Below are 72,089 nucleotides of genomic sequence, written 5' to 3' on the forward strand. Positions count from 1 at the left end.
AGTGAAGATGAGTTAGAAACTTCAATTGTTGATGTTGAAGAATCAGTTCTAATAACTACAAGTTCAAAGCCATCTACATCAAGAAATTAAAGAATTCCTCTTTGGCAGCATATTTCTGGAGATGGTACAGCTAGACCTATGGTTAGGACAAATAGATTCTTCTGGGGTAGTAAAACGTCCTGTTGACTATTTTAGACATTTTTTCTCAAAGGATATCGTCACTCATATTGTCGACCAATCTAATTTTTATGCAATCCAGAAAAATCCCAATAACCCTCTTGCACTTAGTAGCCAGGAACTTGAGCAATTTTGGGATACACTGCTTGATTTGATAGACTCACTGATTGCACTGTACATAATTCATATCAGATTGAAAAAATATTATCACAATTTTAAAAAATTGTAGATGTGACTGTTGTGAACTCTTGGCTACTTTATCGTAGAGACTGTGAGAGTCTTCAGTTACCACCCCCCCAAAAAAAATCGAGTCAGCAAGAGTTCAAAATGAGCATCACCAAAGCTCTTCTTCTCGAAGGAAATAGTAATGGACCAACAAAAAGAGGCAGACCTAACCAAATGCAAAACAACAAATGCTGGAGAGAGTGAGGAGAGAGCAAAACTGTCATAAACTGTTGGTGCGTCTGTATATATGTACCACTCCTGTCAAAAGGGATATGGTGCTATCTCAACAGGGACTCGAAATTCCGTACAACCAAGCAGTACATCGGCTGGGGTTATACCCTAAATAAGTAAGAAACGTAACACAAGCAGATGTGTGCACTCCTGTGTTCGCCACACTATTGTTCAAAATAGCAGGAAGTTGGAAACACCCGAAAGGCCAATCAGAAGAACGGATTTTTTAAAAAAAGGAACATGCACACGAGGTAATATATTCATTACTAATAAAAGCAAGGATGAAACTCTCTCTCTCTTGCTCTCTGATGATCAGATCAGCATGTGGCTGCTAGTTCTTGCCTCAACTCAAGAGCTACACTATCTGTGGGACTGCCAATGGGTGGATCATGTTCCTAAATCGTGAGGTTCTTTTGAGACCTGCTTCATCACACTGCTAGTGTATGCATTGCTTGAGCCTGGGACTGTTGGACCTTGTTGTCTTGCTGAATGTTGGTGACCCACCCTGCTGTTTGCTGTTTGTGGCTGGACCGCCTGCATTGCCCTAAGGAAGACTCAGCTGTCTGTTTGTTTGACCTCGGACCCAGTGGCCCTCGTGAGTTGACAGACTTCCAGTGTATTAGCTGTTCCACAGAAGTGAGCTGAACTGAGCCCTCTGTACTGCTATGTGGGACAATTAGATGTTACATTCTTTGTGCTCTATCTATCTATCAAATCATAAGTGTCTTGGTTTTGTTTCTCTAGAGAACCCTGTCTAACACAGAGTTTCAAGTGACTGAATGGAGTGCTGAAGAACATCTGGGATTTAGAAACCAAGAGAGCATATGCAGACTGGAAATTCTGTATGTCTGATGGTGGCCAGTAGGCTTAATGTATGAAATCTATTTATTTATTCCATCATATTCTGGCTTTTGTTGTGTACCATCAATATCTTGGGAACTACTCAAGGAATGAAGGATGCCGCAGACAATCGGCCAAGTCCTCAGATATCTTAAAAAACAATATCTATATCTATATATCATGAAAATACACACAGAAAAACTAAACTATATATACATTGGCAATGGTGACATACTTCATATTGTGCCAACATTCTCCCCATCTTTGTCCATATTGGCTTTGCCAACTTTAGTAGCTTCATCCCTCCACTCTTTAAGTCTTTGTGTTTGGGACTCACTGGTGACCATTAATTTCACAGAGATAGGTCTTAAAAAGAGTGCAATGCGCAAGGCAAACATTAAAAGAGGTGAATTGTTTACAGATGACTTTGTGGAATATTTTCAGTTCACGACTTAAAGGGTGTTGCCAGGCAGTAGCTTTAGGGGCTTCTTCGGTATCAAGGTATCTAGACAGTCTGGTTTTCAGTAAGAATTTGAAGTGCTATTTTACAATTTTCCTCCTTTTGACCAAGATCCAACTCCCAAGTCTACTTCTTTTGACTTCCTGAGAAAAGGCCTGCAGTTCTTTTTCTTGGTTGTTCCAGAGGAATAGAAACCAACTGTCAAATTATGAGTGGCTGCTTGCAAACTTTCTAAAAGAGTTTTTTAATTATGAATAAAGTGTAATGTTTACATGTGAGCAAAACCAAGCAACAATATACAGCAACAACAAAACAAAACAAGAAATAAAAGCTTGTAGTTAGTTCAAGGACCATTTGTAGGCCTTTAGGAGTGTTTTCCAGTCCATTCTGTTGGGGCACCACGCCCTGGCCCCAAAGTCCACCTTCAGCATTCCTTGGGGACCTTGCCATTCCATTCCCTTGCTGTTCTGTTGCACCCCCTTAGTGTTTTGCCTCAGTGTGGCCAGATCAGATTGGGTGCAATTCCCACACTGTGTCTCCGGTATGTTTGATTTCTTGATCGCTGTTTCCATGAGCATTGATTGTGGAGCCAAGCAAAATAAAATTCTTGACAATTTTAATCTTTTCACCATTTATCATAATATTGTCTATTGGGCCAGAAGAAGGGACAGACTGTCCACTTCTGAGGGACCAGTCACTGTTCGAATAGCAGCAAAACATTGTCAGATAGATAGTGTGCCAAACAGTTCTTCAGGTTGGGAGACACTCAAATACGACTGTGGACGAGTTGCCTCTTCAAAGCAGAGTCAACCACAATGACGTTGGTGGAATAAAGCTTTGGGGCTTTAATTTGCTGATGGGACATGATAAGAAGAAACAGGTTCAAATGTCTATTAACAATTGGCACGTGGAATGCACAAGTATTAATCTAAGAAATCTAGCAATTGTAAAAAATGAAAATGTAATGCATAAGATCAGTATCCTAGACATTAGTGAGTTGAAATCGCCTGGTACTGGCTATTTTGATTCGGACAATCATAGGGTTTACTTTGCTGGGAATGACACATCCTACTCCCCGGGGGCTTCTTGACCTGCGGTTTAACCGACATTGCGAAGGCAGCAAGTTACACAACTTTCAGTTATAGATTACTCGCGTTGTACCGGCTGTCGCAGAGGCTCGCGCCCAAGAGCGGCTCGCTCGGCCGCGGCGAATTGTGGGGCAGATAGTCCAGGCCAGTGCGAAGCTGCTGAGCTCAGAAGCTAGAGAACTACACTTCCCAGCAAGCCCCGCGCAGCCGCGGGCGCGGGCTATGTGCGTCAGCGACTCAACTTCCGGGCGAGCTGTGGGCGGGGCCGCAGCGGAGTCTTGAGTGCGGCGGCAGGATGCAGCGCCCCGGACCCTTCAGCACCCTCTACGGGCGGGTTCTGGCCCCGCTCCCCGGGCGGGCCGGAGGCGCGGCCTCCGGTGGAGGCGGCAACAGTTGGGCGTCTCTGGGCTCCCACGTGCAGCCGCCCCGGCGCTCCCAGTCTGAGTCCGGTGGAGGCACCGACGGCGCCAGCACCCGTAGCAGGAGTGTGACCCCCGTCTTCCCGGTCTTCGCCACGATGTCCAAGGCTGAGGAGGCCAAGAGACTCGCGGGCCGCGCGGCCGTGGAAAACCACGTGAAGGTGAGCAGCTCGGGGCGTGGAGCGCCTGCCGTGGCGTGATGGGCTCCAGTGGGTCGTCGGGGCGCCGTCGGGGCGCGCCTACTGTTTGGCAGGCTCGGGAGCCGTCAGGCCTTTTAGCTGTGCAGTGGTGGAGGGCTTGCTCCGCCGAAGTGGAGTTTCTCGGTGCGTCGGTCGTCGCAGCGTCTGGTGGTTTGTGATATTTGGGGTGGGGTCAGAAGAGGGTTGCCGCGTGATGCCTTGTCGGTAAATGGAAAATGGTCGAGTTTTGGAGTTGCCAAGAGATCAGGTCGGTCTGCTTTTTCACTACCCTGGGACGCCGGCAGTGACGCGAGCTCGTTTGCAAAATTCTTTTGAAATTTCGCTCCGTGGAGATTATTCGGGTGCTTTGCGCCCGCCCGAGTTTCCGCGGGAAAGATAAAAATGGGTGGGCCCTTTGGGCGTGGAGCGTGCTGTTGTTACTTGGTGAGGCTGTGACCAGTGGTTTATTAAGCCGTGGGTGTGGTGCCATCACACCCACCCAAACCAGCTGCCGTGAAGTGGGTTCCTGTTCAAGATGATCCTACAAAACAGGAGAATTGCCCTGTGGGCTTTCCAAGGATGTAACGCTTCACAGAAGCCTAATGGCACATTTCCCTCGGTGACTGGTTTGCTTGAACCTCTGCCCATTTAATTAGCAGCAGAGCACTTGTAACCCAGGGTGGATTTACTGTCATTAATCAAAGTTAATTATCTTAATTATTGCACCTCGACAGAGGCCAAATGGAGTATCTCAGCCCGTCCCGTAGTGGAGTTTCTTTGGCTTCACTGGTTTTCTGTCTTCCTTTTGTACTTCCTTGAAAGTTGTATCAGATTCCTTTTCACCTCTGTTCATAGTTCTTTACGTTTGTTAATGATTTACTCTAGAGTCATTTTATGTGATAGTGAACGTTGTGATTAGATGCTTGGGGCTGGTGTGATAACCTTAGTGTCATCTGTTGATTGGATGGCCCAGAATCCAAACTGGCCATCCAAACGGAAGCTATCCATCCTTCTTCAGTCCTTCTCAAAAGAGCCCTAGGAGTGCTTATGTTTGGGTTTCTAATCTCAAGGTCAGTTGTTCTAAACCACCAGCCTGAGGGTGAACCGTTGAAGCTTTCCACTCCTGTCTTATGAATTGGGATTGCCTAGATGGCAGTGAGTTTCAGTTTTGAGTGCTTCTCACCTCTTCTTGCCGCCCATTTCTGGGATCGTGTGATTCAGAGCTAGCTAGTGATTTGATCCTCTGGCTGGGGTCAGCAAACTATGGCTCTGTTAGTACATGAGGCTTTGAAGTAAAATTACAAATGAAAATAAAACTCCCATAGCGTCATTTAAAAAACTTTAAAGGATATTATAATGGTGATTTTATTTATTTGTAAAAGTATATTTATGACTTTTGAGTAATTTTTACATAGTGTGGGACAGGATTGGTTCTTCCATCTCCGCTTGACATCCCTGCCCTGTGAGAACCCCCAAACTGAGAAGCCCCACTGCCATCAGGTTGATTCCATCGCATAGTGATTCTTTAGATAGGGCAAACTTTTGAGACAGAAGAGTCACTCTTGTCCCTCACAACAATACAAAAATTATTCAAGAGCCACAAATATATTTATACAAGCAAATGAAATTACCGTTATCTTTATTCAGAGCCACATGTATGGACCCAAAGCAACCTGTGACTCGAGCACCACGGGCTGCCGGCCCCAGCTATGGAAGGTTTCCAAGACCTTCAGTCTCTACCGGCGCAGCCTGCTTCATTTTCCTGATGTGTCCTGCACACAGCCTTACCGTGTGTCCTCCAGGGCTTCTCCCACAGCCCTGCCAGGGTTCCGAGGGAACTAAACCCAAACCAGACTCGCTGCCACCAGGTGAATTCTGACGCACAGCCACCCTGGAGGACCAAATAGAACTGCCTCTGGGGTTCTTGAGACGGGAACTACGCTGCAGTGGAGAGCCTCATCCTTCTCCGTGGGCACGAACACAGACATAAGTAGTGTACGATTGTGCACTGTTTGGGCCTCAGTGCTGCTGCTGTGAAGTGGATAACGTGAACATGTAGTCGGATACGTGAGATCTGTAGGAGTAGAAACGCATCCCCTCTAAAGGTGTTGTGTAATCTTTCTTTACATTGCTGTTTGGGGTCGTATGCAGATCTTTGTCTTGTAGCTGTGTATTGTGTTCAACCCAAAGCTGCACATCCTTGCCTCAGCCTCCAAACCAGTGGTTCCCAACCTTCCTAATGCCGCCACCCTTTCATACAGGTCGTCATGTGGTGGTGACCTCCCAACCAGAAAATTATTTTCATTGCTACTTCATCACTGTAATTTTACTACTGCTATGAATCGGGCGACCCCTGTGAAAGAGTTGTTCCACCAAAAGGGATCGTGACCCCCAGTTGAGAACCTGGTTACACTGGGAAGATCTGTAGTAGCCTTTTGGGGGCCCCTCACTTCACCACAGCAGTACCCACTTTCCTTGGCAGACTTTCCCTGAGTTGTCAGTGCTGCTTGGCTTTTGTATATTCTGCTCTTTAATGTTAATTTATTAATTTTGCTAATTTGTCAGGTATTTATTGGCTGTCCAACAATGCGGGAGGACCAGAAATGTGGCTTTCAAAGGGAGAGGTCCTGTGTAATTTGCAGCGAGGATAGCTAATTCAAGTCCACATGTTTATTGGGCAGTCATGTACCTAATGGTTGAAGCCTAACTGCTCCCTCCAGGGGTTATCCTTGGCACCTTAAGATCATGTTTTTTTAATGGTACTTGTGTTTTGAAGTTGTTTAATCACAGTCTAAGATTTATTGAGGTCGGTTATGCTGATTACATCTCTGGAATGTTTTCAGAACCGCCCCTTCTCTTCCTCTAGCTGTTATGGATGGAATCATGTCCTGACCCCCACTTCTCCCAAATACAACAACACAGCAACTCTGACTCAGTGGCATCGAGTTGATTCTGATTCATTGTGACGGTATAGAACAGGATAAGACTGCCCTTTGGATTCCCAAGACTAGTTCGTTATGGGAGTAGAAAGCCTCACCTGCCCCGGAGGAGCACTGTAGGAGTGTCTAGTGCTTTCCTACTGTTGACATTCTCGATGCCCTTGTGCCGGACTACCAACCTGTGTACCTTGGGGTGTGGTCATCCAGACTGGAAACAGGACCTTCTTTGAGATGTTAATAACCTCAGCAGGGTTTTAAATCCCATGACTTTTGAGATGTAAAAAGAGTAGTTTAGACATAGAGACAAATAAGAACAATGGAAAAGTAAATGTCTTGTAGGGCTCACCAAGAAACTTCAGAGATTCTGGGACTGGAGAAGCTGAGACAACTATGTTCTCCCAGAGTTCACACGGAGAGCGTTCTTCTCCAAGGTCTGGTGCCTGACTTCATACATCCATTCTTCTGAACTTTGAGAAAATAAATTACTTTATTACAGACACCACTTGTATTTCTTACAGCAGCACCAACCAACTGTCCATTGACCAAAGAATTACAGCCGTCCTTATCTTGTCCCCTCTGCTGACTTTCTGAGTGATGCCCTCCCAAGTGGAGTGTTATCTTCTAAAGCTGGGGCTCTGTCATCGGGGCCCTCGGACAAGACACTCTGGTGCGTGTCCTTGTACCACACACGGTCTTCCTCCCTTCCATGCCTCGTCCAGCACTGGGATAGCTGACCGGCAGATATTGTCTTTGTTAATGTCCATTCTTGTCTTCTGTCTCTGTTAGGACGGAATGTGGCCATCAGGGCTTGGTTCACAGGCCATCTCCTTTTGTGTTAGTTTCCTCATAGCCTCTGAAGAGAAGGAGGATGTAGCTTCCCAAAGTTCATGCACAAATTCCATTATCTTTACATTTCATTCTTCCAGGAATTAGTTGAAGCCCTTTTCCTTCCTCTTAAAACTTAGTCTTTTGTGCTTGTCTTTCCTAGCCCTCTAATGCAGGGGTGTCAAACTGGTGGCCCTCGGGGTAATTTTTTGTGGCCCACGATGCTCTGAAATAAGAAAATAGGAAAAATTGTTATGAAGAAAATAGCGCTTAGCCTAAGCCTAATAAGCTTTTCTTCATAACAGTTTTTTCTATTTTCTTTTCAGAGCATCGCGGGCCACAAAAAATTACCTTGGGTCCGCGTGCAGCCCGAGGGTGGCCAGTTGGACACCGCTGCTCTAATGGGTGATCTCTCGGAGGCCAGAAGATGGGTAACTACCCTGTCTTCATTGGATATTGGCTGTAGTTGGCTTGCTTTATAAATGCTGTGGAATAGTCTTAGGGCGTGGAGGTCATGGCGTAATTGGTGGCCTTTGGCTTAGAATTTCTAGGGTGCAGGATTTTTTGTCCCCTAGCCCATTGGTGTGAAATGTGTGACCGCTTCCACGTTTGGGTGGATGGGCATATGGACGGTTCTCTGCTAAATCTTCTGTGTAGCCAACCAGGACTCAAATCTGCCGGTATAGCTTGCCAGGATGGCTCACCATTGAGGGTCAGGCTTTCCTGATGGTCTATGGCCTCACCCTTTTCCCCTTGTTAAAGGAACTTTGTGACGCTTGCCCCTTAGCAGGGTAGAGACCAAGTGGCTGATAGGCAGAGGACCAGAGAGAGTCTGCCTGCAGGTAGAGCTGAGAAGACATGCTGTATCCCTCACACTTCTGATTCTAATTGCAATCTGCTACCTCTCCTAGTCGTCCCCATACTCTTGCCTATTGTCTGCGAGTTAATAATGTACAGGCATTGCAACAGATTACTGACCCAGCAGAGAAGTAGAGTGCTGTGTGTGGGATAGTCGGTGTAAGATTAGGGTAAAGAAAGTAGCGTGGTGGAGGCAGGTTTGACCTGCCCCATAAGAATTGTCTAGGACTGGCTGGTGCTGCTGCTGATTCTCCTTCTCTTGTGAAACCCAGAGGGTCAGACATGGCCTCTGTCATATTCATAATGACTCATTGGGGACTGGACATGGAATTGAGGCCCATGGCAGTTGAGTTGCTGTGTAGCTGCTGGAGCTCCCAGCTTCAGGGCAGGTGTGAAGGTCAGGTTATAGATTCTTTTCTCTCATCCAAGTACTAAGCAGGCCCCCAACCCTGCTCAGCTTCCCATATCAGATGAGATCGGGTGCGTTTAGGGTAGTATGCCTGTAGACTGTAAGTTTGGATATTTTCTGTTACTTAAAGATTTTTACGTATTCAGAAAGTCAACAATTTTGAATGTTTTTTTTTTCATGATTTATTTTTTTAACAATTTATTGGGGCTCATACAATTCTTATCACAGTTCATACATATACATACATCAATTGTATAATGCACATCTGTACAGTCTTTGCCCTAATCATTTTTTTCTCCTCTTTTAATTTTGAATGTTTTGTGTTAAGGTTTGTTACACTTTGGGCTGTGAACTGCAAGGTCATCAATTCTAAACCACCAGCTGCCGTTTAAGAGAAAGACGGGGCTTTCTATTCCTATAAAGAGTTACAGTCTGAGAAACCCACAGGGGCAGTTCCACCCTGTCCTAATGGTGGTAATGAGTTGTAGTTGACTCAGTGGCAGTGAGTATGGTTATTTTGGCTTCTCGGTAGATTGGAACACTTGTCTTTGGGATTTGCCTAGCAGCTAAATAAATAGCTTTCCTGAGGCCTTCATCATAGCTGGGATCCTGATCCCGCCCAAGCTCTGCTGCTTCCTGACCATAAGTTAATACTCTCACCTTCTCTTGTGTCTGTGGTTTAACTGACTTTAGCCTAGGCCGTCCCTTGTTGCTGATGTGCCTGTCTCTCCCAGCTTTCAGCAGACAGCAGGATTGACAGCAGGGTTGGTATTGTGACACTCTTTGTATTCTTTATTCTGCTGCTCCCCCTCTATTGCAGGTCCTTCCTGTTGCGGCTGAAGGGTCATGTCCGAATGAAGCCTGTGGAAAGGTCCTGGAGCCATAAACTCCAGCTTAATGCTATTCCTAGAACCTTTCTGATTCCTGCCAGGAATTGACCAAGAATATTTTCGCCTTTGTCTTTACGCATGTTTGTGAGGTGTGCACTGTGCGTGGCTAAGCCAGTCGTGTCGTGTGCATATGTAGGGAGGAAGTGGTGGTGTAACAGTGCCGGGGTGAAGGGAGCAGGGCTCTGTTGATAAGGGCCCACTGGGCATTTGGATAAGGAATGACTCTGAGGTTCAGCAGTGTTTCGTTTCTGCAAAGTGAGTCACCGGCATGGTGAATTGCTGTTCAGAGAATAATTTTATCACTCCAGGAAATGAGCTAAAGAGGGAGTAATTAATATGGTTTGCTTTTCTCCTTGGCAGGATAACCAAGTGCTGGGAATTGGAAGTGGCTCTACAATTGTCCACGCTGTGCAGCGAATAGGTATGTTCTGGTGTGTCTGTTGGCCACTTTGTGTGGGCTGATGGGGGGCTGGGAGGTACAAGAGGAGGAGGAACTGGGGCATAGAGTTGGCATCTACCCCTCGTGGCTCCAGTCGCCCAGGGCTAGGAGAGGGGCTGCCTACTGCCATGAGGTGTGTTAGTGTCTTTGTTCTTCTCTGCTGAGAGGGACTCATGGGCCTCTTCAGTCTACCTTCGGGGATTCCCATGGTTTTGTGGACTCAGCTCAGCCGAGGGGAGGAACTGCTAGAGGTGAGATCTCAGCAGAATTCGAATCATCTTGGGGTCATGCTAAAGTGACCTGGTGGTGTAGTAGTGGGTTCTGAGTTGGGCTGCTAGCGTCACAGTTAGCACCAGCTGATCTGTAGGAAAGAGACGAGGCTTGCTACTTCCATCACAAGGCGGTTCCACCATGTCTTACTTAAGTTGGTGACTCCAGTGTTCCCCCCCTCACCCCCCAGTTGGTGGTGTATTCATGTTCTGTTTGAGCTGAGACCTCCTGCCAGACCCTTTGAAGCCTGTGGGTTTCTCAGGCAATCCTAGGCAAACAGGCTTAGGTCAGAGTGGGTATTTGCCCTGTCAGTGACCCTTGGGTAGAGGTCAGGCTCCTATGTAATTGGTGGCTGGTTCTGGCAGGTGCTAGCTTAGTGCTTAGGAAAGGCTTAGGAAGTACCACCCTTGTGGCTGCTCAACAGGTTTGACTGCCCAGCTCTTGTTTGTAAGCGGAAAGCCTCGGCTCCCCTGAACGCTGATCTCACTTTTTAGATGCCAAAGGGCAGGGCCTGGGAGGCAAAGTCCAGGAAGACCTTGTTCTTAAGGAGGTGTTGCAATGACAGCATGACAAGGCGTTTTTACCCCTTAAGATATTTTAATGAATCAAGCTTCATGAGAAGGTCAAATAAATGAATGGATGAATGGGTCCTCTTCTAAACACTTTCCGTGGCACACAAATGATTACTTAGTTATTTTGTTAAACGCAGAAGCTAAGTTCTAGTTATTCCCTAGAAAAGGCACTAGAAGGTAGTAGTTGTTAAGGTAGTGGAACTGGGCAGCTTGGGCTCATATGCAAGCTCTGTGGTTCAGCACCTGCATAACCAACAGGTAATTCACTTCCATGGGCCTCTCAGTTCCCTCATCTGTTAAGTGGGGAGAACAGTCATAAATCACTTTTGGAGTGTTAGGAGTAACAGTTCTGATGTACCAAGTTCCTAGCCAGATGCCCATAAAAGCAAGCACTTGGCTTTTCCTGTGATGTGCAGGAAGTGTGGGCACCAGCCTTTTCTCCAGATGAGGGATAGAGAATGAAAGTCGGCGGCAGTGGAAGATAAATTTTCTTCTTTTTAAAAATCATTTTATTAGGGGCTCTTACCATTCTTATCACAATCCATACATCTATCCATTGTGTCAAGCACATTTGTACATATGTTGCTACCATCCTTTTCAAGATATTTTCTTTCTACTTGAGCCCTTAATATCAGCTCATTTCCTCCCCTCCCTCCTTCATGAACCCTTGATCATTTATAAATTATTACTTTTTTCATGCCTTACACTGACCGCTGTTCTCCCATCACCCACTTTTTGTAGTCTCCTCCCCCCGCCCCCCCTGGAGAGGAGGGTATATGTAGATCATTATGATTGGTGCTCCCTTTCTTGCCCCACCTTCCTCTTACCCTCCTGGTATCGCTACCCTCAGTATTGGTCCTGAGGGGTTTGGAAGAAGCACACCAGCCTGTGGTCATGGAGTGTCGTTGGGATCAGGCATCAAAGACCCAGAACAAAAAAATCATATCAATGTGAGAGAGGGGATGTGCGAGTGGAGACCCAAAGCCCATCTGTAGATAGTGGGACATCCCCTTACAGAAGGGTCACAAGGAAGAGGACCCAGTCAGGGTGCAGTGTAGCACCAATGAAACATACAACTTTCCTTTAGTTCGTCAATGCTTCAGCCCCCCACTATCATGACCGCAGTTTTACCTAACAAATCCGGCTAGACCACAGTATGTACACTGGTACGGGAATCCAGGATAAATAAATTTTATTAACTACTGGATTTGAACAAGCCTTAATTGTGATCAGAAAAATCAAGGGAGGAGATGTACGTGAACTACTGAATGCAAACTGATGATCTGTTTTATAAATTTTCACCTAATTAACAGTAACAAGTTTTTTAAGAAAGAAAGTTAGGAGATGAAAAACAAAAAAACAACCCACCAACTCGGCTTTTGTTTCCACAGCGGAGAGAGTGAAAGAAGAGAATCTGAACCTGGTTTGCATCCCCACTTCCTTCCAGGTAAGCCCTGCTGTGCCCTGCCCCTTGTGGCAGTCTGAGGGTGTGGGTGTACTTTGGGTTGCATACCTTCCTGGTTCTAGGTGAAAGAGCCTGGAGTAGGAGAGAACCTTAGAGTGTTGCTGCTTGGATGTCTGGTTTTAGATTCCTTGACTTCTTCACCCAGTGGGATTTACGGTAAGACCGTGGGCCATGCTGCAGTTACCACATGATTTCTACCTTCAAAGCATGTTTTCCCCATTGAACCAACCAAACTCACTGCCATTGAGTCAATTCTGTCTTATGGCGATCCTATAGGACAGGGTAGAACTAACCCTGTGGGTGTCCGAGACAATGACTCTAGAGGAGCAGTCAACCTCATCTTTCTCCCACAGAGCAACTGGGGGTTTTGAACTGCTGATCTTCAGGTTATCAGATTATTAGAGATGAGACAGTGGAGGCAGAAAGGAATGATATGGTCTGTCAGGAATGTATGCAGAGTAGTTTGATTCCCTGTCTGATATTCTTTCATCGTAGAGGCTGGAGAGAGAGAGTGGTGGAGCCAGTTAAATGTAGGGAAAGTTGAGGCAGGAGTCAAACTCAAGCGAACTCACTGCCATTCCGACTCAGTGACCCTGTAGGATAGAGTCAAACTGTCCCCGTGGGCTTCTTTGGGAATAGAATGGAATAGAGTGACTGGCCCAGGTGTAACTACTGTGCCATCAGGGCTCTGAGCAGGCTTTGGGAGGTGGCAAAGGCAGAGAGAGCCTCCCCCCCCCCTGTCCTGAGCCAGGCCCCTGATTGTGGGAGTGGTTTGTCTAAAGCCTTTCATTGGCGTCCTCAGGGTGGCGCCAGGAACTGAGCAGGTTGGACTTGCAGATGGTTGATCCTCTTGGGACTTTGTGGACTTAGTTTTGGAAATCAGGCCAGGCCTTAAGAAACCCTGCCCTTGCTGGAGGCCTGAGCAGCAGGGGACAGGGGTGGGGGTGGGGGTAGGCAGCCAACTCTGGTGAAGAGAGCAGGGTGGCATGGAGCCCCAGTGTTGCTTCTAAACCAGGCTGTGGCCCAGCCTCAGACGAGGGTTTCTAGGGGCAGGGACTCCAGGGAAACAGGATAGGGAGTGAGCAGTGCCTGCTGACAGAGCCTCTTTGATGTGAAGTCTCTTGGGGACCTTGAGAGTGAGGTAGGTCAGCAACCAAGGGGCTGGAATCCATACTGTGGTTCCTGCTGTGAAGAGACATGAGGGACAGAGTGGCTTGTGGTGGGGTCTCTTGGTCTTTTGGATAGCTAAACACACAAAAATCCACTGCTCATCAAGTCAATTTTGACCCATAGTGACGCTGTGGGACAGGGTAGACCTGCCTCTCTGGGTTTCAGAGGTTGTGCCTCTTTAGGGGGATAGAGAGTTGCATTTCAGGAAGCAGCTGGTGGCTTCAAACTGCTGATTGTGCAGTTAGCCCAGTGCTGTACCCACTCTGCCATCTGCGCTCCTTACTGGAGAGTGTACTGCCCAGTTTTTCCCAGTGAGTGCTCCATCTAGTTATTTCTTAATAAAATTCTTATGTTGGATTTTAGTTTGAATCAGTGTTACATAAGGAATCCGGCATTCAGATCTTTTTTTTTTTTTTTTCACAAGAGAAAAGCTTGTAGTTAGTTCAGGGATCGTTTGCTGGCCCTTAGGAGCGTTTTCCAGTCCAGTCTGTTGGGGCACCACGCCCTGGCCCCAAAGTCCACTTTCAGCATTCCCTGGGGACCTTGCCACTCCATTCCCTTGCTGCTCCGCTGCACTCCCCCAGTGATTTGCCTCGGTGTGGTGGGATCAGGTCAGGTGCAATTCCCACACTGTGTCTCCGGTGCTGTCCCCTGTTCTTTTTTTCTTTTTAAGCAATTTTCTTGGGACAGAATCCAAATGTCATACAACTTCAGTCATATCAAGAAGTGGAGCACAATCATTACTGCAATCAATTGTAGAACATTTCTTCTTTTTTCCTGTATTTTTCATTAGCTCCCCATTTCCTCTTAACCTCCCCTGCCATCCCCCAAGGAACCATTACTCCAGCTACTGCCTCCAGAGTCACCCATCCTGGATTTCATAGACTGCCAAACATAGACAAACGCAAAACTAAGAGTCAAAAAACTAACAATAACAAAATAAAACGGGAAAATCCACTGGGAAAGAAAATAGAAAATATTGAAAACTACAACAACTTTAAAGTGTGTCAAAAGGGAGACCAAATGATAAGGAATTACATTTTAACCTAGTTATAGCTTTCATAATCCACACTTAAATTTTAAGTATTCCGCCCCTACCAGTTATTGCTCGTAAGAGGAACATACCGATACCTTTAGTTCATTGGCTGTTTCTTCCAGTAGCTCAAGACCAGCTAAAACAAGCGGCTTGCTTTTTCAGCTTTCGCTGCTCCTTCTAGCCCCGCCTTCTGGGAGACTGGACGGTGACCTCCTGGCTCTCACAGGACAGGCACCCTGTGCCCCTGGGCTAGATTTGTAGCTAGATTTGGGTTGGGCCATTTCTCAGAGTTTTATAGAATTGGGATGTCAGACCAGCCACCCTTCTTTACCTGCCCATTATTTTGTTCTTCCCAGAAGTTAGCTGCTGTCTGTGTTTTCAAAGGCTTGGCTGTCTTTTCTTCCTCATTCAGCATCTCCCCCCCTCCCCCCTTTTCCTCAGTTGGGGAAGGGAAGCTCCAACCTCCCAGACACAGACAGTGGTCCTCTGTCCCATCACGAAGCCTCAGAAGTCCTCCCTGCAGCCCTGAGATTGGCTGCTGCTGCCCTCAACTGTAAATTGCGTGTGCGCATGAGAGAGATTTCATCCTCACTTTCAGATTTCCTGTTTCTCTACCTCCCTGACTCTGTTTTGTTTCCTTGTGGTTTTGGTGAATGGCAGCTTCTTGGTTGCTTCTGCGAGTGTGGGGGAGGCAAATTTGTTAACCCTTTCAATGGCTTAAGATACCTTCCTCCTCCCCTCTCGTAGTCATGTGTTCTACCCCGTAGAGAATTTCATGTTAAGTCATTTGTTGGGAAATTTGAAGCCTAACTTCTGTTTTTTGTTTTGAGAAGTTTGGTACCATGGTGACACATAATCCTTTGTCTAAAAACTATTTATACAAATTATCTTTGATGCCTTATACCCTTAGAGTGTCTTTTCTTTGTCTCCCAATGTTCTGGCGTTTCACCGTGGTGCATCTTGGCGTGAGTGTGTTCTCATTCATTCATCGTGCTTGGCACTGCGGTCATGCTTCATTCTGCTCCTCCCTGCTCATCAGATGCGGGGATTAAAAATCCATGGTTGTTTTCCCAGGGCTTTCTCCTGGGTGCGTGTAGCCTAGCCTCCCGTGTCCTTTTCTCCGGCTCGAGGTACAGGATAAAATTTAGCCCTGTCCTCTTCTAGCCCTCTGTTGACCCCCCCGACCCCCATTTATGTTTAATTTCTAAGAACTCTTTTTTTGTTCTTCAAAGTTTTTTAAAATATAAAATCTTATTTTTATTTTATGAGTTCAAGTTTTACATTGTTTCTTTATCTCTTTGAGAATATTGAGTCTTTTTAAAAAAGCCTTCTGTACAGCCTGTTTTCTCAAAGTTGCTTTGTATGATTGAAGTAGAATTTATATAAAGTCAAAATCTACCTTTTTAAGGTGGAGTGAGTTTTGATAGGCATATGTGGTCACGTGACAGCCAGCACAGTTAAAGCACAGGTGAGGGCTTGGTCGCTTCTCATTGGTGCTTTTCCGATTCTGGCACGCCTTAGCTGTGTGTTTGTTGTGATGAATGACATGCTAAGGAGCTAATCGGAAGCTAGCCCTCAGGAAAGGGGTTTCTGCTAAGTCATTACCTTCAGGAAATCCTGGTGTACACTCAGTTTGTCATCTTTCTTCTGCCCAGTCAGACTTCCCAGCGATGACAGCCGGGCTTTATTTTGGGAGAAGTGTACCTGACTGTCCCTGTCCTGAGAGCCAAGTGGGTGAGAGGGCTAGGAGGTGTGTCAGCATTCTGGATGTAAGTCTGCATTTAGGGCTTCTCTTTTTTCAGGGGCAGTGTCTGTCGTGGAGGGAAAAGTGTCCACAGCAGTTGGAGCAGTGTCTGTCGTGGAGGGAAAAGTTGTCCACAGCAGCTTCACATTGGGCTTGCTTTCCCAGGGAGTCATGGAGTGAGAGCAGGCAGAGGCTTGAAACCACTGGAGTTTTGCCTCCCGCACCACACCTGTCCCTGGAGGGGACGCGTGGAGAGACGCTGCAGACTCACGCGGAGGCCATCCTGACCAGCCAGCCCAGACAACTTCCCAGTCAGTCCACAGAATTGTGCGACATCATAAATATTTGCTGTTTGAAGCCACTGAGTTTGGGGGTAGATGTTATATAAGCAAAGTCACTGAGTACCTCTGTCCTCACTGCTATGCCTCGAAACCCAGCCCAGAGACTTGTTTTGCCTTCTTGAGGACAGGGAGGGACATGGAACAGTTTCCTTAGTTGTGTTCCATCCAACCCAAGCCCCTGTCTGAACCACTGCCCTGTGGTTAGCAGTGCAGTGCTTACCTGGCCATGCTGCAGGGCTCGTTAGCCTTTTGACCAGCCTTCCCCCTGGTATTCTTCACGTTGTCACACCTGCTTCCAGGAGCTCTTGGTGCTGCCATTGTCTGAATCTCGGGGTGGAGGTGTGGGTGGTCTGTAGCTTTAACACGGGTGCTTCTGTGCGCTCTCCAGTACTGTCAGGCTCCGTCTCAGTTCTGCCGTTCACCGGTCCCCGAGTGTGCCTCAGTGTCCAGCCTTTAAAAGTTGGTTGCTGTTTTCTCTTCTCAGTTCTCAACAATTTGTGCCTTAAAAAAAAGAACGAAAAGATTTGTAAGAAAGACTTTTAAAAAAGTTTTAAGCAGCTTTCAGGAAGAGCTGAGCTAAATATCCGGTGTTCAAATTGCTGCCTTCCACTTGAAGTTCCATCCAGTGTTGTAAGGATAGCATGCCCTAACCCACCTGTCTCATCACGGAGAGCGAGAGCAGATGATGAGCTGCAGGAGCTACTCCGAGTCCACAGGTGGTGCCAAATTCACCTGTTCAGTTACCCTGTTGCTTTTTAATGCCCCCCCCCCAAACTTCTGTTAGGTTTAGTTAGACACAGGCTTCCCTGAAATGATTGAAAGGAAATAAAAATCTCTTTATTTTAATAAAATACTTTTACTTTTGTGGCTGTTGAGAATAATACACAGCTGAACACACACCAGTGGTCCTCCATTTAAAATAAGCCTGTAGGGATTTTGGGTGTGGGCGTGTAGATTGTCCCTTTAGAGTTAGAGGCTTTTGGAGGAGGAAATTGGGGTGGGGGGTTGGAAGCACACACCGAAGTTCGAAAACCAGATCTGATCTAAACCAGAAACTATTGTTCACTCTGGCTTTCCGTCCACTTCATTCAGTTGGTACAAAGGAAGGTATGAAGTGCTCTCGTGTTTTTTAAGGAGATTTATGCCACTGTCATTGATCATAGGGCCGAGGGCTTTCCATGAGGGGCCCCTGCTTCCTGGCTTACCACCAGTACAGGCTATAATCCGTTTTCCTGTCACCTGCACCTAGAGGAGCCGTGACAGGAAGAGGCAGGGATGCTCTTAACCCCACGCCCTCTGGGCCCTGTGCTGGAGCGCTCGGGAGTCTGGTGCCCAGCAGATGCTGATCACAGGTGCACTGCAGGCTGTGGGACTGCTGACTGAGCCACTGATGGGCCCCAGGGCAGGCCTATTGTAAGCCACTTGTGATTAAGGACCCTTTTCTGGGCCCCAAGGAGGAAGTGGAGACTTCTCTGGCCGGCCACCTGTCCCTAGGGAGCATCTGGAGGCAGGTACTGGGACCATGGCTAGGAAGTGGATGCAGTAATTGTATGGTGTGACTTCTGTCCCCACTGCTCATCCTAGTGTTCCCAATCAATTATACCAAGTTAAAATAAACACCAAGTAATGGCTCTTTTGAGAGCTGGGCAAGAGGCATGAAGGTGGCCACATTGAGATTTTCCTGGAATACGGCAGCAAGATCTTGGCCTAGGACCATCTCCTGTCAGCATATAAACTGTCCAAGGTCTAGGCCTGTGGATGAGCCACCCCTGCACGCCCCTCACTTCCTAGCATAGAGTTCTGACTCGCCAGGTGGTGCCGAGCAAAGAAGCAGAGGTGAGGAGAAGGGAGAGCTGAGAACTATGTATGGGAACAGCATATAGTGATCGACCTCCGTGGCGGGGTATATGTGTGTAAAAAGGACACACATGCAACATATACCCCAACTCCGCGGTTTGAGGGATAGAACTGCCCTGTAGGCTTTCCAGAGCTGTAAATTTTTATCCAAGCCAACCACCATGTCTTTCTCCCATGGAGAGGCTGGTGCATTTGAACCACTGACCTTTCCATTGTCAGCTAAGCACTTACTGTCGTTGCCACCAGGGTGCCTCTAATAGTATAGACGAATCATTTCTGCAGTTGTGATCCAGTGAAGCTGGTTACATTCTTCAGGGTGTGTAGCTCTTCACGCCACCCTTTTCCAGATGATCACACCGCCCAGTGGGACCTTGGGGTCCTCATGCAGGCCCATCATCACAGATCGACAGATGCGGAGGAGTGATGGAGATGTAGACCCCTGGATAGGGAGTACGATTCTGGCCTTTTTTGTTATGTGTTTCCTGTTGGGGGATATGGGAGGACCAGGGCTTGTAGAAGTGGTTTTTGCAAACTTCTACTAACCTGCCGGTTGGCAAGTCAAGCTCTCTCAGTGTATCGTGGAAGAAAGGCCTGGCAGTCAAGAAAACCCGGTGGAACAGTTCTACCCTGCAGCAGGGAGGGCTGCCAGCTCCGTGGAGTGGGCATTGACTCCGTGAGAACAGATTTGAGTTTTTGGAATGCACAGGGTTTTAGGAGAATGGAGTGTGTTCTCTTTCACTTCGATCATTGTGTAAATAGAAATACTATCCTGAAACAGTAATGCCATCAAGCGCCACACGCAGTATCTAATTTTTAAGAACACCTACTGCATGACACACCTGTTGTTCTTAAGTGCTATTGAGTCGGTGCTGGCTCCCAGTGACCCTCCTGTACAACAGAATGAAAAACTGGTCCTGTGCCATCCTCACAATTGTTCTTATGTTTGAGCCCCTGGTTGCAGCCACTGTGTCAGAGAACAAATGATCTCAATTCAGCAGCTTAAAAAGAGCAACATTCTCACAGTTCCCATTTCTTAGCGTCAGGAACACCAGACCTCGTACTTTGACTTGGGAGCCTTTTTTCCAGTTACGGCTCTTGCTCACGCCCCTGTGCTGTGCTGGTCATTACTACTTCCCCTCTTCGTCAGGTTAATTTTGAGGAATGTCTGTAAAGTACATTGTGCTAATTGTTTCTCGCACTCCCTGCTGTTGAGTTGATGCCGGTTCATAGGGTGGTTCTGAGACTAACTCTTTACGGGAGTAGAAAGCCCTGTCTTCTCTCGAGCCGCTGGTTGGGGTTGAATTGCTGACCTTGAGGATCACAGCCAAACTCAAGCACTGTGCCACCATCCTAAATCTCTCCCAGTCAGTGCTCTCCTTGGCCTGAACCTTCATATGGTTTTTGTTCAGTTTCATCATGTTTTTTGGTGAGAGGACTTGCTTCCATTCTGGAGGTCCCACCTCCATGTTCTTTTATTTTTAAAATATAGATTTTATGTTTATTTTTAATTCTGTCATTACTATTTAAATCATTTTATTGGGGGCTCTTAGAGCTCTTATAACAAACAGTTCATACATCCATTGTGTCAGGCACATTTGTACATATGTTGCCATCATCATTTTCAAAACATTCTCTACTTGAGCCCTTGGTATCAGTTTCTCCTTTTTCCCCCATTTGTGTGTACTTTTGTCACAAAGTTGAATCGGTAGCCCGTCCTGAAAGTCACTCCATAGCCATCTATCGAGGGCTTTCTTAGTGTGTTTTCTTTTTGTTGGAGATTTAAAAAATCTTTGCTCATCTTTTGTGGATTCTTAAATTTTTAAAGTCGGCGTATTACTCAGGTAAGAAATAACCACCGAGCCCGGGCTTTGATGAAGTAGCAGTTCTCTGTGCAGGAGCCCGCGGCCTGGGCTTGAGTTGCCACTGTGTGCTTTTGCTGTCCTTCAGTCCCCGGGGGATTGACTGCATTCATGGGGTTGGAGTGGCTCCTCAGGGTGGGCCAGGCTTGGAGGGAGTCAGCTCAGAGCTGGAACCCTGTACTCAGAGCAAAGATAATGGGTGCCTTTGTGTCTCCTGCAGGCCCGTCAACTCATCTTGCAGTATGGCTTAACCCTTAGTGACCTGGACCGACACCCCGAGGTAAGAGATAGAATCAGGCTGTTTGGCCTTTGTGGCTCTGTCTCTCGCTTTTTTTCCTTTTTAATAGTTTTATTGGCATATAATTCACATAGCAAACAATTCAGTAGTTTTGTTTCTTTTGATGTTAAGAATTGCCTCAGCAAAACACATTAATTCAGCAGTGTTTACACAGACAATTTAGTGACATTGATTACATTTTTCCCTCCAGTTTCAAACTACTTTATTTACAGAGGTTGGTCATTTTACTCACATTTTTGCTTTCTTTTTTTATCCATTAGGCATTCTAGGAACTTTTCTAGTTCCTTAAGATCCAGTACTGAACAAAGCTACGCAAATTCCTGTCTTTAAGGAGTATAGGTCTCATATCACCTTTATTAGAGTTTCCAAATAAGTCAGCATTCATGTTGAGCCATTAGGATTACATGTTTTGAGTCGAACACATCCTTCTCCCCTTCCTATCCCAAGTTGTTCTCTCTCAACGTAAACTCACTGCCCCCTAAGGTTCCTTCCTAATTTTTTGTTGCTGCTGGCCATTTAATCCCATATACATAGTTGATAAGGCAGACCTTTTTTTTGCTAGTTAAGCTAAACTTGCTTATTTTGAGATAGCTTGAGGGATGTTTTTGGTTTAAGTTTTAAAGATTTAGGGCAGTCATTTCAGGGGTTCATTTACCCTTTGTGATTGCGGGAAGTCAGAAGTCAGTGAGAAGTTGTGGTTTTGTTTTGCTGTTTCCTCCTCTTGTTCAGGATTTTGATGTGGACTGTGATCAGAATGTCCGTAATGGGACCTGGGCACCTCTAGTTCTTCTGGCCTCATGGCAAAGAAGGTAGTTATTTACGGAGACAGCACACATTCCACATCCTCCGATTCCTAAGTTGCCTTCCCGGATTTCTCCAGATGAGTAGAGACCAAGTAATTCCTTGACCGGCTGCATGTAAACTTTGAAGACGAAAACCCTACGAGGCAGGACAGAAACGCTCAACACATTATTAATGGGATGTCCCACGAAATCATGGCCGTAAACCTCTAAGCTTTGGAACCAAATTCTATGAAGTGTTTGGTTGTACATAAGTAGTCTTTTCTCTTTTTATATTTTGGTTTTGTTATATTTCCACGCAGCTTTTTACAGGTGCACACAGTGTTGCAATTATAATAATCAGCTGGGCACCCCACCCTTAATTGGATAGAAATTTTCCATCATTGTTAATCTCCTTCCACCTCTGTTAAACACTAAAAAACTGAATTGATATGATTGCCTTTTCTAGTCTTTTTACTTAAGGGAAGCCGTTCCATATGAGAGAGCTTCAAAAAGTTCATGGAAAGATGGAATTAATAGATAACTGGCATTTCCCCCCAAACGTTGGGAACTTTCTACATTTATCCTTTTGCGATTGGCTCAACATCTAATGTCTTCGAGCTCCACCTAACTGCAGCCTGTCTTAAGACTTGCTTTCTCCCGCTGGCTGCGCAGGCTCCTTTTTTGATGGCTATCATTTGTGCACGCACTCAGGATGTCTGCTGGGTCTGGGAAGGGTCAGTCAGTCACACTAACTTTCCTCGGAGGCCCTGAGGACTGAGGCGCGCTGAGGTCACAACTGGGGAGGTAGCTTTCAGTACATTCTCTGACGCTGGAATGAAGGGAACTGGACCAGCCCAAGGTTGGCCCATGGAGCTTGCCAATCAATGGATATCAGAAATTAACATTCAAGGCATGTAGGGGTGTTTGAAAGTTAAAATGAAGTTTTGCGGTAAAGACTGGCTGCCTCCTGAAACTTGGTAGATGATAAACCTGCACCTCTAGCCGTACACAGCAACTTCTGAGTAACTGCAACTTGGTGGAGTTTGTGCCGAGGTTTTTAAAAACGATTTTTATAAACCCTACTTACTGTTCCTGCATGGCCTACCCATGCAGAGGACCATGAGAGAAGAGAAATATGTAACCTCCCTGATGGAAAGATAAGTGATGGAGGACACCTTTGGGCTGATGGTGGATCTTCCCGGCAGATGGTGGGCAAGTCCAGACTGCCTGTCCGAGAGGGGCTGTCTCAGACCATTTTCAATACGCGATCACAAAGTGTATGCCGGCACTTTTTGGTTGTAGAGATTCTCTGTCTTCCTTCCGTCATCTTAGGATGCACCCATGTTTTACATTGGGTGCTTTGCATTGTTTTAATACTTTGCCCATGGATTCTTTGAGAAAACGCAAGCCTGGAAATTTTCTTCAGGTCTTTTAGCTGAAAGTACACGCTTCCTTTATGGTTTTCAAAGTTCAGGTCATTGCACATTTCATTATGGTACGTTATCCTCCTGAGCTGCCCTTTGAGGTTTTCTGTGAAGCTCTTGTCATCATTCTTTCCTGTGGGCTCTATTTAGCTGCTGTGCCATAAAGAGCACGTTGCCGAGCCTTCTCGTCTGTGATCTTTTCTTTCTTTCCTGTCTTTTTAATGGCCTTTTGCTTTCTTCGTATATAATGTTCTTGATGCGATTCCACAGTCTGTCTGGTCTTCTCTCATTAGTGTTCAATGAGTCAAATCCGTCGTCAAGATATTCTTGAAATTGAGGTGGAGTACACTCAAGGTCATGTTTTGACTCTTGTGAACCTGTTTTAATTACCCAGAAGCAGTTGATAGTCAGGTCTAGTGGGGCCTGGCCTTGTATTGGCCGCTCTCATAGGGCTTCTCCATCGATCAGTGTGGCACCATTCCTGTCGAATTGATCATTCCCGGGGTCGTGAACCATTTGACTGTCTGATCCAGAATGGTCACTACTAGTCTGTTTCAGCTCTTGAATACCTAGGATGGGAAGCACGGTCAGCAGTTTGAAACTACCAGCCTCTCCAGACGAGGGAATGAGGCTTTCTACTGCTGTAGAGGGTACCAGTCTTGCAAGCCCCTAGGGGCATTTGCGTTCTGTCCTCAAGGATCACTGTGAACTGGAATTGACTGTTTGAATGTCTGGGATAGCAATCATTGTGCGTTGATTGCATTTCATTTTTGACGACTTCTCATTTTCTTATATTTGTACTTCATACATCGCAAGTTCCAAGTGTTAGTAGACGTTTGCAGCTGTTTGTTCTCCTTTTGTGTTGGGCTCCATCGGCAAAGAAGGTCTCGAGAGCTGTCCTCCATCCGCATCCTGATAGTCATATGATGAGTGCCACCGTACCTGACAATGTTCTCTTGCTGTTCAGAGGTTTTAGGTGGCTAATTTCTCAGAAGTGGACAGCTTGGTCCTTCTTGGTGGTCTGTCCTTAGTCTAAAACCTGTGTTCCGCCCATGCCTGGTGCTTTCAGTGAGGCTCTCGGTACCATCTCTTCTTGAACACATGCTACCTCCTGAGAAATAAGCACCTCGACTCCGTGTGTCCCTTCCAGGTCCTTTTTTTGCTTCCTGCGTCATTCAGTTGCCCACAGGATTCCTCAGTATTGCAACTCAGTCCTTCCAAGTTTTTCTTTAATTCTTTTATCTTAAGAATTGCTGAGGCTGTTCTTTCCTGTGGGTAGTCTAACTTTAGAAGTCTTTGCTCGTTTTCATGGACTACTCTGAACTTTCTGTTTAGCTATTTTATATGATCGTGTCTACCATTGACTTTAGCTACTCTACAGTTAGGAGCTGGTTTCAGAGTGTTTCCTGCCACCCATTCTGATCTTTTCCTTCGTTGCAGCCTTTTTTGTGCCCTTTTTGTGTTCCTCCTGTACGATGCCCTTGTCTTCCCATAGCCCGTCTGGTGTTCAGCGCGTCAGACGGTTCTGAGGATGCTGTAGGGGCGATGTACATTGACTCCATCTGCGCAGAAGATGGTCTGTCTCCCCTGCATTCAGCCCTTGGTTTATTCAGACTGATGATACTCAGCTTCTCCGCCCTCTTTCTACAGCTGTAGTTGATTTCATTCTGAATATCCCACTCGGTGAGATCCACATGTATAGTAACTGTTTATGCTGTTGAAAGGGTATTTGTAAGGAATAAGTCATTGGTCTTGCGTTCTCGCATATGATCTCCAACTTAATTTCTATCACCGAGGCCATAGTTTCCAACTATCGATCCTCCTTGTTTCCAACATTTCAATTCCAATTAATGGTAATTTTCAGTGTACCTTGATTACATGTTTGAACAATTTCACATTGCAGATGCTAAAAAAATAGTTTCTTTTTCTTTGACAGTAATAGTTGGACTGCAAATTTAAATACTACTCATATTAACTGTTCTTCCTTGTAGGTATATGGATCTTATTTTATCACTGACAATATTTTAATTCAGGATAGAACCTGAATTGTTGTTCTTGACTGTGAATGTGAGCCTGTTCATCTTCAGTGTGTCGTGCTCAGCATAATAGGCTGTGCACTTGTCGGGTGCATATTCCAGCTTGTCTACAGCCAACAGTGTAGTGTTGTGGGAAAAGTGGGTTCCCAGACCATGCACTTGTTTCCTTTTGTCCCTAGAGGATTTGCCCAACTTCTCGGGGCCTTGTTTGCTGATTAGTAACTTGGGGATGACCATACCTCCTACTGTCTGATACTATTCTTAAGACTCTAATGAGTCATCACATACTGAACCTCAGCACAGAGTCTTCCCTGAAGAGGCTTTCAGTGATGTTTCTGTTTCCTTCCCTACAACACAGATCGACCTCGCCATCGATGGTGCCGATGAAGTAGATTCTGAACTCAACCTCATCAAGGGTGGCGGGTGAGTGTCATGGGGCCTTTGTTGCATGATCCTTCCTAGCAAAGCAAGTGGCACACAGAACCGTCAGATGCTGTGATGATGTATGTGAGCTTGTCTCCTGCTGGGACACTGTGAGCATTTGGCGATTAGAAGCCTGGACCTCTTCATGGGTTCCCTGTGTTATCTCTGCAGTCTTCTCTTTACTCACATGCAGTCAAGGGACCTGCTCGGTGTGTCAGACCCCTGTGTGTCAGACTCTTCAGGGCAGAATTGGTGCCTCTGCTGGTTTCACTGTGCCATGAAGCTCAGAAAGGCACCCCTCCTTTAAAGGGGAGTAATAGCCCCATGTAATCAAAGTCAGAGAAGCAGGCCAGGCGCCCCACAGGAAGAGGGGGAGGCAGTAAGTTGCCACCCATGTGCTGGGAAGCCACTGTTCTGCTCCAGACTGTACAGACCAACACAACCCTGTGGGCAGCTGTGTGTGTCCAAGGTTTTGTACCTGTATATAGAGAGGGATGCATGTACTTATCCACATGGAAAACAGTAATTCAGTGCTGCATTGCGGGGGTACTTCGAGGTGAGAAGAGTGAGGTTTTTGATGTGCCTCATTCATCTTGATTGCGGTTGCTAAATAACTTAGCCAGTAAGCAGCAGAGTTGGGCCTGGACCCAGATTTCTTGATTCAGGGTCCTGCATGCTCCACTTTGTCCCCTTGACTGTGAGGTAGCTGGCACTGCCATGTATTCAGAGCTTTTTCTGACTTCCCAGGTGACAGATCCTTCCACTCAGGCCCGCTGCACCTGGCATGTGTCTCCTTGTACGTAGGCCTGCATGGGTGGGGTCATGGTCTGACCTGACTTGGACCTATTGGCCAGGCTTTAGATCTCCCAGGTGTAGGCCAGCCTTTCTATGATCTCTTGACTGGAAACAGCATAATGAGCCTATGAATACCCTTTTAAAAATAAAAAGTTCGGCTTCTCTCCAAGTAACAGAAGGGAACTGATTTGAGTCCCTTTTGTCTGACTGTAGTTCCCACATGCGAGCTTTTTCTTACTTGTGTGTTCATTTTCTTCTCTCTGTCCTCAGAGGCTGCCTGACTCAGGAGAAGATTGTAGCGGGCTATGCCAGCCACTTCATTGTGATCGCTGATTTCAGGTAAGGGGACCGGTATTCTGAACTCCCCGGAGGAGGTGGCCTGGGTTCCAGTCTTCACTCCAGTTCACAGAGGAGGGGGAAGTAAGCGAGTGGAGGGGGCTTCCTGACGTTGGGAGATGGCGAAGACTGCTGGCTAGGGTGTAGGGCAGAGTCTGGGAGGACTCATATTCGGCTTTCCTCTGGGCTCTTGCCTCTATTGCATTTGGGAAGTAGCTGTTGCCCTGGTAACAAGCTGTCTTCGTGTGCCACTTGTCGGGTCGTCTTAGGTCAGGGTCTGCACACAGGCTTGTGTGGTGAGCATTGTTCGACCTCGTGTCTGATGGATGACACTTGTGCTGAGCATGTTAATATCTATATTTGGGGTTTTTGAAACATGACAGCTGCAGAGTAGGCAGAGTGATATACTAGATACCTGTGGTAGGGTGGTGGTTATGTGTTAGCTGATAATCACCAGGTCAGCAGTGTGAAGCCACCAGCCACTCTGTGGGAGAAGGGGAAGGCGGTCTAGTCCTGCAGAGACCCACAGTCTCGGGAACCCACAGGGGCCGTTCTTACCCCGTCTTTTAGGGTCGCTATGAGTTGGGTTCCTTTCAGTGGCCCAGAGTTTGGTGGTACAGTAAGCCCGCCATGTCACGTGTGCACATTTTTGCCATATTTAGTTCGTGTTTCTTTTTTAAGTAGTAATCAGCAGCGTCGGTTGGACGTTTGTCTCAGATCACTTCCTGTCCCACTGTGCCATTAAACCTGTTCTTGAACTTGATGCCAATCTGTCACATGTAGTGCATTTATTTTCACTGTGGGCTTTAAATTTTTTTTATTTTATTTTTCAGGAAGAATTCACAGAACCTTGGGGATCAGTGGCATAAGGGGATCCCAATCGAGGTCATCCCAATGGCCTATGTCCCTGTGAGCCGCGCCGTGACCCGGAAGTTTGGAGGTGTGGCTGAGCTACGAATGGCTGTTAACAAGGCAGTAAGTGGCCAGGGAGGTTTCTGGGGCCGTGCTGTTAAGAGCGCTGACTTTAGTTTCAGTATTCCCATTCTTGTAGGTAATATACTTAATACACGGCAGATTCCCAGCACGAGTCAGGGAAACCGTCTTTCTCTGGCCCTTAGACTGTAAGGTGACCAGATTTTAACATTGGTAAAGCAGGACACCATTGATAAAACTCATAACCTGGCGAAATAGCCACATGGCAGCCGAAAACCATACACCCTAGCTTGTCGTGCATTCTTTACAAAACTCGGAACTTTTAAAAAATGCCGCGGGAGGCGGGAAAAATTGTTAAAAATCTGGTCACTGTGCCTTAGACTCAGCAGTTCCTCAGGGTGAGCTCACCTTAAATGTCAGTTCTCCAGGCTTTGGAGTTCCAGGACTTCTTTTATTTTATTCTCCGCCCCCCCCCCCCAGTGGTTTATTTTTTCCCCCCCAGTGGTTTTATTGAGATATAACTCACACATTATATGCTTCCATATTTCAGTCGTGTTTGACAGGAGTTGTATGTACACGATCAGAATGAATTCTAGTGCACCACCTCCCTATTCATTGTTTGCTCCTCAGCTCCCCCATTCCTGATAAGCCGTCACATCAATTATTGTCTCTCCACATCTGCCCCTTTGTGCTTCATAAATTGGGAAACATAGCAGAACAACAAAAACAAAGCAAAAAAGGAGAGCAAAATCAGTGTGCACATGTGGAAATAAATCAATAAGCCAGAGAGAAAACCACTGTTGAGAAACAGGAACTATTTAGGGCTAGAACAAATGCGGAGTGGTCAAGGGAGAGATCCAAGGGCCAGTATCCTATTATTACAGAGAGCCATCCACCACAGTCAAGTGTATAGCAGTCTGGCTGATGGCAGGACATGCGCGAACCTCGGTTCTGTTTGGAGGGGACTGCAGGGACATCCTCCACGTAGCTACTGTGTGGATGGATGTGGGCTCCTGCTCTCTTCCATAGCCTTCTGTAAGTTGAGTGTCCACAGTGAAAGCTCTGATACCTTTCCCTTCTTCATATTTGGGTTTTGTTTTTTGTCATATTTGAATTTGAATCTGGTGTGCTTCTTCCATGTGGGCTTAGTTGGTACCTCACTTGGATGAATACACAGGCCTTTAGGACCCCAGGCTTTATTTGTTTTGAAAGCCGGGCACCATCTTCACCACATTTTGAAGTTACACCCTTGTCTTTAGTGATTTCTTCATGAGGGCAGGTCTTGAGCAGGGCCATGTCACAACCACTAAATATTCTTGGATGTTCTAGAATTCAGTGGCCGCCCAGAACCATTCCCTTGAGAACTACTTTGAGATTCCATGTTGGGTACCACTGGGCCAATGTTGACCCGTAGCAACTTCAGAGCTGAAGATTGTGGAGCCCTTACTGAGCACTTAGAAGCACGCACACCCGCAGTTTCATTTAACCCTAGTGGCCACTTTGTATCTTAGGAGGTGTCATTTCCCCTTCTTTGACTTGAGGAAACTGAGGCTCATAGTTCGAAGCCCCTCTGAGATCTACACCTATGCTGCCACAAGACCCAAATCCTGATTTTTCCAACTCCGAAGCTCCTGACTCATTGCACTCCTTGTAGAAAAGAGCACGAGTCTGCAGAGTAGTGACTGCAGCCAGGCTGATCAGGACACTGGTCTTCTGTTGTCACCTCGTCTTTCCTGTCCCCTCTGCCCCCGCTGTGATTTCATCCCCAGTGAATATGGGAAATACGTTCTAGGGTCCCGTGGTGACGGATAATGGCAACTTTATCCTGGACTGGAAGTTTGAGCAGGTGCACCAGTGGCATGACGTGAACACCGCCATCAAGATGATCCCAGGTATGTGGGTGGAGTGTGCTGGGCAGAGACACCCATGCCCCTTTCTTCAAACAGCCCCTGCTTCCGGTCATTAAAGGCACATTGGCACGTTGGTTAGGAAGAGGAAGAAGACAGCCCCATTGCCATCACATCGCTTCCGAGTGATAGCTATCTGATAATCCTGTACAGGGTCTCTGAAACTGTCCGTCTTGTAGGGACCCGGTTTCTATTCGGGAGCTACTGTAGGTTTGAACTGCCAGCCTTGCAGTCAGCCTAATGTACAGCGCCGCCAGTGTTAGCACCACCTCTATACCATGTTTGTGATTTCTAACCTAGTGATGCTTGGCTTTGCCCTTGACCTTTGAATGTCCTTCTCAACTACCTGCTTTGATGGCTGCGCCTTTCACAGCCATTTTCATTGGGGCTTGGGAGCTGATGCATAGTAAGGGAGCTTCCTTTGGAATAAGCTTGCCATCTTGTGGGGGCAAGCCTTGCATAAGGACACCTGATTCACCCACAGGCACTGGACACAGCATGGCTAAGATGCTGTGGCTCCCATTGCAGGGGACTCTGATCTGCAGAACGCGGCTTCTGTTTTCAAGGAAGTGAAGTGAATCTAGGCAAAGCAGAGCGAGGCTGTGCAGAGGCCATGCCTGCAAATTGGACACCGAAAGCAAACCCATTGCTGTTGAATCACTTCAACTTAGTGACCGTAATGGGCGTTCCGAGCTTGTCAACCTCTGTGGGAGCAAATAGCCCCATCTTACGTTAGAGAGAATGTGGTAAATTCTGCATGGCAGCACCAGTACAAAGGCTAGTTTCTCGGGGTATTCACATAGGAGCTGTGGCCTATCACTTGTCCCGTAACCTGGGCATGGTGTCCAGCGCTCCACGTCTCCCTGGAGTCTGCTTTTGCAGCAGCTCGAGAGCGAGAGGGGCTGAGCCATTTGAGAGGGATCACCACAGAGGGAGCCCTCGATTCTCTGCTTCTACACCCAGGTTTAGGATTTTTGAATTTTATTGTGAATTAGGTGAAGGTTCACAGAGAGGAAACTCTTGGTTTTGAATTCTGCGAGTGCCATGCTGACGAGGGTAGTGTGACTTGGATGTTGGGAGCATGGAGACTTTCTGGTGCATCCTGCGGGACAAGACTTGGGAGCGGGATAAGAATGGCTCAGAGATGGATTCAGAGGAGGTGCTGAGAGCTGTGTGAGGGCACTGAGAGGTCAGGCTACACACCTGTCGGCTCCCAAGCTCTGGAGAATGAATGTTCCATGGGATGACGCCTTCTGAGGTGGAATTGACTCGGGAGGCAGACATGGTTTCTTGAATGAAGAAATCTTTAGGTATAAAGGACACTGTCTCCACTCGTGACCAAATATACCAGCGTCTAGGCTATGCTTGCTGGTTGGGAATGGAGTTTGTGTGAAGAAAGAGCTCATCCTTCCAACCCTACACTTTTTTGCTCTTTTATGATCTACATACAGATGGATTCTTTTTACCAGCTGTATTGAGTCAAAAAGGTGAACTCAGTTATCCTTCTCTTGGTTATTATTTATCTTTTTACTGGAAGAACTAAAGATCTAAGAAAGCAGAAGGGACAGAAGTTTCAGAAGTCCCTGTTGGTTCAGGTGGAGAATGTGCTGCCCCAATGAAAGGCTCTGGCTGCTCACCCCAGGGCCTGCAGCTTGAGCCCACCAGCCACTCCCTGGGAGAAGAGTGAAGATCTTTTGCTCCTGTAAAGGTCTACAGCCTTGAAAACTCACCAGGGCAGTTCTTCTACCCACCTCACGAAGTAGCTCTGAGTCGGAAATCAACTAGGTGGAAGTCAGAGAATGTTACATAGCTAGAAAAGACCCAGCAATGTCTCTGTAAATGGGTTTCTGGTAGTGCCCACTAGGTGGTGCTGTTCTTCCATTATAGACGTGTCTTGCTTGGCTTACAGTACTACTAAGACTTTGAGAATCTTGCGTGTGGAGATTTTGCCTTTACTTCACTCTCCACAGAAGGACCTACATTTTAGAGAAGTTTCAGAGTTTTATTAGGGATTTAAGGAAAATGGTAAGAGAAAGGCTTGCTATTAAAATACAACCCAGAGTTGGACCAACCAAGGTCAAGGGAGGAGATGTAGGATGACTATTCCGTCTGTGCAACTTGGACTTGTGTCTTCGGTGCCATTGGAGTTGATCATATGCTGCTCTTGTAATGATTGGATGTTGGCCAATAATTCAGGATACAGTGACTATTCCTTCCATCTGCTTTTGAGACTTTCTGCAGTCAGTCTTTTGCCCATAGAATTCTTCAATATCACAACTCAATGCTTGCATTTTTTCGTTAGTTCTTTCAGCTTGAGAAGTATTCTGAGCATGCTTTTCCTTTTAGATCTTCCAAACAGGTCTTTGCATATTTTATAACAGTACTTTGTTTTCTTGAACTGCCTTTTAAGTTTTTCTGCCCTTTCTTCCATTTCTACATTCAAGAGTGTCAGAGTCTAGTCTGACATCCACTTTGATCTTTTCTTTCCTGTCTTTAATAGTCTCTTGCTTTCTTTATTCATGTTCTTCATGTCTTCCCACAGATATATTTCATTACACGCATTTTGGTGGCTTTGTAGTGGTGTCTTATTTTAATTTGCGTTCCCTACAGATGAGTGAATTCGAGCACTGTTTAAATGTTTATTGGCTCTTTCATTGCATGACCTCTTATAAATTACTTGTCTAAGTCTCTTGGGCTTTTCTATTGTGCTGTGGACATGATGTGCTTGTGCACTTCAGTGTGAGTCCCAGCCATCCTGGCTTCATCCTGAAGCAGCCCGTTGAGCCACTGCACACAGTCAGTGTGGAGGGCATCTCGGAGGAGGCGGCTCTTCATCTCATAGCTGAAGGACGGACACGAGTAAGGCATTTGAATTGCTTGAACGTGACTCTCAGCTGTTCTTTGATTTTTTCTTTTAAAATCATTTTATTATGGGGGCACTTACAAATTTTATAACAATCTATCACGCAATTCTATTAAACACACTTGTACATATGTTGCCATCAACATTTACAATACATTTTCTTTCTACTTGAACCCTTAGTATCAGCTCTTTTTTCCCCCTCTCTGCTCCCCTCGCAAATCTGGATCAATTATATATTATTATTATTTCATGTCTTATACTGTCCATTGTTTCCCTTCACCCACACTTCTGTTATTTGTCCCCCTTAGGGGTGCGGGAGGCTTTGTATCCAACCTTGTGATGGGTTCCTCCTTTATCCCCCATCCCCCCACCTTCATGATAATGGCTACTCCCACTACTGTTCCTGAGGGGTTTATCTGTTCTGAATTCCATGTGCCCGGAGCTCTTATCTGTACCAACGTGTGTACTCTGGCCTAGCAGATTTGTAAGGTAGAACTGGGTCATAGCAGTGGTGGGGAGGAAGCATTCAGGAACTAGAGGAATGTTGTGTGTTTAGTCAGTGCTGTACTGCACCCTGGTTGAATCATCCCTTCCTTTTAACCATTTTGTGGGGGGATTTCCAATTGTCTACAGATGGGCTTTGGGTCTCCACTCCAAACCCCCTCTTTCTCATCAATTCTTTGGTTGCTTTTATCTGGTGTCCAACATTCACATGCACATGAGCATTGATTGTGTATCCAACAAGCAAGATGTAATCTTAGACCATTTCAGTCCAGTTGTGAGATATCTGGAGCCCTGGCTGTGTGTTAGGCTGCAGTCCACTCCTTGGGAGGAAAACAGTTATAATCTCGGAAATCCAGGGCAGCTCTACCCTGTCCTATAGGGTTACTGTGGGTTGGAATTGACTTGATGGCAGTGGGTCGGTTTTTGTTTTTACTCCACGCTGAGGGCTAAAATCTTTGGTCTTCATCAGCAAGTGCTTCAAGGTTGTATCATTGGCATGTCACCAGTTGTTAAAGATCCTTCCTCCAGTCCTGAAGTGTCACTCCTCTTCATAAAATCCAGCTTCTCTGATCAATTCTTCAGCATACAAATCGAATAAATACGGTGAGAGGATGCAACCTGACTGCACACTTTCCCTGTTCTTAGGCCATGCAGTATTTAAACCATGCAAGACGTAGAGAAGCAAGCCTCTTCAGTGCCTGCGGGAGAGGAGGCCTTTAGATTTTTGATTGTCCAGTTTTGCATGTAGTAGTTACTTCTTTTAACCCTGTGGTCCTTGACTCTCTTCTTGCCTTGGGGAGCTGAAACTTAATGCTTCTTTCTGTCTGTCCTGCAGGTGTGGTGGACACGGGCCTGTTCATCAACATGGCTGAGAGAGTCTACTTCGGGATGCAGGATGGCTCAGTGAGCATGAGGGAGAAGCATGTTTGCTGACCCAGCGGGAGCGGCCTGTGTTCAACTTGGGTCCCCATCCCACAGTGTCACTGGAACTGCCTGTCCAGGAGCCTTTGCCTTAATGTATCCATGCCCGGTGGCCAGCTGGTGGCTGTGGGGCTAAGGCCTACACCCAGTCTTCTGAAGTATTGTTATTAATGTCTTTTAAAATAGAGAAATATGAACATATATTTTTGCTACTAAAAAGCACTCATTTTTTAAAAAATAAAGCACTTGATTTCATATTTTGTATGAAACATGTACCAAAATATGGAGCAAGGGGCTGGTGAGGGCTGGGGGAGGCTGTTCTATCTTTAAAACCTTTAACTTGAGCCTGCTGCTGGCTAAGCTTCAGAATTGGGTTTGCTGAGAAAAATAAAAACGATTCTTTACGCTGGTAAAATAAGAAAGACCAACAATCAACAGCAACTTCCTGCTGCCTTACTGGACACTTTGTGGCGTTTGTGTACTTGTGTTTAGTTTCTGTCCTGATGACGTCCAGTGCTCGGTTCCATCGAAGATCTAGTTTACAAAGGTCCGCCAGAGTGTGGTGTCAACTTTTAGGCGAAAGCGTGGTTGGACTTCTGCTAAAGTCGGGCACGGGGTTCATTCAGTTATCTGGGTTCAGTGCCAATACTGCCAAAGCACCTCTTGGAAATGTGAAGGACTGTTTTTTTTTTTTAATGATTTTCTTCATGTTATGTTTTTTCTGTTCTTTATTGTTATTTGCATGGTTTGGTGTCAGGTGTTATCACCTCTTTGTATTGTTTGGAGGATGAAATAAAACAGTTTGATGATTTTGACTCTGTCCATGTTTTAAAATTAATTGTAGTTTTGCAGTAAACTGAGAATCAGTTTTGCTCACCCAGCATGTGAAAGACCTTTTATCAGAAATTTCACTGCCATTGGGTAGGTGCCAACTCAGGCCAGCGAATGCCAACTCATACCCTACTGGCCAGAGTAGAACTGCCCCCGTGGGCTTGGAGACTGTAGCAGAAACGGGCACCATTTCCCCGTGGAGAAGCAGGCGCCACAGGTTTCCAGGTTTGTGTTACCACCCCCTTTTCAGGGGAAACAACAAAATGTAATGCCCCTTGAGCAGTTAAAGAACATTTGTACTGGAGCCCATAATCCAGGGAAACTGCATTTGCAGCATCTCTGATTCATGCCAACACCCACCAGGGGCTGGTATTGTCCACTTGGGGAAACACTGCTCCAAGCCTGTGTCGCGCTATTGATTTGGTAATGGAGGATCAATCACTCAGTCTCTCTCTCTCTCTTTCTCCCCCCCCCCCCCCCCTCTCACTCATTCACTGCCATGGAGTCGATGCCAACACAGCAACCGTAGAGGCCAGGGTAGAACGGCTCTGTCTTTCAGACCATTGAAAGGAACAGGAAACGCTGTGTTTCTCGTTTTTCCCATGGTGTTGCTGGTAGTTTCAAACTGCCGACCTTGCAGATCACAGCCTGACTTGTAACCACTGGGGCTCCTGGTGATGGGTATAGGTGAGCAAAGGTCACACATGCCTAAGCTGTACATTAGCCCAACTGCCAACTGTTAAGCAGCCCGCTGGATAACCTGAATTTCCCTTCTACAGCTTTACACAACTTGCCTAATCAGCGGTATTGTGCCTAGAAAACCGCTTCATAAGGAGTGGGCAGGTAGTGGTCAGCTAAAGTCAGGACTTGAAGGCTGCACCCTATCATCAAAGGTGTTTGTAAGTGCCTCCATATCTTATTGAGTAAGGTAACTATACATTACTTAAATGTTTATTTATCACTGCTTTCCCTGTTTTCAAGGTTTTAGCTACAAAATTTGCTGACTTCTAAATTCCTGCTAAGTCACATTGCAGAATAAAAATTTAAGACAGCATTAAAGAGTTACCTTGCACAACATGGACAAAATATTAACTAACAAAACTTGGTGGAAGCTAATACCAAGGGCTTAAGCAGAAAAAATGTTTTGAGAATGAGGATGGCAAAAAATGTACAAATGTGCTTGACACAGTGTATGGACATGGATTTTAATAAAGAGTTGTATGAGCCCCCCATAAAATGATTTAAAACAACAAACTTGGGGGATTGATACTAAATGTGCTTCAAGGCCCTTGTACACTCGAGCATGTGTGTATGTGGGTGTGTGAGAGACGAATTGGGTGAATTAGCATATATATCAGCTTTCCATTTAAACGTTTCACACCCATTTTGTTTGATGTCTTTAAATGCAGTCTCCATAATATGACACTACTCATCCTGGTGCTCCCTGTTTCCATTCCTCCTCCCTCGCCAGCCCTTCTGAACTTTGTCCCTGGTTCAATGCTGCCCTTTGTTTTTAAGATCATTTTATATTTGCACTCACTATTAAACCTTAAGCCCTGCATTCCTTAGATCAGGCATCTATATAAGCAGATAGGATGGTATACAGGAATCTTAACAGAGAAGGGTCAGTTCCGTAGGCAAAGCTCAAATGACATGTGAGGTGCCATTGAATTTTCCCCCGAACCATAGCTATCCGCTACAACAAAAACAACACTGCCCAGCCCTGTGCCATCCTCACAGTTGTTCGTGTGACCATTGTTGCAGCTTGTGTCAGTTCATCACATTGAGTGCCTTCCTATTTTTGACCTTCCTCTAGAAAACCAAAAAGGAACGACACACTCAGCATATCTAAACAGAACTCAAAAAAGTCAACCCTTATGTTGCAATTTGGAAAGCTTCTATAGGCAAAATATTGAACGTTGCAGGAAGCATCAAAATAGATGGAAAGAACACAGTCACTGTGCCAGAAAGAACTAGTCAGCATCCCGCCATTTCAGGGCAGCATATGAGGAAGAACCAATGGTGCTGAAGGAAAAAGTTCAAATAGCACTGAAAACATCAGCCCAAAGTAAGGCTCCAGGGATTCAATATCAATAGAAATGTTTCAAGCATGGTAAGCACTCACTCGTCTGTGCCAGGAAATTTGGAAGACAGCTAGTTGGCCAGTGGACTGGAAGAGATCTGTGTCTGTACTCATTCCGAAGAAAGGTGACCAAACAAAATGCTCCAATTATAGAATAATATCTGATAGCACACGCAAGAAAAATTTTGCTAAAAATCATCTGTCACTGGGTTGTAGCGGTACATTGACAGGAAGCAGTCAGAGTTTCAGGCTGGATTCAGGAGAGACATGAAGCAAAGGATATTATTGCTGATGTCAGATGGCTCTTACCTGAAAGCAGAGAATACTGGGAAAATGTTTACTTGTGTTTTATTGACTAAGGCATCTGTGTAGATCATAACAAATTTAGGAAAATCTTGAGAAGAATTGAAGTTCCCGAATATTTCATTGTGCTCGTATGGAACTTGTACACGGATCAAGGAGGCAGTTGTGGGAAGACAACTAGGGAAGACTGGATGGTTTAAAACTAGAAAAGGTGTGTCAGGGTTGTATCCTCTCACCATACTCAATCTGTATGCTGAGCAAATCATCCAAGACGCTGGATTATATGAAGAAGAATGTGACATCAGGATTAGAGGAAGGCTTATTAACCTGAGAGATGCAGATGATACAGCTTTGCTTGCTGAACGTGAGAAGGGCTTGAAGCACTTGCTGATGAAGATCAACGATTGCAGCCTTCAGTGTGAATCACAACTCAATGTGAAGACGATCAAAATCCTCACAATTGGAGCAATAGGTGACAACATGATAAATGAGAAAAGATTGATGGATTTTGTCCTGCTTGGATCCACATCAATACTCATGGAAGTCGTAGTCAAAGGTTAGGAGGAGAAGGCTTCAAGATGGCACATACGAAAGCTCAGGTGCGTCTGGTGTATGGAAAGTAAAGTGGAAGTGTTCTGGTGAGTGGAAAAAAATCCCCATGAGGGGTCCTCCCTCTCCGGGAGGTAGCCCTGCTCCACATCTGCTTTGTAACAAGCCCCAGAAAGCTGGGTCCATATATCATAGATTGCCCACCAGATGTGCAACCTCTGCGACTTGGTCATAACCAGCCAGTGCCCCTACCCCCTGGCCTGGTTGCCACTATTCTGTAGAGCTCCCCAAGGGCGGACCTGACCATCACACAGCAACTGTCTACTCGTGGCTCCTACCTGGAGGAGCTGCACCTGTCTCCCATGGTTCCCTTCCCTTCACGAGGCTAGGCAGTGATTCCACCTGCAAGTGCTGGTCCCTCCTGGCAGCCACCCAGGGCCCTAGGGCCTAACTTACAGGAAGTTTGATTGCCTGCAGCTGGGGTACCCAGCACCAGTGCCTGGGCCGCCTCCACCCACCGCAAGTCGAGTCTGCCATGTCAACAGGGCACAGCACCCGCCACTTCCAAGGTGCCCCAGCTCATTGCAGCCCTGGCTTCTCCCTGTCTACACAGAGTGGCACCCTCAATTCCTGCCCACCATTTCCCCGGCACTGTGTCTTCTGGCAGCTTCCACATCTCCCAGTCCAGCCTACCTTGGCCTGAGCACTGGGAGTTGGGGTCTCAACCGGGGCCTTGCAGGCCTCCTGCACACCACCTTTCCCAGAGCCACTGGGAATTATGGACTGGGTCCTTGCAGGCCCACCTGGCAAGTGCTCAGTTCCTGGGGCCATGCTTGGGTCTATCCCAGCTTGGGGATCATTGCTGCCCTGTCCCCTTCCATTCCATGCAGCGAATGGAACAGTGGAAAGTGCATCCCTGGTCCAGAATGCATCCTTCCCCCAAATCTAGCCTAGCTCCAGAACCCAGGGGACCAGCGACCTGGTTCTTGGAGCTCCCAGCTCATGCTGGTCACATTACTTTATACCCCAACTGGGCCACCACTTGCCCATTGGCCCCCTACAGACCTATCACTGTACCAGAAGTTATCCACCAGTCAAACTGAGTTCCCCACAGCTGTCCTCACCAGTGCTCTGCTCACAACCTCTCATCGCTGTTGACCACTGAGTCGCTGTGGCACCTGCCTACACAGCAATCTGACCCACCTCCATAGTAGGTCACAGCCAGCCCTTGAAAACAATGTTGCCAGTCACGCAGAGAGAACGCAGGGCCTCTTGGTCTCCCAGAAATATGATGCCCAGCTATCAAAATCATCACGTAAACAACAGCATATCGCATCACTCCCGACAAGAAAACAAGAAATACAAACCACAACAGCAGAGCTAACAATATTCATAGAAGAAGCTGATGTGGATCTGCCACAAAAAGAAATTTTAGAAGACTGCTTGGAGTAATACAGGAGATGAGGGAAGCTACACAGACTAAGGATGCAATGTTAGAGGAGATGAAGTCCACAACAGAGAGGATGAAGGCCATGCGTTAAAGGAAAATACAGGAACAAACAGATGAAGTAGCAGATACTGCACACAAGATCATGGATCTCACAGACTAGAGGAGGCTGAGAACTGTATTAGTGATCTTGAAGACAATCAGGCAGACCTCAGCAAACAAGAAAGACAAACAAGATAATAAAAGATGCTGAAGAAAACCTGAGATGAATGCCAGATGCTATTAAGAGGAACACCATACGAATTATTGGCCTACTGGTAATAAGACACAGTGAAGAAGTTGACACCTAAACTAGCAAGGGAATTTCTCGAAGAAAACTTCCCCTCCCCAATGAATGAAAGTCAACCACTCATACAGGAAGCAGAGAGGACGCTGATTAGACTAAACCCCAGGAAGAACTCGCCAGGGCAAGAGAATATCCTAAGAGCAGCAAAAGAAAGGAAGACAGTCACATACAATGGCTCTCAGGTAAGAATATGCTCAGACTTATCAACAGAAACCATGAAGAGGAGGAGAGAGTGGAGTAACATCTTCCAAAACGGAAAGAAAAAAATGCCTCCCATAGAATCCTTTACCCTGCCAAATTATCTATTAAGATAGAAGGAGAGATAAGGGTCTTCCAGGACAAGGAAAAACTTAAAGAATACACTGTAAGACACCCATCCCCATGGAAGATCCTTGCCGACTCACTATGGCCAGAAGACCAACATCCACCATGCACAAACAGGAGAACACCATATAGCCCAACTCCAACCAGAACCCAATGAACCGAAAATAACAAAGATAACATGGCTTCAGAGGGAAAAGAAGGCAATAAAGGAGCCACCCCTCCCCAAAGACAGCACAGTGATAGGAAGAGTGACAGGAAAATACTCAAAAGAAAAGGCATGAGATGGCAGCAATGAATCCACAGATTGTGATAATAACTATAAATGTCAACGGCCTTAACTCCTACACTAAAATAAAAAGGCTTTCAGACTGGCTAGGAAAACATAACCCATTAACTGTTGCCTGCATGAAAAACATCTTAAGCTTGCAGACAAGAATAAACTAAGAATAAAAGCCTGGCGGAAGATATACCAGGCAAACGGCAACTCAAAAAAAGCAGGAGTCGCAATTCTAATCAGACAAAATTGATCTCAAGGTTTAAACCATAAAAAGAAATGAGGGGCACTGTATAATGCTCAAATGATCGCTTTACCAAAAACCAGTGAGCATAATGAATATATATGCACCAAATGAGAGACCCACAAAATTTGTCAAACTATTCAAAACATGAAAAAAGATGTCACAGATTCAACAATTATAGTAGGTGACTTTAATACACCGCTTTCAGAGAAAGAACATTGGGAAGGAAGCCCAGCAAAAAGACTAGAGCTAAACACTACAATTAGGCAACTAGATCTGATAGACATATTTAGAGGTTTCCATCCAAATGCAAAAATATCACATTCTTCTCAAGTGTGGATGGTTCATTTTAAAAAATAGACCACATGCTGGGATACAAGTCAAGCCTGAGTAAATTCAAATACATAGAGATTATGCAGACGTCCTTCTCAGATCACCATGCCATAAAACTGGAGATCAATCAAAGGATGACCAGGAAAATAAGGGCAAACAATTGGAGGATGAATAATGATCTGCGACATGAGTGAGGACTGACCCAGATTAGAGAGATCAGAAAGTTTCTAGAAGCTAATCAGAATGAGAATACAATGTATCAAAACCTATGGGATATGGCAAAGCAGTAATCAAAGGTAGCTTGATAGCAATAAGGGTATATATGAAAAAGGAAGAGAGACCAGTAACTAGAACAGAGTCAACAAAACAATCCTTCCAATAGCAAAAGAAAAGAAATAATAAAAATCAAGGCAGAGTTGATCCACTGGGAAGACAAAAGAACGATGCAGAAAATTAATGCAGCAAAAAGCTTGTTCTTTGAAAGGATCAACAGAATCGACAGATCACTGGTAAACCTAACCAAAGAAAGGAAAGAGCAAACAATACCCAGGATGAGGATTGAAACAGGGGTAATCACATCAGACCCTAATGAGATTAAAGGGATAATCAAAAAATACTATGAAAGTCTGTACTTTAATGAATTCAACAATGTGGAAGACATGGAAAAATATTTGGAAAAACAATTCCTCCCTAGACTATCCCAGATAGAGGTCAAGACCTAAACAAATCCATAGCAAAAGAAGAAATAGATCTGGTTATCAAAAAGCTCCCAACCCCCCCTAAAAAAAATCTGGATCAGACGGCTTCACAGCAGAATTCTGCAAAGCATTCAGGGAAGAGCTGACCCCAATCTTCCACCAAGTATTCCAGAGTGTAGGAAAGGGTGGTAAACTCCAAAATTCATTTTATGAAGCCAGTATAACTTTGACACCCAAACACAGCAAGAATCCCACAGTAACAGAGAACTATAGACCAATATCTCTAGAACATAGATGCAAAAATCTTCAACAAGATATTGACCAATAGAATACAAAAGCATATAAAACACATCATTCATCAGGATCAGGTAGGATTCATCCCAGGGATGCAGGGATGGTTTAACATCTGAAAATCCATCAATATTATACACCACATAGATAAGAAAAAGTATAAGAACCACATGATAATATCTATAGATGCAGATAAAGCATTTGACAACATCTAATACTCACTCCAAATTAAGATACCCAAGAGGATAGGAATGGAAAGTCAATTCCTCAAGTTAATACAAGATATCTATGAAAACCCGACAGCTAACATCAAAGTCAATGGAGAAAAGACAAAATTAATCCCACTGAAAAAGGGAACCAGACAAGGATGTCCCTTGACCCCACTTCTATCCAATATACTGGAGGTTTTAGCTAATAACATAAGACAACGGAAGGACATTAAATGTATCCAACTGGGAGAGGAGGAGGTGAAATTATCATTATTTGCAGACGACATGATTCTGCACATAGCAAATCCCCAAACCCCCAGAACCGGAGTACTGACAGTGATAGAGGAATACGGAAGAATTGCGAGATACAAGATAAACAAACCGAAGTCTACTGGTTTGCTATATACATCAGACAAGACCATAGAAGAGGAGATCAAATAGGCAGTACTCTTCACAATAGCCAAGAACAAATGAAAATATCTAGGGATTTATTTTAACAACCCCCCCCCCCCAAAAAAAAGAGACCTATACAAGGAAAACTACTAAACCCAACTACAGGAAACCAGACGTGACCTCTACAATGGAGGAATATCTCATGCTCATGGATCGGAACACTCAATATAGTAAAAATATCTATCCTACCCAAAGCACTGTATAAGTTTAATGCTATCCCGATCCAAATACCAACACCCTTCTTCAAATAATTGGAAAAACTGACCACCAATTTCATATGGAGAGGGAAGAAGCCCAGAACTAGCAGAGAACTCCTTAAGAAGAAGAACAGCGGATCCAGCTCCCGCACCTGGAATCAGGCCACAGCCTCCTGAGCCGCACCCTCCGCTCCCCTCCGCCTGCTGACCATGGGCCCCCGCAAAGTGAGCGAGCTGCGGGCCTTCGTGAAAATGTGTAAGCAGGACCCAAGCGTTCTGCACACCGAAGAGATGCGCTTCCTGAGGGAGTGGGTGGAGAGCATGGGCGGTAAAATACCACCTGCTACTCATAAAGCCAAATCAGAAGAAAACAAGGAAGAAAAAACAGATAATACGAAGACGGAGGAAAACGTAAAGGCAGATGAACCATCAAGTGAGGAGAGTGACCTAGAAATTGACAATGAAGGTGTTATTGAACCAGATACAGAAGCCCCTCAAGAAATGGGAGTTGAAGCTGTAGAGATAACTGAAGAGATGATGGATCAGGCAAATGACAAGAAAGTGGCTGCCATTGATGCCCTGAATGATGGTGAACTACAGAAAGTTATCAATCTATTCACTGATGCCATCAAACTGAATCCTCGCCTGGCCATTCTTTATGCCAAGAGAGCCAGTGTCTTTGTCAAATTACAGAAGCCAAATGTTGCCATCTGAGACTGTGACAGAGCCATTGAAATTAATCCCGATTCAGCTCAGCCTTACAAGTGGAGAGGGAAAGCACACAGACTTTGGGGCCATTGAGAAGAAGCTGCACATGGCCTTGCCCTTGCTTGCAAACTGGACTATGATGAAGACGCTAGTGGAATGCTGAAAGAAGTTCAGCCGAGGGCCCAGAAAATTGCAGAACATCGGAGAAAGTATGAGCAAAAAACGTGAAGAGCGAGAGATCAAAGAAAGAATAGAAAGAGTTAAGAAAGCCCGGGAAGAACATGAACGAGCCCAGAGGGAGGAAGAAGCTAGAGGACAATCAGGAGCTCAACATGGCTCCTTTCCAGGTGGCTTTCCTGGGGGGATGCCTGGTCATTTTCCTGGAGGAATGCCTGGAATGGGAGCGGATATGGCTGGAATGGCAGGAATGCCTGGGTTCAATGAGATTCTTAGTGATCCAGAGGTTCTTGCTGCCATGCAGGATCCAGAAGTTCTGGTGGCGCTCCAGGATGTGGCCAAGAACCCAGGAAATATGTCAAAATACCAGAGTAACCCTAAGATTATGAATATCAGTAAATTGTCAGCCAAATTTGGAGGTCAAGCATAAAACTATTTGCCAAATAAAGCCCTTGCTGAAGGAAAAGCAAGCTAGAGCATTTATTGGATGTTGCAATAATACAAACCCGTGTACCTCCGACCTTCTCATCAAGAAAGCTGGGGTGCTGTGAAGATCACCCTCACCCTGCGACCCCAGCGCCGCTGGACATCTTACAGTTGTTTTTCATTAGGGTATACATTCAGATCACGGTTTCCTTTTAGGAAACACAAACTTTCTTTAAATACTTTTTAAATCTTAAGAATACCTAAAGCAACAGGTGGTGTTAATGCCTCCATTTCTCATTACTAATCATTTTGGTTTTGTGCCTTTGAGTTGGTTGGGCACAAAGATAATGTATGGAAGATTTATCACTAACTTGAGCAAAATTAAGGCTTATCAACAGAAACAAATACAAGTCATTTAAATTGATGCAAATGAACACATAAATGGCACCTTGAGGCAAATTGAAAAAAAAAAGGACAGCATTGGAGGGCTCACTTTACCTGACTTTCACACCTACTACTGCTACTCAGTCACAGTGGTCAAAACAGCATGGTACTGGCATAATGACAGATACACAGACCAATGGAAAAGAACAGAAAACCCAGAAATAAAACCATCAGTATATAGACAACTGATCTTGGACAAGGGTTCCAAAAGCATTAAGTGGGAGGGTGACGCCCTAGTTATTAACAAGTGGTGCTGGAAACAATGGAAATCCACATGAAACAAGATGTCTACCTCATCCCATGCACAAGAACAAACTCAAGGTGGATCGTGGACTTAGAAGTAAACCTCCAAACCATCAGGACTATTAGTGAAGGATTCAGGAAAAACCCAAGAACCTTGGTCCCGGGAATACAAAGGCTAACTGCAATAGGGCAGGGTACACACACAAGCGAACCTAAAATAGACAAGTGGGATTTACTAAGGATAAAACACATGTGTGCGTCAAAAGACTTTACCAAAAGGGTAACAAGACAACCCACAGACTGGGAGAGGATTTTTAACAATGACACAACAGATAAAGGGCTTATTATGAAAATCTATAATACCCTTCTTGCCTGTAAAAGAGGAAATCAGTTAACCCCTTGAAGAAATGGGCAAAAGAAATGAAAGGAAGTTTCACTAGGGAGGAGACCCATATGGCCAATAAACATATAAGGAAGTGCACCTGATCATTAGCCATCAGAGAAACGCGAATCAAAACAACTATGCGATACCATGTAACACCTTTGAGGCTAGCCCAAATCAGAAAATCAGAGAGCAACAAATGCTGGAGGGGATGTGGCAAGATAGGCACTCTCCTACATTGCCGGTGGTCATGTAGATATGTACAGCCACTATGGAAAGCGATCTGGTGATAATTAAAAAAAAAAAAAAAAAGGAAGTTGAACTACCTTATGACCTAGCCATCCTTCTACTGGGCACTTCCAGAAATAAACCACTTCCAGTCGTATGCACTCCAATGTTTATTTCAGCACAATTCCCAATTGCAAAGAGTTGGAAACAACCTTAATTTCCATCGGTAGATGAATGGATCAGAAAACTCTGGCACATACACACAATGGAGTACTATGCATCATTAAAAAGCACCGATGAGCACCTGAACATGTCTTTTCATGGGAAGAGTTGGAGGAAATTATGCTGAGAGGTCAGTCAATCACAAAAGGAGAAGTACAGCATGAGTCCCCTGAGGTAAGTGTAATCAGCACAGTCGGTAGAGAAGAGAAGCCACCTACATCACAACATTTGGGTTGAGATACAGGGAGTTGGGTGGAGGTTGGACCAAACTCAAGGAGGTACATGTTGGTCCAACACAAAAATGGGGAAAGGAGGGAGGGGAAAGAGAGAGAAGAGGGTGGGGGCAAAAGTGAAATGATGACAGAGGCAGCAGGGCACTAACTTATCCAGGGGGAGAGTACTGGTCTGTGTCCACAGAATTGTGAGTGGGCATGCAGACCCTGCCATGGTGCACAAATCACGAGGACAACATGGCCATGTGGAAGACTACATGAAGAGAGAGAGCTACAAGGCTGGCACTCACCAGAGCCAAACTGACCCCCTTCCTGGAAGTGGATGTGGCAGAGAGTGGCACTGAACTTACAATTTGGCGGGCCGGGCCGGCATGTCACACCCACACGGAAGCAGACCGGGAGGGGGGAAGAGAAACAGAGAGCCGGACTAGACCCCACGCAGGCACACCAGGCCTGGAGGATGATGTCCCTGTGGGGAGCCAATGGGACACAGAGGGGACTGCATGGCCGACAAAAGCTTGTGCCACGTTGTCCCCTTACTGGAGCAGACTGCGACAGAGGACATTTCTGGGGTCACACAGTGGGCAGATAGTGTGGGCTGAAACCCCTACAGCAGAGTGAACCAAGAAGGGAGCATACCAGACCAGCATCTGGAGCCAGGCAGAGCTACAAAGCCCCTGAGGAGCCCCCAAGTGTGTGTGTGTGTGTGTGTGTGTGTCCTTCAGGCCAGTAGGGGCAGCTCCTGCACAGTCATGAAGGAACACACCCGGGATTTTTGTATCTCTCTCCCCACCCCCCACTTTTCTTTTCTCCTTTTTTCTTGTTTCTTCTCCTTTTCTCTTTTCAACCTTTCTCTTAAAAAAAAAATCAGTTTGGGCAATGTCATAGTCGCTCTGTCTACCTATATCGGACAGGCATGGGAGGCATGCCCATGGAGAGAGCAGCGGGACCAATGGTCCTGGGGAGATCTGGGGGATGAGGGTGGTGGGGGAAGGGGGAGGTAATCAGGCAGTGCTATGGACAGGGGAACCACTGGGCTGTTGGAGTCAATGACAAGGATGAGATAGGATCTGTGTGTGTGTGTGTGTGTGTGTGTGTGTGAGACTGTGTGTGGTGGTGCAGTGTCGAGCAACAGCAAACTAGCTAAGAGGAGGTACCAAGAGGCAGAAATAAGGAGAACGTGGTGGTGGGTCAGGAGGAAGGTAAAAGGAAACAGAGGAAGGACCTAGGAAGCAAAGTAGTGGATAGAGGTATAAACATAGTGGTGTACATATGTAAATACATTAATCCACGAAAATAGAGGTATTGGCCTATGTACATATATTTATACGGCAATACACTGAGGTAGGGGATGGACTTCGGGTCTCTGCTCATACCCTCCCTCAATACAAGAACAATTTGTTCTAACCAATCAGTAGTCTGAGATGTTCACCCACCCAACACAATCACTGAAGATAAAATGGGTGCATAAGCAAATGTGGTGAAGAAGGTGGATGGTGCCCGGCTATTAAAAGATATAGCACCTGGTGTCTTAAAGGCTTGATGTTACAGAAGTTGTCATTCAACAGAGAAGCAACAAGTCCACATGGAAGAAGCAAACTGCCAGTGCAAACATGAGGAGTCAAAGGGACAGAGTAATAGGCATCAGCAGACACATAACAAACAAAAACATATTTTTGAGAAAGAGGGGGGCTGGAGCAGAGATCCAAAGTCCATCTGTAGACAATGGAACAGTCTCCCCACAAAGGGGCCACAGGGAAGAGATGAGTTAACCAGGGTGAATTAAAACATCGATGAAACACACTGTATTTCTCTGGTTCCTTGAGACTTCCTCACCTCTCACTACCATGTCCCAGTGCTGCGTCTCAATTCAGACTGGACTAGAACATGTACACAGGTATAGATAAGAGATGGGAGCTCACAACACACAGGTTCCGGCAACAGGAGTGGCAGTAGTGATACCAGAAAGGTAGGGGGAAGATGAGGAGAGGAAGAAAGAAAGGGGGGACCGATCACAATGATTGACACTCCTCTCCAGGGGGAAGAACAAGGGAGACAGCGATTGATATGAGATATGAAAATAATAACAATGTACAATCTATCAAGGGGTTATGAGGGTGGGGGGAGGGAGAGGTGGAAAAATAAGAGGAACTGAGACCAAGGGCTCAATAGACATAAATGTCTAGAAAAGAATGAAGGCAACGTATGTACAAATTTGCCTGATGCAAGTGATGTATAGATTGTGACAAGAGTTGTAAAAGTCCACCAAAAAAAAAAAAAAGAATTTCAATTAAAAAAAAAAAAGAAAGATTAGAAAACATGCTGCGTTGGGTAAATCTGCTGCACAAGACCTCTTTAGCGTGTTGAAAAGCAAGGAGGTTACTTTGAGGACTAAGCTGTGCCTGACCCAAGCCATACTGCTTTCAATCGCCTCACATGCATCTCAAAGTGAGACATGGAATCAGGGGAAATGAAAAAGAATTGATACGTTTGAATTGTGCTTACAAAGGTTGAAAGGACCATGGCCTGTCCGAAGGGACAATTTTGTCTTGGAAGAAATAGGGCCAGAATGCTCCTTAGAGGCAAGGATGGAGAGACTTCCTCTCACGTACTTTGAACAAGCCAGGAGAGATCACTCCCTGGAGAAGGACACCATGGTTGGCAACGTAGAGGCGCAGCAAAAACAAGACAAAACAAAGAAAGTGACATAGGCATGAGATAATAGCGCTAATATGGTTTACACTTGCACTGTACTGACAACTTTGAAACGGCATTACTATAAAAATAAATTTGGGGATTTGCTTCACTTTCAATTTGTAGCATTGGAGGATATTTTTAAAGTCTGTTCGATTAAGCTTTCAAATATGCGCCATTAATCTCCTTAAACATTCACTGTATTGGGACACTTGACTGAAAGGAATGTTACAAGTTCAGTCACCAAGAGTTATCCACCACAGAACACATCGACAGCGATTCTAACAGGTGTGGCCCTCAAGCGAGTGGGTCACTCAATACCTCCTTCACTTTCCAAGCTAGAGGCTGAAGAAGTTGGCCACCCATCAGCAGAAGACACTAAGCGGCATTCCTTCTGTTGAGTGGGCTCCTTTCTAGAACCTTCTTCCTAAGTTGTTTGGTACATTCCATGCTGGGTCAGTCTCAAAGTGCTGTCTCCCAAACACCCCTTATTTGCTCACAACTCTACTATGGGATGCTTTGCACTTCTTTAAACATTTCCCGTTGTTCCAAATGCTGGGATCCAAGCTCACTCTTACTGTAACTCCCTCTAGTTCCTCTAAAAAAAATTTAAATTTCGTAATAAAACTTAACTGTAATTATAAAATGTAATTTTAAAACTGAATTGGGTGAAGATTTACAGAGTAGGTCATCTGTTTTTACATTCAACAATTCATACAATTTTTTGTTGACCTACCACTAACTGTATTTCTGTGAGTTTCCTCTGACCTCCCATGCCCTTTTGAAAGCTGTGTATTACAGCAAACCCTTGAGCATCATTATGACTTCATGCTAATGGTCTTCCTCATCCAGCTAAGTCTCTGAAATTGTCCTGTCCTTGCCCCAATTAAGACTTAATCAATGTTCTCTTAGGAAACAAAAAATCGATGAGATTGATGGGACTCAAGATGTTAACCCTCAACTGCCTTTCAGATCTGGAACGGAACTCAAACCACGTTAGTCTGAACAACCATTGAGGAGCAGAGGGCAGTAGTTATCCAAGGACCTAGTCCTTAGGGCTAAGAAGAAGGCAGAATGGAAACAGGAAGTAGAATGTGTGATGGAACCTTGAGGAGATTGGGTTGTAGCGATTGAGACAAAGTATGTGTGAGTTTTTAAATGTAAAACTCACCATCTGCTCCCTAAACCTTCACCTAACACACAAGAAAAGGTTAAAGCCTTCAGACACAGTTGCTTCATACACTGCTTGATTGCAGTCCCCTTGTCATTCTGTTGTGGATCACACTTCCTCACTGCTTATTTCCATTCCTCCTTTCCTAACTCTTCTGAGCTTTGCCCTTGGGTAAATGTTGCCCATTTCCTCCCCTGATGAAGGGTTCTTCTAAGGCCTGTGTGCCTCCCCAGGGTTATTGTTCTCATAGATGAGCCAATTGTTTACCTGAAAACAAAGCCTCAGGGGTGCCTGAGGTGTCCTATGAGCTTGGGTTTGATACCCATTTTTCGCCCACTCTGTAGGTGACCCTTTCCAGAGCAGTTGGTAGTGATAGCCGGGCACCATCTCGCTCTGAGTTAAGGGTTGTGGAGACTGATTGTGCATAGCCCTTGAGTTCCCTGGCCCTTTCCCATCCCCGTGTTTCTTCAATTTTTACCGCTCTTCTTTCCTCTGGACAGGGAGAGATCAGTAGTTGCACCTGAGATGCCAACTCTTGAGCTTTTAAGACCCCAATTGCTACTCAGCAAAGTAGGATGTAGAACATTGTTTTATGAACTCTTTTAGTGTAATGGTTTTTATTATGTCTCTTTTAAAAATCATTTTATTGGAGGCTCGTGTAACTCTTATCACAATCCATCCATCCATCCATCCATCCATCCATCCATCCATCCATCCATCCATCCATCCATTGTGTCAAGCACGTTTGTACATTTGTTGGGTGGCATGAGCTTTAGATTAAATTTTAAGAGTAATAAATTTAGGGATCAAAAGAAGCAAACTGGGTCTCTGAGAAACACCTGTAAGTTCCGCATGCAAATTTTCTCTGTGTGGTGGTGGTGCAGGGTGTGTGTGTTTGACACCTGTGACCAGATTGCAGTTCCTTTGAGAATTCATGTTTGGTTTTTCTTCTCGTTAATGGTAGAAAACAAAACAGCTGTTGTTGCTTTCAGCCCACGTGTAGCAGTGTGCTTTGGAGATAGATTAGGATTAGAATCCTTAGTGAAATTGTTACGGTGATTTTGCTGGAAATAAATTGAATGAAAAACAATTCCAAGTACCTGGGACAAATCTGAGGGTTGGGGTGAGCTGCAAGATTGGTGTTGGGAAAGGGTTATAACCAAGATTAATTGCCACGCTTCTGGGAAGCATCAGAGGAGAGAATCACATGGGACTGAATGAAATCAGTTTCATTTGGATTCAGTTAAGCTTCTTCCAGTTTTGAGACTCTTTATTCCTATTCATCACACTTTGAACTTCCATCTCGTGTCCACCCAGGCCTGCCGCATCCTAGTGGGAGGGAGAGGATGGGGCACAGAAATAGAAAGACCTTCTATTTCTGGTCTGGTGAGTGAGACAGGCTCATGGACAGGCTCTTGCTGTCCTGGATGTGCGAGGTTCATACATGTGCGAGGTTCATGCATGTGCTAGAAAGTGAAGGAGCATGGTGAGGAATGTTGAGGCGGGGAAAGTCAGATGGCTTGTGATAACTTCCTACATGTCACATCTCTGCTGTCTCTGATGTGATCAAAGCACTTTCCCATACCTCTTTATGGTGGAGAAACAACCTGAATAGTATAAATCATTCGATCACCGTCAGCAAAGCCAGTAAGTGTCCAAACCAGCCTAAAATCCATCATTTGGTCATCTCTTGGAGATGACAGTTGGCCCTAAGACATGCCAGGGATGCCATATTGTGACTTTATGAAAAGTAACAGTGGAAACTGATGAATCTTTTAAAGTGAGTAACGGATCGAGGAGAGATGCTTGGTTCAATGTGCTATTTTAACACAGTTTTATTGATATATAATCCACATATCACATGTTAAAAAGAGTTGTGTAATCATCACCATAAGCAATTCTAGAAGATTTTCTTGTATCTTGTATTTATTATTAGTTTATCCTTTTCCCCAATCTCCTTGGCTACAACCTCAACTCAAACCCAAACCCACCACCATCCAGTTAATTCTGACTCACGGTGATCCTATGGGATGGGGTAGAACTGCCCCTGGGGATTTTTAAGACTGCCAATCTTTGTGGGAGTAGAAAACCCCATTTTTCTCCCATGGAGTGCCAGGTGGTTTCAAACTGAAGACCTTGTGGATCACAGCCTAATGTGTAACCACTATGCCAGAATCCTAAGGAACTTTTAATCCAGTTACTATCTCTACAGATTTACCTATCCTGGATTTTATAGAAAGAACATGGGTGAAGGGAACCAGTGTTCGGTGTAAGATAGTAAAACAATAATAATTTATACCTTATCAAGGGGTCACCAGGGTGGGAGGAGGTAGGGATAAAAGAACTGATATAAAAGGCTCAAATAGAAAGTAAATGTTTAGAAAATGATGATGGCAACATATGTACAAATATGCTCGATACAACTGATCTATGGATTGTTATAAGGGCTGTAAGAGCCCCCAATAAAATGATCTTTAAAATAATAAGTAAATAAATTCAGGATGACTTGAGATTGCTTCTGATTGATATAAAAGAAATAAAAACTAAAAAAAGAGAAATAAAAACAAAACAAACATGATTAGGGCAAAGAATGTACAGATGTGCTTTATACAACTGATGTATGTATATGTATGAACTGTGATAAGAGTTGTATGAGCCCCAATAAATTGTTTAAAAAAAAGAAAATTAATAAAAAAAACCCCAAAAAACCAAAACAACCAAAAAAGCAAATAAGACAAAGCAAAACAAAACAAACAAAAACCCCCAACAACAATAACAAAATAAAAGAGAAAAAACTCAGTTGAAAAGATAACAGAAAATATTAAAAACGAGAACAAATTAAAAATGGGTGAACAGGGAGAATAAATGATAAGGTGTTAAATTTTAACCTTCCTGCATTCATCTTAGTCCACTTTCCAACGCACTCTGATCGCAAGGCTATTTACACCCTGGGTCATGACAGGGGATTCGTCAGTGGGGACCCTGCAAGTGGGTTTTGGGCTTTTACTGTCATCCATAGCTTTCTGCAAACGGGGTCAGAGCACTTTTAACCCGTTTATGGTGGAGAGACAGTCTGAATAGGATAAGTCACTTGGTCACAGTCCACAAAGCCACTGAGTGTCATTTGTAATGTCTTGGAGAATACCCTTCAGTTTGTCCTAAGAAGTGCCAGGGATGTTATATTGTGTATCTTACGGGAAAAGAACAGTGGATACCAGCAACTCTTTTTAAGAATGTAACCAACGTAAGGAGGGAGCTTGTTCAAAGTGCTGTCTGTTGAGTATGATTTCAGTGGTTCCAACATTCTAATCTAAAGGTGACGGGGAGGAGCAGGCAGGCACTGTCCCTTCCTGAATACTTGTGCACACACACTCTGAATACCGAGGCCTTTACTCTGCTATCTCAAGGCAATGTTAGCTTTCTTCAGCAGCCTGGGAAACAGGCTCAGTGGAAGTAATTTTCTCAGGGCACACACTGGAAAGTAGGCCAGACCCCTCTGGTTCCAGACCTTGCTTCTACTTCAAGTTGGCTGGTTGTAGGAGTCTGAATAGTTTGTTTTCCACAGTTGTACCCATACATTATAACTGGAGTCACAAGCAATTTATTACAGAACTTTGAGTGGTTTCATTACTTGCTTTGTCTTGAGAGGCAAGGTTATTATTTCCATTTTTTTTCTGGATGAGAAACATTAAGTCCCAGAGAGTTTAAGAAACTCAGTATCACACTCACTAGGACTGAAATGTTAAGCTAATATCCAGTCCCAGATGATATGTATCCTAAAAAGTCTGAGAGCCATAGCCCTGTGAGTAGAACCAAGAGATTTAAAATGGACTCCCAGGAAAAGTGAGTTAAAAAAAAAGAAGAGACTCTAAAGCAGCAGTTTTCAACCTGTGGGTCATAACCACTTTGGGGGTTGAACGACCCTTTCACAGGGGTCACCTGATTCATAACAGTAGCAAAATCACAGTGATGAAGTAGCAACGAAAATCATTTTATGGTTGGGGGTGACCACAACATGAGGAAGTGTATGAAAGGGCCACGGCACGAGGAAGGCGGGGAACCACTGCCCTCAGATTATTGTTGTCATGTGCTGCTGGGTTGAGTACAACTCACAGCAACCTTATGTACAGCGGAGAGGAACGTGGCTTGGTCCTACTCCAGCCTCACAATGAAGGCTATGTTTGAACCCATTGTTGTAACCACTGTTACATTGTTAATCCATCTCTTTGAAGATCTTGCTCTTCTACTGGACCAAGCATGAGATCCTTCTCCTGGGATTGGTTCCTTTGGAGAACATGTCCAAAGTAGGTGAGACAAACTCTTGACATCCTGGCCTCTAATAAGCATTCTGGCCGTACTGATGTCTTTGCCCTTCTGGCAGACCCTGATCTCTAAAGAGAAGGAACATCCAGATTTTCTTCTGAATGGACCAGATGGGAGGTTCAAGGGAAAAATAAAGTTCTGGATCAATTTCTTAAGAAAAAAAAGGAAATAGTTTATGAGTGGCTTATTTCATGGGTATGTTCATATGTTTTTTCATTCTCATAAATTTTCTTTAGTGGGAGAAAGGAGTAGAACATTGTACCAACATGTGTGTAGAAATCACTCTTATCTGTCACTTTGAAAAGTAAGTCATTCTTACCTCGAAGGGCCAGCACAAAGCTGGCTTGGTAAAGAGCAGTAGTCACTCAGTGGCAAGGATTAGGGTGTTTGACACATTCTGTGGCTTGGATATGGGCACCCATGATTAGGAGTGGTCTTGTGTCTGGTTCAATCCATCAGGGTCACAGAGTAGTCTTACCTGATAAGGACATTCTTTGAACTTAGGTCCAATAGGAGAACATCTCAGTCTAATTGCTAGAGCCACATTAGCTCCTCACTAACAGGGACTGGCCTTCTATTTCTTAGGTTGTGATTTGGGATAGGAGACTTGACTATTCTATAGTTGAATCTTTCCCTCCCTTCAATCAACAGATTGAGCACTTAATGTGCACTGGTCATGGAGAGAAAGGGAATTGGGTCCCCTATCTGTGTGGCCCTTCAGGGTGTTTCCAGCCCTACCAGACAACATTGGTCCCACAGCAACCACCGATTATGACTTTCTTCTCAAATGCTTGATTTACTCACTTCCTGCCACACCTAGCAGCTGAGGCAGTCAAATTTAGGATTGCATCAACGTTCACTCTCCACTAACCCAATAATCAAATGTTGTTTTTCTGAACAGGTTCAGTGCCTTGATTTTTTTAGTAAGTGGGTTGTGTCGCAGGGCATCCAAATACTCTGTTATAGCTTACCATTCAAATGTGCTCAAGTTGGCCTCGGCAAATAAACATCTTGACGGTGCTTTGAGAGGGTATGAGTGTGTGGCATTTAAGATGGACAGGGGGTTGGAGATAGAGTTCAGAAAGGAAAGGAAATGTCTTTCCTGGAAAAGCCCTCCCAGTCCTCTGTGCACAATGCGTCATGCTGACTACTGGATAAAATAAAGTCAGTGTGGAAACCCCACTCTGTTATGCTGGATCAGTTATGAGGTAGAAGAGGATGCAGGAAGTGATTATTTAAAGAGAGAGTTAAGAGTCCTGGATAGTCAAAGGGAGCCTGGGTGGCATAATGGTTATATGTTGGGCTGCTAACCCCAAGGTCAGCAGTTCAAAAATCACACACACAGCAACAGTACCACACAGATGATTCTGAGGTCAGCAGGTCATACGGCAGGCTACTGATGGCTCCTGGCAGTAAGGAAGATGGCAGGACGTTGGCCCAAGTTCAAGGAAGCAGAAATTGAGGAGCAGATGTAGGACCCAGCCTCATCAAGCAAGCAAGCTTTTCCCTAGCTTCCTAACGAAAGAGACAAGACATGCCACGGCAGAGACAGTTCTTTCAATTGCAGCTAGGCTGTGTCCTGGGCCCGAGGGATGCGCTCCACCGTAGTCTTATAATTGCTTGGCCGTTCACAGAGGATCCCACTGTGGTGTTCGTGACACTGTGTTAGGTCATAGGATGGAGGCTATCAGACCTCAATGGCCAAACCACTGAGAATCCTGGCCTAGCCAAGTTGACATAAAACCTAACTATCACAGATATGTTTTTATACATTCCATTTCATTTTTGATGACTTCTAATTTTCCTAGATTCATATTTTGTACATTCCACCTTCGATTATTAATGAATAATCACGACGGTTTCTTCTTGAGTTGGTCTCATTAGCTCATGAAGATCTGAAAGCTTCACTCCATCCACATCATGAAATTAAACTCTATTTTGATCAGTTGTATTTCGAGTGCCTTCCATCCTGAGAGTCCCCTCTTCTGGCACTATCAGAGACCATGTTCCACGGCTATGTCAGAGGCCAGTCCCTTGGCAGTGAACCTCCTACATCCCTAGGCATAGTCTGTTGTTAGTGTGGAGATTTTGCTGAAGCCTGTCTGCCACAAGTAACCCTGCTGGTTACCGTTTGACTTACTGGTGGCACAGCTTCCAACATTCCAGTGACATGCAAACCACCACAATATAGCAAACTGACAGATGAGTGCTGGAACTCTAGGAGACATAATTATCAATATGTATAAAGTAAGATCAATATGTAAAAATCTGAGTGTAACATTTTTTGTCTGTGCTATCCTCTGAACCTAATACTTCTTTTTAGAGAATTTTTCACTATGAGACTTTCTGTTGGCCTTGACTTCGTCTCACTAATGAAACTGAAACGTGCAATCTTCTGCTATCTGGTATCCAGGGCATGGATCTAGCCGTGGCCAAATGACTCTGCCTGACTGGAATTTGAACCTTAATTTGGCATCTCAGTTACTACTTGTTGTTAGGTGCTTGGGAGTCACTTTCAGCGCATAGCAATGCCCTGTACAACAGAACGAAACAATGCGCGGTCCTGTACCACCGTCACAATTGTTCTCATAGTTGAGCTTATTGTTGCAGCCACTGTCTCAGTCCATCTCGTTAAGGCCTTCCTCTTTCTCACTGCCCCTCTTCTTTACCAAGCATGATGTCCTTCTCTAGGGACTGGTCTCTTCTGATAAGATGTCTAAAATATGTTAGACAAATTCTCCTTGCCTCCAAGGAGCATTCTGGTTTTACTTCTTCCAAGACAGATTTGTTTGTTCTCTTGGCAGTCCATGGTACTTTCTATATTCTCAGCCAACACCTTCATTCAAACACATAGATTCTTCTTTGTTTTCCTTATTCAATGTCCAACTTTCACATGCATATGAGGTGATTGAAAATACCATGGCTTGAGTCAGGTGCACACTATTCCTCAATGTGACATGGTTGCTCTTCAACACTTCAAAGAGATTTTATGCAGCAGATTTACCCAGTGCAATCTATCCTTTGATCTCTTGACTGCTGACTGAACATTGATTGTGGATCCAGTCAAGATAAAATTCTTGATCACTTCAAACTTTTCTCCATTTATCATAATGTAGTGAGGATTTGGGTTTTCTTTACATTGAGTTGTATTCTGACTGCAATCCTTGATCTTAATCAGCAAGGGTTTCCAGTCTTCTTCACTTTCAGCAAGCAAGGTGTGTCACCTACATATCATAGGTTGTTACTAAACCTCCTTCCAATCTTGAGGCTGGATTCTCCTTTGTATAGTTCAGCTTCTCTGATTATTTGCTCAAAAGGCAGATTGAATAATTGTGGTGAATGGATCAACCAAGATGCACACTTTTTTTTTTTATTTTAAGCCATGCGGTATTCCCTTATTCTGTTCTTGACCATATGCAGGTTCCACATGAGCACAATGAAGTGTCCTGGAATTCCCATTCTTCTCAAGGTTATCCATAGTTTTCTATGATCCACATAGTCAAATGTCTAACTATAGTCAATAAAACACAAATAAACATCTGTCTGGTATTCTCTGTTTACAGCCATGATCCAGCTAACATCAGCAATGATATCCCTTGTTCCATGTCCTCTTCTGAATCTGGCCTGAACTTCTGGTAGCTCTCTGTCAATGTGCTTCTGCAACCCTTGTTGATTGATCTTCAGCAAAAATTTACTTGCATGTGATATCAGTGACACTCTGTAACCTGCCTGTTCTGTGTGATACCCTTTCTTTGGAGTGGTCAGTTGGCCCAGTAGCTCTCTTCCAAAGTTGCTGATTCAAACCAAAATTTCGTGGCTTAAAAGAACAATGTTCACTTCCTTGCTCACAGTCCTGCGTGGTGGACAGGCATTGGAGGCAATGCCTTTTGTGTGTGCTGCATGTAACTTTGGTTGAGCCGCTTAATTAAAGTTAGGTGCCTGGAGACTGGCCCAGCCATACAATCTCCACATGGACCTCACATGTGACCATTTGGGCTTCCTCCCAGCACGACAAGTTGGAGTCTAAGAAAGAGTGCTCTTGTGGAAGTTTCAAGGTTTCCTTAGAAACTGTAAAATATCATCCCCATTTCCTTGTGTTGCTCACAGCAAGTTAAGAAGGTGGGGGAATGAAACTACTTCTCAACGAGGGAATGGTGAGGAGAATATCTTGCAAGTTATCACAGGGAATGGGACTGATAACATATACATGAGGATTCAGCCAGGAGAATTAACCACTCCAGGTGTTTCAAAAGGAGAAAATGATGGAAAAGACTTCACAGGTGATGGAAGGGGCACTCAGCCACTTGCGTATGTTGGAATGCCCCCGAGATCAGCAACAGCGGAAGTTATTTCCTTTGTCTAGGGCTGGAGACAATGATATCAGGAATCAGAACTCAGGCATCTGGCACAAACTATCCCTGGTGGTGTAAGGTATAAGGTGGGTAGATCAAACCCACAAGCTGTTCCTTGGGAGAAAGATGAGGCTATCTGCTCCCATAAAGATCTATAGCCGTGGAAATGCTATACATGGTCTCAGGAGTCACATTTAACCCCCTGGCAGTGGCCCCTGGTGGCACAGTGATTAAGCACTTGACTGCTAATGAAAACAATCTTTGGTTTGAACCCATAGGTGTTCAATGGGAGAAAAGATCAGGTGATCTGAAAAGGTCTCCATCTGGAAACCCCAATGGCACATTCTGTGCTGCCCTCAGATCTCTGTGAATTGGGACGGACTCATCGGCACTCAGCAAGAGTCCTGGAGGATGTGCACTCAATGTTGGCGAATCCCTGCCCAAAGCTGAGAGAACCAATACCGTAGTGTATCCTTTCCTCCCACACTCCGGTCATTCTACTGGCCAAATCCAGCTAGAAACCAGGGCAGGAAGTAGGTATTAGGAGAGAAAGACAACCAGCACGCAGCACAATCTAAATGAGACATAAATCATGCCCCTGAAATGATGTCAAAATTGATTATTTTGGCTGAGGGGACTGCACATGAGGTTGGCATGTTCATCTTTTTCTCAGAGCTTCAAACTAGTTCCAATTGGTTTAGTAATGCCTGATGAAGGGACACCACAACGGACACATCTTTTAAAAGTTTGGGTCATCTGGAATGCTAATTGGAAGGAAAAAGTTATGGGTCAAAGTCCTGAAATGGAAACTTTGGGAGAGGTATAGTGAGACTTTAGGAGCCTGGTGTGTGACATTGGATTATGGCCAAGACTGTGGAAAACAATGCACATTCAAAGTGACAAGGCCAGATACCCTTGTTTTTAACTCTGCTGGTCAAGAGATTTGGGTGATTTGCAATGTGTGCCCTGCCCTTGTTTTCTGTTAGGGAGAATACATTTCTTTCTTTTAATTTTTTTAATAAATAATTTTATTGGGAGCTCTTACAGCTCTTGTAACAATCCATACATCAATTATATCAAGCACATTTATACATATGTTGCCATCATCCTTTTCAAAACATTTTTTTCTACTTGAGCCCTTGGTATCAGCTCTTCTCCCCACCCCAATTGTGACTCCTTGATAAATGAGAAATTATTATTATTTTCATATCTTACACTGGCCGCTGTCTCCCTTAATCCACATTTCTGTTGCTCATACCCCTGGTGGGTAGGGTGTTAAATGTCGATCATTGGGATTGGTTCCCCCTTTCTCCCCACACCTTCCCCCTACCCTCATATTATCGCTACTCCCATTACTGTTCCTGAAGGGATTATCTGTCCTGGATACCATGTGTTAAGAGCTCTTATTTGTACCAGTTTACATGCTCTGGTCTAGCCAGATCTGTAAGGTAGAGCTAGGGTCATGATGGGGGTGGGATGGAGGAAGCATCAAAGAACTAGAGGAATGTTGTGTTTCATCGGTGCTATACTACACCTTGGCCAACTCTTCCCTTCCGTGTGACCCTTCTGTGAGGGGATGTCCAATTGTCTACAGATGGGCTTTGGCTCTCCACTCTAACTGCCCTCATTCACATCAATATGATTGATTGTTTTGGATCTTCTGCTGCCTGATTCCTTATCCCTCTTGTCAAAACCTGATTATCACACAGGCTGGTGTGTTTCTTCCATGTGTGCTTTGTTGCTTCCCTGCTAGATGGCCGCTTGTTTAACTTCAAGCCTTTAAGACCTTAGACATTATAACTTCTAATAGCCAGGAACCATTAACTTTCTTCACCAAATTTTCTCATGTACCCATTTTGTCTTCAGTGATGGTGTTGGGAAGGTGAGCATCACAGAATGGCAGGTTATTAGAACAAAGAGTTCTTGCATTGAAGGAGTACTTGAGTAGAGGCCCAATGTTCATCTGCTAACTTAATACTTAACCTATAAATATATGTCCATAGATCTATACCTCTGTTGTTATATATTAACATTATTATATAACATTATATTATGTTATTATAATATTGCATTATTAAATAACATTATTATATTAACATTATTATATACATGCCTATATTTATACCCCTGTAAATGTGTTGCCTCCTAGTTCTTTCCTCTATTTCCTTTTACTTTTCTCCTGTCTCACTATCATCCTCACCATTCGGCTCTCAGTAATTCCTCTCGGCTACATTGCACTTGATCAAACCCCACCAGGCATTCTACACCCTCCTCGTCACTGATTTTAGATCTCTTGTTGTTCTCCTGTTCCTGGGTTTGTTGGCTTCCCTCTCCTTTCCTCCACCTCCTCCTCTCCCATGTCCTTTCAGAATCTTTGGTGCCATTGTTTTCTCGGGGGGTGGGGGGGTGGGGGGATGGGGTGGGATGGGGAGGCTGTAAATAGTTCCAGGTCTGTATGATGACCCTTATGAATGTTTGATCGGGACTGATGAGGTCCAAGCCGTGACCCCCCAGTCAGAAGTCTGTTTTGGGGATTCCTCGGGGACTTGGTTGCTTTGCTCCCCTTGCTGCTCTGTTGTGCTCTCTTTGTGCTTTTCCCCAGTGTGGGGAGACAGAATGCATTTTTAAGAGGACTTAGATCTGTAATATTGCTGGTTAGTGTTCTGGTTCACCCACATTTTAGAAAATCAGGTTCACCCCAGTGTCATTTATTCGGCTGTGACTGAAGCGAGATGAATTGATTTAAAGCCCTCAAACCAAATTCACTGCCATTGTGTCAAGTATGACTCACAGTGACCCTACAAGTCAGAGTGTAACTGTCCCTTTGGGTTTCCAGCGTCAAACATCTTTATGGAAACAGAAAGCCTCCGCTTTCTGCCTTGCAGATACTCATGGTCTCAAAATGCGAACCTTCCTGTTAGTAGTCAACCTCATCATCCACTATTTGACCAGGCTCCTTGTTCAAATCCCTAGTTTTTCTGAAGAACCTGAACATGATTATTAAAATTAACTGGTTGTGGGAAGAGCACCAATAGCATTTTAAAGAAGACAATAGGTATGTCTATATGTTTGTGATGTAGTTAAACCATCGGTAGTATAGAAGAATGAAGTGGAATATTAAGGACAGACCCTCTCCAAGCTTCATCCATTTTCCCAAGAAGGTCGCCTCTCTTCCTGTGGCCAGCAGAGGGTGCTCCAGCCTAGCACACCAGGCCTCCCTGCCTGGCTGCTGACCACAGCTGAGGAGAGGATGCTTGGGGGAACTTTCTCCTCAGTTTCCGTCTCCAGGTTGTGGGACTGTTGTCAACCTCTATGGCAACTCAGTCCCTCTCTTCCACTGTAGACAAGAAGGGGAGGTGTCCTGTTTTCTCCTCTTGCGGCCACTTGCCAGGGTCCATGAGAAAGTCAAGTCAAGCACCACTGGACCTTGAGAACCCTGCGTCTCCTTGGAGTGTTTGCCACTGTGTTCATTAGCCTCGGGCCTCATTGAAATGATTAAATGATTGTGTTTGGGCTAAACTTCAGTTAAGGGACTTACACGCTAGTGTCTGAGCGGGTGATCGGAGCATTCAGGCCTGGCTGTAGTATGGCAGGAAATGCTTCATTAAGGTAATGCCTGCCTTTACCCTAAGCAAGTAAGTCCTGTAAAATACTGCATGCAAGACTCTGTATTTCTTTTTCAACGTTTTTTATTGGCACACAATTTACATATCATACAACAATCCCATCGCACAATCACATCAAGGGGGAATTGTCCAATCAGCACCACATCTATCTTAGAGTACCCCTCGCCCATGGTTAAATCGCCTTTAAAATGAGTTGTGCAATCACAAGCAGTTATAGTGATCCCTCCCCCTCCCCCTTCACTATTTAGTCCCCCAATCTCCTTTCCCTCTCTATTTTCTATCCCTCAATCATGCATTCCTTTAACACCTGTATCAGTTAATATCACTATACCTTCACGCCTCCTGTGCTTCACAGCTGGGAAACGCAACAGAAGGCAATGAAAACCAAAGCACACTAAGGTGGTAATGATAAGATCACGTTAGTTTAAAGACAAAAATACAAATAATTCATGCGAGGGAGAAGACCCCCATCAACATTCAAGAAGCCAGGGGAGAAATTTCTGTCTTGGAATACCTGAGAGATACTTGAGCACAAAAGAATTTCAGATCGCGTCTTTAGTGAGGTCAACTGGCCAAGTATCGAGTTTGATCCCACATAAGCAAGATTAGAGTGGTCTCTGCCTGATAGCAAGGCTGTTTGGGACTCTTGCCTTTGGCTAGAGGGGAACTGCCAGCAGCTGTGTCTGACAGATACTCAGCAGGTGAGTTCTGGGCTCCCACCGACCCGTCCTCCATAGCCTTCTGCAATTGGCATGTTCGACACTTGAGCTCTGATACTTTTTTCTTCACCATATTCGAATGATGTAATTGACAGCTTTGGATGACACAAGCTGGCGTGCTTCTTCTGTGTGGACTTAGTTGACTCCTGGCTTAGATGGCTGCTTGTTTGAATACAAGCCTTTAAGACCCCACACACTATCCTGATCGATGCTGGCACCGTTTACCACACTTTGCTGGAGCAGACTCTGTATTTGGAGTGTCAACTGTTCTTTTAATCCTGCTCATCTGATTCTGGGAGACCAGCTTGGGCCACTTAACCAACAAAGCCCTAGGAGAAGTTTGAGTTACATTATTAAATGGCCAGAGGACATTTCTTCACAGTTAAGATGTGGGCTTGAATGCTCGGTGTCTCCGCTCCCCTGACCCTTATTTTATCTAATCAGCAGACATTGTCTAATTTTACAAAACCGTCCCCGTGTCAAACATTCCGGCTGGACTGGTATTCCAGCCTCTCTGAAGCTCCTCTGTGATCCCTGTTCAGGGAGGTTGGTGTCTCCGGGGCAGACACCCTGGGGGATCCGAGGAGATCCTTCCAGGGGGCAGGGAAGTTTTCCTGGGAGAGAATGCTTCATACTTGAGATAGGGGACCTTGCAGGAGTGCGACCAGGCCCTGGCGTTGAAGGCACCTGTAGCTTGGGGAACTACTTGGGCTGCCACCAGGGCTTCCCACAGTCTGTGCTGCCAACCTGCTGCCTGTACAGAAACCTTCGGGTAAGAACTTGTTCCTGAAACCCCACCCAGGCTGTGTTCCATTAGGGGTGTGTGTGTGTGTTGCTGGACAATGTAAGGGTGGTCCCACAGTGGAAGAATAGCTTCATCTCATTCTGGAAAGTTTGTCTTTGGCGTGTCTTTGTGTGGTGTCCCACTGCCTCCAGGAGCTGAGATGGATGTCCAGCATTATGCTTTCCTTGTTGAGAGACAAATCACGACTACACTGAGAAAAAGATAGCTTTGGCAAGATATACATGTGCTTAGAGATTGTGTAAGAAAGCACAATTCTTATATGTTGATATAAGGTATCAGGGAGAGGGAGAGGCATAAGTATATTTTAACTGTGAAAAAGAGGCATGATTTCTTCAATTTCACATACCATTAAGTTCACCACAATGCAGTCTTAATCTATGTAAGATCGACTGCTGCCTTCTGAAGCCTGTGTGCATGTGGAGTTTTACATTTATACTTGGAGGGTTTTGAGTAGAAAAGAGGAATCCTTTTGTTCAAAGTACAATGGCAGCTTTTGCTTTTAGTTCCATGTGGTCAGTAGTCATTAGTTATAGCGCAGTCAGCTGGGTGAAATAAATTTATATATGCTCTTTTCTAATGAGATCTCTTTATATCATTCTTAGTTCTGGGTGTATCAGAGTATACATAATGGCAGTAAATCAATAATCCAAAATGTCTATCCAAATGAAATACTAATTCCAGGATGTATTTCCCTGATCAATTTTCTGTAATTTAAATGTTAACATGTTTGTGACCTGTATTTTCTCATAAGAATAATTCTAAATGAATTGAAAGTTTTGGTTTTAGAAGTAAGCTCAAGATCTCATGTGCTTTACCAATCGAGTTTATAATGCTTTTACCTCGAAGTTTACCTTAGTTTTTAAAAAAAACAAACATTTTATTAGGGGCTCATACAACTCTTATCACAATCCATACATATACATACATCAATTGTATAAAGCACATCTGTACATTCTTTGCCCTAATCATTTTCAAAGCATTTGCTCTCCTCTTAAGCCCTTTGTATCAGGTCCTTTTTTTTTTTAACCTTAGTTTTATGTCTTTACCAATCTGCCAGGATTTGGTCTCAGTCCACATGAAAAAAGAATCTGCTTCGGAGTTAAAAGCCTTTATTTGAAATTTCCTAATCTGGATAGCATGGAGGGCAGAGAGATAATACTTTTTACCATCACTCTTTTCTACTCTGCATATTGTCACCAAGTACACAGTATTATTGTCTTTCAAAAAATTCAAGGGAAAAATGAATAATCAAGTGACTGAAATATTTTTGAATGCTCTCAAGAATGGAATTATACAAAAGTATGTGCAAAACTAGAAATAAGTAAGTTAATGAACAAAAGCAGATCTTTGTATATTTTTAGACACCACCTAAATCTAAAGTATTTTGAAAGTTCAATCCAGAATGGTGAAACTTATTTTTACAGTCCCCATGCCACTTGACAGATTCTGAGCATTGCTGTAGCAGGTGAAACTTGACCTTCTTGCTCATTGAGGTCAATGCAATGCTGTCTGGTGCAGTGGTGGAGCTTCTGCCTGCGTGTGGGTCAGGATTCCCTTCGCTTTGGAGTGCTCCACCAGGTCCCTGGATGGAACTGGTGCTGGGGAGAGATGGTTTCCCTCTGAATCTGAAAGCAAACTCTGGGTTCAATTCTGACCCCTTCCGGGCAAGTTGGCCACGTTGGCCCATCCCCCCCCCTTGCTCCTGTGGAGTGTTGCTGTAAGAATGAGAGGCTAACATGATAGTTTTCAAAGGGAGGATCATCATAATAAGGCACAGGTGATTCTGAGTCATGGCAACCTGGTGTGTGCAGAGTTGAAGCGCTCCAAAGCGATTTCAGGGCTGTGACCGCTCAGAATTTGATCACCAGCCCATTTTCCCGTGCTACTCCTGCACGGGTTCCAATGGCCAAGCTTTTGGCTAGTTGCCCCAGCCAAGGACTTCTTCATAACACAGTGGTTACATTTTGTCTGTGCATTTTTCAGTCATTATTCATAAGGACATATAGTTTATACAGAGTCTAGGATTCTGCATCTTATATTTTCAGAATTTCTTTAGGCTTGCATTGTGTATTCTTCATTCATTGTTTGCTAAAGAAATAAGATCTGTGGATTTTAAATAACTTTACTCACAGTAGATGTTAAATATTAGGTAGAGCAACAGAAAAACTAATGACCTGATTTAGACTGAAATGAACAGAATTCTTAAAATGGTTGGTTGTGGAAGGGGAGAGAATTCGGCAAAGCAACTTCTGTGTTATTAGTTGAGCATGAGGGTGGGACTCACTGTCTCTTTTTGATGGGAGGAAACAGTAGTGAAGTATCTTGCCTGAGCTTTGAAAATGGAGAAGCAATGTTCATATGGGGGCTGTTTGGTAAACAGAAGAGTAGTTACTTTTTATTTCGTTCAGGAGTCAGGTACTAGTCGCCATCTTGACCATAATGTCGGTGCGAGTTGCTGTTGCGTCAATTCTAGTAAAAGTGCTCTATCTGTACCCTAACATGACAGAGGAGGACATTGAGGTTTTGTTAGCATAAAGAAGTGTGTTCAAGGCCATTCAAGCTGGCTGGCGGCTGGACTGGATTCAAAGATGGGTCTGCCCACTTCTAAATTCATGTTTTCCATGGTACTTAAATTATTACACAAAAGAACCTCATGATTAAACTATTTTTCGATATTTATTGACAATGTATTCTAAGATGGAAGAGTCTCCTGTTTCTAGACATGCTAAGTAGAAGTTTGGGCTCTTGCTTAACTTCTTTGCCTCTGACCTATGGCTGGGTGGGACCATTTCCGGCTTCGCATTCCTCTTGCGTCATCAGCACACACTGGGACCACACAGGAGCAGAATGACCTCTGCCCGACTTTGCCCGGCTTTTCTCCTCAGTGCAAAGTGCTCAGGCACAAACCCGGAAGGAACGCAATCAGGAATCTTGGGAGGAGGACCCCCTCAGCGAAACGTGACCCCTCCAGATGGTCCACACAGTACGTGGCCCAGATTCTGCTGCAAGCCCCAGTGAGAAAAGCTTGTTTTCATTTCTTCTTTTGTCAAGCCCATCTGGACAGTGCAGGTGCAGGGCCACACTCTTAAAATAGAAAACTCGGTTTCGTGTGCGTGGCACTAAGGAAACCCCCTTGCTTCTTCACTTGCTAATGACATTAATGAAATGATGAAGCTTTGATCCCATGTTGTGGCATTTTCCTGACTCCTATGTGACCTTCCCATTGTCAGTCGATTTCCCTAATTTTGTCATTTGTGAAGTGCAGGACATGTTCAAGGGCCAAACCTGACTTTGATAGTCTGTGTCCACATTTCTGATGAGGGCTCAGATGCCAAATCCACCATCTCTATCTAGTGTCATCCTCCCAGCAATACTACCTTCTCTGGAATGGCTTGACTTAAAAGTGCCCTTCATGGTTAACGCATGCTGCCCTGCACCTTGACATCCCATTTGTTCTGTGCCATCAGCCATCTCGAAAGCTAAGCACCACTTCAAAACTTGACTATGACCTGATGAATGTGCTGAGGACCACAGAAAAGAAGTCCTCAACATAGAGGAAAGGGCATTTCCATGATACCTGTTCTTCCCTGCTGGCATAAACATTACAGATTCTCCTGGAAAGTTCTGAATCTTAAGAGAGAGAATTTTAAGAGTCTTCTTTAAACCTCCTTTATGGTCTTATTGTGAGCACTGAGAATCATGTTTGCTCACTAGAATCCAGCCATGAGTTCCATCGACTTGGTTGAGGAATGCTGGCCACCGGGTTGCCGTCTAAACAATAAGTGTAAAGCTGGGCCCTCTCATGGCAAGATGTTAACAATACTTTAGATGCGACACATGAACCAATCAGGGAAGAGTCCAAGTGTGGACATGACCACTTGTTCCACTGGAGACACGGTACTGCAGGGAGAGCAGGGACATTCACACAAGGTGGTCTCTGAGTCAGATTTTCAGGAAAAGTGGAGTCCACGCATAGCTGCTCATCCTAAGCAAGAGTTAAGACCAGAGGTTATGGGGAGTCCACCAAAGGGGGGAAGTTTAAGTAAATGAGGAGCTATCAGGAACGGAGAATGGTGTGTAACATTACAAATGTTTGCTGTGGGATAAAGTATCAAAGACCCAGAACAAAATCATACCAATGTGAATGGGGTGGTGGTGGTGGTGGGGGGAGAATGAGGAATGAAGACCCAAAGCCCATCTGTAGACAGTGGACATCCTCTCACAGAAGGGTCACAAGGAAGAGATGATCCAGTCAGGGGTGCAGTATAGCACTGATGAAACACACAGCTTTCCTCTAGTTCTTTAATGCTTCCTCCGCCCCCCGCCCCACTATCATGACCTCAATCCTACCTTGCAAATTGAATTAGACCAGAGCATGCACACTGCTACAGATAAGAACCCACAGCACAGGGAATCCAGGATAGATAAACCCCTCAGGGCCAACAATGAGAATAGAAATACCAGGAGGATAAGGGGAAGGTGGGGGAAGAATCGATCACAATGATCAACCTGTAACCCCCTTCCAGGGGGATGAACAACCAAAAAGTGGGTGAAGGGAGACAGAGAACGATGTAAGATATGAAAATAATGATCTACAACTTATCAAGGGTTCATGAGGGAGGGAGGAAGGGAGTGGGGGGTGGTGGATGAGGAGCTGATACCAAGGGCTCAAGTAGAAAGAAAATGCTTTGAAAATGATGATGGCAACATATGTACAAATGTGCTTGACACAATGGATGAATGTATGGATTGTGATAAGAGATGCAAGAGCCCCAATAAAAGTATTTAATTAAAAAAATGTTTCCCGTGAATCAGAATCAACTCCAGAGAGGGGGCTAGTGGGTTTTATGAAATAAGGGCAAGTAAAAAAAGTGGAACACAACATTACAATAATCATGTGATTAGTCGTTTGCTTTAGAAAACGTGTAGACAAATACTAGAAAGAAGAGACGTAAGGGATAAAAAAAATTGAATCTGCCACCCCAGGCCTCCCCCACCACTTTGATGTTTTAGTTGACTCCTCTCAGAGCATTTGTGACAATTGATACTATGTTTTTGTACTTGTGCGCGTCCATTTACTTTTAGGATTGTGCCTTTTCCCCAACACAGGCTCCTTGAGAGAAGAGGTTCCCACAACCAGGTCCTCAGAGTGCCTTGCACTCTTGGGGCCTTTGCCAGAACATGTCTCTTCATAATTCAATGCTTCCTTTGAACGCTTTCCCACACCAAAGAGGAATCTTTCACTTTCAAAACTTCCCCATAAGCCCCAGAAGGTTCTAGGGAATTACTGGATGATGGTGGAAGCCCCATCCATTTGTGGGGTCTACCCATAGAGTGAGTCTCAGGAGCATCCCCTCTGACCAGAGCTGAGGGGTGTGAATAGCCTTGTTAGCAGACAGAAAGCCTGTGAAGCAGATTACATCAGACACAGTTAGGTTGAAATGTAATATCTTATTGGATGATCTTGTTAGAGTTGTTTCAGTTAAAAAAAAAGGCGAAGAGGAAATCTATATGGATTAAACCTGTAGTGACTCCCCTCGGGCCCCAGACCGGGGATGTCAAGGACTTTACTTCAAGGCCGAATGCATCGGAAAGTAGATTCTTGCTGAAGCAGTTAGGTTAAACATCAACATCGTATCATTTTTCCTCCCTTTTGATCCATTTAGAAGCTGTTCTAGTTTTTAATATTTTCTGCTTTTTTTAAGATTGAGGTTTTTAATCTATTTTGCTTTGTTATTTTTAGATTAACATGTTTTTATGTGTATGAAATCCAGCATAGGTCAATCTATCAAGACAGTAGCTGGATTAATGGTTCCTTGAGGGTGTTGTAGAGTGGCGGGGGCCGGGGGGCGGGTAGGGAGCTAATAATGATGAGTATAAGGATGAAGATCATGTTCTAACATGGATTGTGGTGATACTTGTACAACTCTTCTGGATGTGACTGAATCATTGAATTGTGTGATATATGAATTGTATGCTAATAGAACGGATTAAAAGTGTGTTGATTTTTCAGGAGCATATTGGTTCCACAGAGTGGTTTGCCCTATAGGTAGTGATCTGTACGTGGGCTCGGTTTCCCCGCAGGTTGGCTAGGTGAGTTGTTTGTTGTTAAGAGGAAGAGTCTTTGGGGTTTTGAGGTAACTGAGGTCTTCCAGCTTTCCATTCTATTCAAGTCCTATCAAGTCTACCCTCTGCAAGCTAATCCAGTGCAAACTCGCCCAACCTAACCAGTCCAATAAACACCTGAGTGTTTGTGCCAGAGAATCCAGCGATCCAATAATCCCCTCTTGAATGAAACACAAACAGCCCAGGGTTGTCAGAAAGGTCTGAGGCCCTTTCTTATTCTATGTGAGAACTTCTCAGGTTCTCTATTTTGATCAATAAAACTGCTCGATCAACAGAATAGAGGAAAGATAACTGAGCAGAGAGCCTCCATGCTGGCTTCTAGTTTTGGTTCAGCTTCAGCAGTCAGTGCCCATGAGTCAGCCTACCGCTCTAGGCCTCATTCTCCTGATTTGCTAGTTAGAGAGGATAGTCTGATTTTTCCTGCGACTTCTCTCCAGTTCCAGTGTTCTAGGCATTTGGCTTCAGCATGTCTGATTAGTTCTAACCAGCCCCAATCACTTTGTTATCAGCCCATCAACACTAAGTCTGTGCTATTGTAAATGCCCTTGTTTGCACCCATTTATTTTCCAGATTGTGACTTTTCCCCTTGAGACTAGGGACTGAGATATGCATGTATGTCCTTATATTTCTTCCAAGCCACCTGCACTCTCGGGGCATTGTCAAAATAATGAATTTTCCTAAGTGATTTTATCCCTCCATTAGAATCTCATATCTACAAAATATTCTAATTCAAGAGTAAGAATTTCTCTAATTGAAAAACATAGATTTTTTTTTACATTTTATTAGGGGCTCCTACAACTCTTATCACAATCCATACATATACATACATCAATTGTATAAAGCACATCCATACATTCCCTGCCCCAATCATTCTCAAAGCACTTTCTCTCCACTTAAGCCCTCTGCATCAGGTCCTCTTTTTTACCCCTCCCTCCCCGCTACCCCCTCCCTCATGAGCCCTTGATGATTTATAGATTGTTACTTTGTCATATCTTGCCCTATCCGGAGTCTTGCTTCCCCCCTTCTCTGCCGTCCATCTCCCAGGGAGGAGGTCATATGTGGATCCTTGTAATCAGTTTCCCCATTCCAACCCACTCACGCTCTACTCTCCCAGCATCGCCCCTCACACCCCTGGTCCTGAAGGTATCATCCACCCTGGATTCCCTGTGCCTCCAGCCCTCATATGTACCAGTGTACAACCTCTGCCCTATCCAGTCCTGCAAGGTAGAATTTGGATCATGGTAGTTGGCAGGAGGAAGCACTAGGATCTGGGGAAAGCTGTGTTCTTCATCGGTACTACATCGCACCCTGACTGACCCATCTCCTCTCCTAAACCCCTCTATGAGGGGATCTCCAGTGACCGACAAATGGGCCTTGGGCCTCCACTCTGCACTTCCCCCTTCATTCACTATGGTATATATATATATGAACAAAATGGATTTTTAATATGATCCCATATTACCCAGATAATGGATTTTTTATTGATCCCATATTTCTTTTAGAGAAAATGTTAGAAATAACTTCCCCCAAATAAGTATTTTTATATAGCCTCAATAAAACATAATCTTATAATTAAATGAGATTGTTGGACAATCAACTATGTTTGCAGACATACAAGATGTCTTCCCTCCCCCGCCATCCCAGTTGTGAAAGAACAATAATCTTAAAAGATTTGGGAGAAAATAAGAATTTCATTTCCAGTCAACTCGCTGATTTCTTGCTTCTGGTGGAGAAAATAATCGAAAGCATGCTTATCTTCTTGACTCCATGGGAGTGTACAATTTTTGTGCAAGTGGTGGTGGTGTTGATGGAACTGGACGGGTTTATCTGGCGTCATGAGAAATGAAAGTTGGTCTCGAGCTGGGTGCTTCCCTAAAGTGTAACCTTCTATCCTTACATGACTCCTTAACTGGAACTCAAGGCAACATAGAGTTCGTATGCGATACACAGATAAAGAGGACTCAGCAGAACGGTTCCTGGGAGACTACATTCTTTGGGAAGTGGGTTACACATGTAGAAACCATCTCCTGGAAGGCCCGGACCATGTGGGTGGGCATGTGAAGTAAGAAGGGCAATGACTTCAAATCAGAGGCAGGTCTCTGAGAGATGACATTTCTACTCTGGCCAGTTCCTCAGTCCTCCAGGTCCTGGGTAACAACGTCAGACCCGGGGAGGTAAGAGGTAAAGGAAACAAAAACCAGAAGCACATACAGAGGGAAACACCTATACAGTTATAGAAACCTGCACCAATCATCAACAATTCACATATTCATTCTCTCATATATTCATTCAACCAATGCTTTTTGACCAAGTTACTGTGCTTTGTTCATTGCAATAAATATCAGACAGAGATCCAAATTCAAACATTCTAGAGCAAGTCCTCGGTAACCAGTGGGTAAATAAACAGCAGCAGGGAAATAGTGATTTCTTATGGGCATTCTACCTACTTTTGTGGCCCTCCGGAGTACTTTGGTGCACAAAATCAGTGAAAAAGAGTCAGGTCATATACAATGAGCGTAGGTCCTGCATCTGCGCTGATGGAGAATAAAGGCAGACATAGTTAGATGAACACAAGTCAAATACAGAAATGATAGATGGGATGTAGGGAACATAATGATGTCAGAAATAAAGAGTGGATTTTGAGTAAAATAGAAGAGATCATAGAAGAATTAATGGGGAAGTGGAGTTCTTTGGGCCAGCTGGAACTAGAACTATGCTTAAAAAAATAAAAAAATGTTCAGTCACACCAACAGGTAAATAAATAACTTCAATAGTGTTACACTTAAACTCCTTTTGTTTCATTTTGGAGTGTAATATGAATCTTATAAGGTGAGTGAAACTGCTATCTGCAGCTGTTATGTCAGGTAGTAGTAATAAAAATGTAAGTTTTAGGAACTTAAACATTTTAAATTATTAACTGTTAAAGTACTTGAAAGCAGTGCATTTCTTTTTCTTGTGTCATGATTAGGTGTTACTACATTTCTGAGCCACAGTGCCTATTAGGAAACCAAGCTGAGGTTGGGGCTGGAGAGAGCCAGTTTACAGGGGGTGAGAAACACTAGACCGAAGCATGTCTCTGTGGGTATGTGTGCATGTTGAGCAGGGCAGTCAGG

The 72,089-nt window shown here is 44.7% G+C and overlaps 1 protein-coding gene and 1 pseudogene across 1 annotated transcript; both read left to right on the plus strand.

Annotated features, from left to right (window-relative positions):
* The first annotated feature begins 3,283 nt into the window (after positions 1-3,283).
* On the plus strand, positions 3,284-34,335 carry RPIA (ribose 5-phosphate isomerase A). The gene is made up of 9 exons (XM_075563123.1): positions 3,284-3,601; positions 9,901-9,961; positions 12,213-12,268; positions 20,514-20,573; positions 25,192-25,256; positions 26,322-26,390; positions 27,221-27,362; positions 29,113-29,212; positions 33,430-34,335. The coding sequence occupies exons 1-9, from the start codon at positions 3,317-3,319 to the stop codon at positions 33,525-33,527; spliced, it is 936 nt and encodes a 311-aa protein (XP_075419238.1). The 5' UTR covers positions 3,284-3,316; the 3' UTR covers positions 33,528-34,335.
* Positions 34,336-42,307: 7,972 nt separating this feature from the next.
* Positions 42,308-43,412, plus strand: LOC142460748 (hsc70-interacting protein pseudogene; annotated as a pseudogene).
* Positions 43,413-72,089: the final 28,677 nt, after the last annotated feature.

The sequence above is a fragment of the Tenrec ecaudatus genome, chromosome 11 (assembly GCF_050624435.1).
Source record: "Tenrec ecaudatus isolate mTenEca1 chromosome 11, mTenEca1.hap1, whole genome shotgun sequence".
Classification (NCBI taxonomy): domain Eukaryota; kingdom Metazoa; phylum Chordata; class Mammalia; order Afrosoricida; family Tenrecidae; genus Tenrec; species Tenrec ecaudatus.

Coding starts and splice junctions, on each gene's coding strand:
- RPIA (XM_075563123.1), top strand. CDS start 3,317: ATGCAGCGCCCCGGACCCTTCAGCACCCTCTACGGGCGGGTTCTGGCC. Junction 9,962..12,212: donor CCACGCTGTGCAGCGAATAG/GTATGTTCTGGT, acceptor TTGTTTCCACAG/CGGAGAGAGTGAAAGAAGAG. Junction 27,363..29,112: donor GAATGGCTGTTAACAAGGCA/GTAAGTGGCCAG, acceptor AATACGTTCTAG/GGTCCCGTGGTGACGGATAA.